Raw genomic sequence first — 67,022 nt, forward strand, 5'->3', positions numbered from 1 at the left:
GATAGCAGGCTGTGTGGCGGATCTCATGCCGAATGTACGGGATCTTCTTTCCAATCAGTAAAGCGACGCCTCTGCCTTGCTCATTTCTGTGGGCTTCGGCCGTATATCCCGTACTGGCCAGTTCGGTTGTGAGTGTTTCTTGTAGCATGGTGACGTGTGGTTTCTCGGTTTCTGATTCGACTATCTGCAGGAGGACCGCCTTTTTTGAGGCGATCTCCCTGCAGTTCCATTGCCAGACGCGGAGACTGCGTGTCTTATTCGGCACTATCATGTTGGCCATTGTAGCCTCCTTCGCTTGCAGTGAGACCGTCGCGAGGTGGGCCTTGCGCATCGATGTGTTATGAACTCATCCTTGCCAATGCCGGTACTATCGTATTGTTTAGATACATGTCCGTTTTCTGTACTCGTGAGCTAAATCTGTCCATTTTCTCGTTCATTCGCACCATGCTCTCGTGCATTAGCCTCATATTCTCGCTCATGGCGTCCATAGCGTCCTTCGTGGTTAGCAGTTGTGTTAAAGCGCGCTTCTTAGAAGGCGGGCATTCGTCTATTTGTTGATGTCTCTTCGTCTCAACGAGTTGGGGAATTTCGATAGCGGCTGATGGCTCAGGTGTGAGCGTTGGATTAGGGCTGTTCGCTTTACTTATTGCAGTTAATACGAGTGTTAGCTTAGTATCAGCGGCTTTAACTCTCTTAGCTCCTGTTCTAACATTCGCTCTTTATCTGGATTGCGGGACTCACGTTTCTTTGGTGGCGTGGTAGCGTCTCTGACCTTGTCCGCCCACGTGCCATCCCCTCCGTTGTCCTTTCCACCGAAGCGCACCTGAGAACGACTTCTGTTTGTCCTCGCATTGAGAGCGGGAGCGGCTGCCTGTCGGCGTCTTGGACCTAGATCGGCTTCGTGCCGCGTGCTGCTTGTCTTCTTCGGCTAGCTGTACTTCCTCTTCTTGCTCCAGTCGCGCTCGTTGTCGTCGTGCACGTACTACGTATGAAATGAGATAGCGTTTCCTGCACACCTTGTCCGCCGTCACGTGCACGCCCCCGCACAGCTTGCATTTTGGATCGCACACATGGGATGAGGTGGGGTTAGGAAGTCCGCAACCCCTGCATTCGGTGGAGCCCGGCTCGGGACAAACGTCCGTACGATGTCCGACTTTGCCGCATACGTAGCAATGTCTACTTGTCTGCGATATAAGTAGCAGGGTACCAGTGTGGGTCCATACCTAACGAAGTTTGGGACGCGAAGACCATCAAACACAATGATCCCTGATCCTGAGTCCTTGATTCTTTTCACCGCTAGTGCCAAGGGGTTGCGGTCATTCACAATGTTTCTTTCAATCGTCCTGTAATCGTCGGCACTATCGATGTGTCTGATTACCCCTTTGCAGGTGTCGCTTGGGGCAGTTTCGTAAGCGCTGACTGCGTACTCTTTCCCGGCTATTCGGACAGCCCTTACTTGCGCATACTTGTCTGCATTTTCTCGAAAGAGAGTGCTCGCCACCATGATGTTCTGCGTAATATTGGGACATATTATGTCCTCCGTGGTCTGCTGTGGATCAAGATTAACTGCTGCCACTATGGCTTTGCTCAGTAAGGTAGGTCCGATCTTATGCAAGTTCAAGCCGCCCTTTAGGCGAAGCACTATCTTGATGTCGTCTTGCGGCAGGGCTGGCATGCGTGAGGCTCTTATCACCCGGTTCATAATGTTAGGAGGCTTGCAAGAAGAGCTAACCTGCCCGTCGCTTGCATGTTGTGCTTGCTGTGAAAGTTGCGCAGTAGGTTGGGCGCGTTACTTCGTCGTTTTCCGGCTGGTCACCACTTTCCGACCCGTGTCGTCGTCTTGTCCATCAGCTTTTGCTGAAGTAGTCGGCGCTGCTGGTAAATCCTCTGCAGAGCTATCCATTTCAACGGTAGAAGTTGCCATTCTCTTCGTGTTGCGCCCAGCGCGAAGTGCGGCTAGCGTCTCGCCGAGCTAGCGCGTTTCTGGCTAGCGCTAGCGTCTGGCGTGCACGCCTAGGCTTAGTTCGGCGGCGTTGACGTGGTAAAAAAGTACTTGCAGATTCTTAAAAATGATGACCCACCTCAAAATCGGGTATCCACGAATTCCCTGAATTCCCTGGTGCAAAACCTTCGGTGAAAATCGACAGAAATCACTACGGAATCATGAAGATGGCGGTGCCGATGGGATCACGTCCACACATCTCGGAGACCGCAGCGCCCGAGCCAAAACCAACAAACCAAAAAAACAATTTTTCACTAGACTCGCACAACGCTCGGTATTTAGGCATAGAAAATGGGGAGGAGGTTTCATTTGACGTAATTATGCTTATGAGCCTCCATTGTATATGCAGCTCCAGAGTGGCAGGCTGTCACTGCGACAGGGGTGAAGGACCTGCTTGAAGTCATTTTCGAGGGAGTATAAAGTGGTTTATTCCCATTAAAAAAGTGGCTGCAGAACCGCCCGAATGGCTCTCAAGGGTGAAGCCTTTGTTGTCGCTGTGGGATATTTAATTGGAAGAGGCCAGACTAACGCTGTCTGATCATGACAATCATTCATATATATTACCTTATCACTCCTTTTTCATGTTTGGATCGGTGTTTCCTTTTGGGTTAGGTCGTGTGCCAAAGACAGGCAATAAAGAAGAAATATCAGTGGCATGGCGCAGTTGGCTAAAGCGCTTGGTTGGGGATCGAAGGGATGGAGCTTCAATTCCCGGTAGAGTCAAGGTTATTTTTTTTTATGGCATGCTCTCGAAAGAGTGACACCCTCTGCCGATAGCCTCTGCGGACAGCTCCTGGTAACAAATATGAAACATTAAAGTATTTCGCCTTAAAACAGTTTTCACAAGGGGGGGTTTAGAAAACATTCTGATTGACAGGTTAACGACACACTAATTTGAATCAGCAGTGAAACGTAAGTGCATTTAAGTGCCGATAAAATACTCGTTAGACATGTAAGACTGCTTAAGTGTGCGAATGGGAAAACATTAGTCTACACACTCTTCTTTTAAAGTGTGTACAAATTTCAACGGACAGTATTGGAGACTACAGCTGTGGAAACTCAAGTCGTTAGCGAAACACAATCGACAGCAACATTACACGCACTACCTTTGTGTCTTGCTGCGTCTCCAAGCGTCTTCCTGGTGCTTTTGCCGCCTCGCCCGTGCCTCTCATAATCGCATAATCCGAGCTTCTTGATGGCATATCATCAGGCATGTTGAATAAACGCACGACGAGTACGGCACTTGGACGGCGAAATCCGTACCTTTGCCTCCGTTAAGAAAGCTCATACCGCATGTCCCTCGACCGACATTCCTTCGTCTGCGCGCTGCTCTTACGTACTGGTGGGGACGCCCGCAATTAGTAAGTACAACACCCTCGACTTCCTCGATGTCGACGGTCCGATTTACATATTGGCACTGGAGCATGAATTCGACTAGATATCCACAATCAAGTCGTTAGAGGCTGCGCTTGATGCGAGTTCCGGACAATCGCCGCACTCTCTTGCCTCTACTGTATTCGCATGTGTGCTTCGATGAACCCCGTCGAAAAATATTTTTCGTACGCGCCCAGAACGTTCTGCTGGTGGCGACGATGGCGGGGCTTTGTTAGAATCCAGAGCATCAACGATTCCGATCCCTTTTTAGCACATAGGGCTAGCATAGCTTTGAATGAAGCATCTTAAATAATCATTACATACACAGCATCGCGAAACCGTTGGTGCGTGCCACAACACACACACACACACACACACACACACACACACACACACACACACACACACACACACACACACACACACACACACACACACACACACACACACACACACACACACACACACACACACACACACACACACACACACACACACACACACACACACACACACACACACACACACACACACACACACACACACACACACACACACACACACACACACACACACACACACACACACACACACACACACACACACACACACACACACACACACACACACACACACACACACACACACACACACACACACACACACACACACACACACACACACACACACACACACACACACACACACACACACACACACACACACACACACACACACACACACACACACACACACACACACACACACACACACACACACACACACACACACACACACACACACACACACACACACACACACACACACACACACACACACACACACACACACACACACACACACACACACACACACACACACACACACACACACACACACACACACACACACACACACACACACACACACACACACACACACACACACACACACACACACACACACACACACACACACACACACACACACACACACACACACACACACACACACACACACACACACAAAACAGATGAGCACGTTTTGAGCGAAAGCCTTTGCTGGCTCGTGGGTGGCGTGATGAAATTCGGTGGGCAGAAACCATCCACTGTAGCAGCACTTCAAGAAAATTCCGTTTTCGCTGAAAATTCAGCCACTATCTCTACGATCTCCAGCCAAGAGCGCGCGAGCCACTACTCCACGCTGCGCGTGTAAAGTAATCATAAATCTGCTTGTTTAGCGAGCCTGCTATTCACCATTACAGCGTAACAGGGGCCAGCGCCTGTGCGTCGGCGATGGAGATAACGAGCGGGGCGTAGTGGCTAGTGGATGAGCAACGACGAGGGAGTATATTATCGCTTTTACTAGAGTTTTCAATCTGATAAAATTTCATAGTATTAGCCTTCCCCTGCAACCACCTCTTTCCGCTCTTGTCACGTTGCGTTTTTCTTAGTCATTATTGCTTTCATCTGTAATGCTTGTCTTGATGTCAATGTTCTTGTACTTAGCTTTGTTTTCTACGGCAACGTGCGTTATCCTATTTCTTTTTTGTTTGTTTCGGTGAAAGTTGGGTGCATTTCTTGTCATGTCGGCTTTCTGTCGCTCTGCCGACTGCACACATGATGCGATGCATTTGTCAAGCCTTTTTAGGCTTTGGAATTTGACTTTGCGGAAACGTTACTGCACAAACCCGCGAGTCGACTACCGCCACGCGCTGTCTCCCGGCAGATCCGCAGACCAAGCGGCGCAACAAGCGCGCCATCACTGCCCAGTAGAGCTGATTACCTCAAAGTCTACTCTGAAGAAGCCGCTCTCCTACCCTGTATTCTATGCGGGGGCAGCCGCCCGTTACCGTGACCGCCTTAATGCGTACCCACAGGAATTCTTAGAAGGCCGTTGCATCAGCGAACGCCACAACGGGTGGGATCAGTGAATGAATCTGCGCGTAAGAATTGATTTAAATTGGCGAGAGGACACCACGTGACAAGACTCAGATCCACGCTCGTACATACATTTTCTGTCACTTACACGTCCATATGGACAAGATGGTCAAAGTAGCCGAGGAGTTCTACTCTGATCTCGACAGTAGCTAATGTAGTCAGGACGTAATGAGATTCGCGATAGGGAACTCAGTCAGACGTTCCACCATCGACGAAGGACGAGGTCAAAAAAGCAATATTGTTTGTTTTGTGGGGTTTAACGTCCCAAAGCGACTCAGGCTATGAGAGATGCCGCAATGGACGACTCCGGAAATTTCGACCACCTGGGTTTCCTTAACGTGCACTGATATCGGTTATGAGATTGGCGATAGGGAAAAACAGTCAGATGTCTCACCAGCGACGAAGGACGAGGTCAAGAAAGTAATATTGTTTGTTTTGCGGGGTTTAACGTCCCAAAGGGACTCAGGCTATGAGAGATGCCGTAGCGGAGGACTCCTGAAATTTCGACCACCTGGGGTTCTTTAACGTGCACTGACATCGCACAGCTCACGCACGCCTTGCTTTTCGCCTCAATGGAAAAGCGGCCGCCGGGGCAGGGATTCGATCACGCGCCCTTGGGAACAGTGGTAGAGCGCTGTAACCACTGCGCCACCCCGGCGGGGCCAAGAAAGCAATAAAAACTATGAAAAGGGCAAAGCAGCCGGAGAACTTCAGATAATTACAGATTTGTTGAAGGACGGAGGGGGGGGGGGATATTGGGCTAGAAAAACTGGCCACCCTGTATACGCAGTGTCTGGTATCATCGACGGTACCAGAACCATGGAAGAATGCAAACATTATCCTCATTCATAAGAAGGGTGACGCTAAGGAACTTAAAAATTACAGGCCAGTCAGCTTACTGTCTGTTACGTATAAGGTATTTGCTAAGGTAATCGTTAATAGAACCAGCACAACATTAGACTGCAATCAAGTAAACGATCAAGCAGGTTTTCGGAAACGGTACTCTACTATCTATCGTATCCATACCATCAATTAGGGGATAACAAATGTTCGGAATATAACCAGCCCTTATACATACCGTTCATTGATTACGAATAAGCATTCGACTCAGTAGGAACCTCGGCGGTGATGCAGGCATTGCGAAATCAGGGGATAGACGAGCCGTACGTGAAAGTGCTGGAAGATATTATAGTGGCTGCACAGCAGCCACAGTTCTGCACATAGAAAATAACACAATTCTCATAACGGAGGGTGTTATGCAAGGAGACACAATGTCCCCAGTATTATTCAAAGCTTGCTTAGAGGAAGTATTCAGAGACTTGGAATGGGAGCAGTTAGGTATAAGGGTAGATGGAGTAATCAGTAATCTGCAATTGGCTGATGACATTGTCTTGCTACGTAACTCTGGGGATGAACTGCAAATAATGATTGATGACCTAGATAGTACTGAATTTAAAGGCGGCGAGGAAAGAAGTAGATAAAGCCACAAGCGCTACTAGCATGACCTGGAGCATTGTAGATACACACGCGAGCGGCTGAAATCTTCGAGATACGTCGTGACGCATCTTTTGCGACGAAGAAAATGATAAAGTGTAGTCTCACGACAATGAGCATAAACAAACACAGAATACAGAATCGATAAGCGCGCTAGAATCACAATGATAACGCCGCGTGCCAGCTGCTCTCGAATAAGAACAAATAAAGGTTTAAATATTTCGCGGCAATTAACAAGCAAATACGAAACAGTAAAAAAGAGAATAAGACAAAGATGTATATGGGTTATGCATAACTCGTGAGAGCCTAGGATTATGATGATATCAACTAATGGTTTTATGACGAGAGGAAAGTGACCTGTTAAAGGTTTCATTCAGCCGCAGGAAACAGTTACGTTTGTGTATAAAACGGTTCGCGAGCTTTGTTTTCATGGCGCATGTTGTAGTCGTATTCTGGTAAAGTTTTGAGTCTCCCGCGGATACTGTTTTTGTTTCAATCCACTGTGCCGCAAGATGGTGCGGGCAAGACAATTTAATTTACACAGCCCACACTAGCAAATATCCTGCCAAGGCTCTTATTATGCTTTCAAAATCAGACCTCAACGTTGTCGCAGTGGGCTAATAGTTCGAACTTTGTAACAGGTTCAGCTTGAAGCGTGTATAATATGTTCCTGGGATTACATGTGGGGTCACCCTGAATTTCGGCATAATAAAGTTTGATGTTTTGTAACGTATTACTGGTATCGTCATCGCTCGGCAATTTTTGCTTACGTAATAATTTACTGGGTTAAAGATAAGTACGGAAAAGAAGCACAAGAGCACTACAATCTGAATTTTGAGATTGTGGGTTCTCATTTCACCAGCGGCGCGTGATTATTTATTTTAATTTGGGTTAGTTTATAATTTTCCAGCAAATTATTACATTTTTAATCCAAGATAGCAGCAGAAACTACAGAAATAACATTGCCCTCTGCTTGTATGGCTTCGGTGACTGTTGGCTTTTTTACATTTCTATAATATTGAGCCTCCAATTTCCCACACAGTTTGCTTCTTAATTTATCTAATATTTATGTAACAGAGAAGTAGGATAACGCACTTTTGAAAACACAACGAACTTTATTGATTTCAGCTGAGGACTAGTTTTCGCCAGTCCCTGCTCGAAACGTGAATAAACATCGTTACGTGTGGATTCAATTCTGCGTCAACTGACCGAAGTGTCACATTTTTTTTATTATGCACCTATTTCGCTCAACTTATTATATATATATATATATATATATATATATATATATATATATATATATATATATATATGAAGAAAAGAAGCCGAGAGTCGGCGAGGCCAAGGAAAGCATTGGGGATTGTCCTTTATGTCTTTTCTTATTTTTGCTTCGATAATCACATAAATTAGTAATGTATCTTTCCCCTGAACAGAATACATTACAAATTTATGTGCTTATCAAATTATCAAAGAAAAAAAAGAAAACAAAGTACAATTCCCAATGCTTTCCTTGGCCTCGCAGACTGTCGGCTTCTTTCCTTCATGTATTATAGCGAGCACCCTCATTTCCCCTTCCTTTATCTGCTTGTAGTTTACGGGGGTCTCGGTTCTGGCAGTCTTGAAGCCATAGGTAGCGTAAGAGGGTTCTAGCACGGCTTTCGACTTCGCTCTTGATCACGTTCTACGTGACGCTGGCGGTAACACAGGATGTTCCACGCCCGCCGCTATTGTTGAGGGTGGCGCTGGTGAACACTCTCAAGATTCGTATACAGACAACATTAATACCCAAAAAAGTAGCAGGGGGGACAGCGGCCGATGTAGCTGAGTTGGAAGAGCACCGGACGCGATATTTGGAGGTCGTGGGTTCGGCTCTCACCATCGGAACGTTGTTTTTTCTTCTACTTTGAGTTTAATTATCTTTCCCCTGAACAGAATACGTTACTAATTTATGTGATTATCGAAGCAAAAATAAAAAAAAAGACAAAGTACAATCCCCAATGCTTTCCTTGGCCCCGCCGACAGTCGGTTTTTTTCCTTCATGTATTATAACGAGCACCCTTTTTCCCCTTCATTTATCTGCTTATATATATATATATATATATATATATATATATATATATATATATATATATATATATATATATATATATATACACTGTTATTCGGAAAGTAATCTTTAACAGGTGAACTACAGTGGTCAGGCAATCGAGGACGCACTTGGAGCCCATCTTCACTTCTTCGCCGGGCTACCCTATCCAATGTGTCAGTCCTCGCCGTCTTCCATGGCAGGTGTTAATGCCCTCCTTCAGTGCAGCATCACCTCGATGCAGCCGACATGAAGCAGACTGAACAGATCAGACAACGTGTGCGAGGTCGAGGCGGGAGGACCACTGCACAAAACGGGCACTATCAGCCTCAAGGTCAGATGGACGGGCGGTCGTGTGCTTGCGTGTGTGGGCTGAGTGGTCTTGCGTGACGAGTTAACCATTATGTGACGTCGCTTATGCGGCGGAGGATAAGATGCTGAAATCCTAGCGCAGTAATTCTTCGGACAGTTCGTATTGACGAGAGGGCGTCCAAACCCACGAACAGTCGCCAGGATAGTAAACGCAGAGAAACGCCATCCCTTATTGTAGCCGTCAGCGTCTAGTTACTGTTCTAGGTGCATCCGCAGCGCTTATTCCGCATGCTGTGCAAAAGTGGCGACGTCCAGGTCAAGCTCACGGTGTGTAGGGACCCAGTAGTATCCAGAAGGGTAGTCAATCAGTGCCAGAAGGCGAGCTAGGAGGGCTCATCGCGTCGTCATTTGCTGGGTCGTATTTTATGCTGAAGGGGAGTAGGCGAGAATTGGGACCCTGTTTTTATGCTCTACATCCATGTACGTGGAGAACATGTCGGCCAGAGTTATGTTCAGCCATTCCACCAAGCCATTAGTCTGCGTATGCTTCGCCGTTCCCCGTCTATGGCTAGTGTGCACAAGGCTCAGCACAACCTTAGTCAGGCGGGCCGCAAAAGTTACCCACAGTCACCAATAATAACAGCCGGAGCACTATGGCGCAGTATAATACTCTGCATAATAAACAACGCTGCTTCGGCGGACGTTCCGTTTGCGCAAAGTACTCCCTTTTTGCGTATCGTTTAAATTTGCGCGTCGCGGCCGAAATCCAATGTTTTCCTCTAGATTACCTGGGAAAGGAACAAAGAATATTCATTTCTACTCGTTTGAAACAGGCTTTCGGTGGAGCCTGATTTGAAGAAATTCGGATGGAGTTTATGAATGAAGACCTACAGCGTTGGTAGTCGCGACAGGGTTTCAGTGGTCCATTGGCCAAAATGGTCCGTTCATCGTGACAAGCGCTTAAAACATGTCGTAACTGGCTCAGTAACTTCAGTATAAATGCCTCGTTTGAGCTTTCAAATTTGTACTTGTGGAAAACACGTAAAACGAAGAGTTGCGAGCCCCGACTAAAACAACCGGTGCGAAACCACTGCGTGCTTTCAAATACTCGATTCGCGGCGCTAGCTCGGGGTCCATCCATTGAATAGTAGCCATTTGGGATTGGGTTGCAGCCCCAATAAAGAAAAAATAGTCGGCAATTTCTTGTGAAACGGAGATCACAGGCGCGTGACCAGCAGTCCGCATATTGGCGTTTACGTCCTGACTTGACCACAACATCGAAGTCATACTCTTCATGGAGCGAACTATCTATACGGATTTTTAAAGATCACCATTCAGCAGAACATGTGATGGTGTCAGAAAATACGTAATGGTCGTCCGTACAGGTATGATCTAAACTTCGTCATGCGTGGATTACCGCAAGACACCCCTTCTCCGTCGTAGAATTGTTGGCCTATCATCTGGACAGCGTTCGTCTCGCGCAAGTGATGACTTGTTATACTTCTTCCTGGTATAGAAAAAGTATCGTCTCGAGGACAATTGTGCTGGAATTAGTGTCGGTTGCGGGGTCTTCATCGAAATGGGCGAGTATGGGGGACTGTGTAGGCAGATTCGGAGCTTCTGAAAGGTTCTTGGTCGCTTTCCAACAGGAAGGGCATGTCTTTTCTAGTTAGTGTTGTCAATGGTCCAACTACCCTGCAAATGTCTTGGGCGAAGCGTCGCTAGTAATTGCATCGGCCCAGAAATCGTCGAAGTGCCTATTTGTCGGTTGTGTGAGCAAAACTGGAGACTGCGACAGCCTTGTTGGATCAAGGAGTGCACCTTGTGCACTGACAACATAGCCGAGAAAGCGAAGTTCTTTGAAACCGAGATTGTATTTGTGAGGCCTGATAGTTACTTGCGACAAGTGGGGTTCTTGAAGCACAATGTCGAACCGGTATAGGTATTTCTCATAAGTAGGCGAAGAATGTAAAAATAATTTAGATACGCGAAGAACGACGGCAAGTTCGGACCTGATGAACAGTACTCATCATACATCGAAACGTGTCCGGCGCAGAGTCAAGAAAAATAGTAGCCTCTTAAGCTCGTATAGGCCGTTGGGCTTTACGCAAGCAGTTTTCACTTAGTCTCTCTGATCCAACTCTATCTGCCAAGGCCCGCTTTTGATGTCTAATGTGGAGAAAAGCCTGGGGTCACGAGTTCGTGAAAAAAATCATTTCTGGGGTAGAGATGAACGTCATTTTTAGTCCCGCTATTTAGTTTGGTTTAATGCACACAGAATCACGAGGTACCATCTCTCTTTCTGACAAGGACCAGAGGCCTCACCCATGGACTCGTCGAAGGCTGGATCAGATCGTCCGTAAGCATTTCTTTCACTTGAGTTTTATATTGCTTCCAGTTCCTCAGAAATAGCACGGCATATATGCGTTGGTATAGAGGCAACGTTGCCTCGTTGACGATGATGCGAGCGAAGCTTGGCGATAGCAGTATCTCATACCTTGGATACCATGGTGAAGCAATCTGTCAGAACAGCCGAGAGCAAATTCTTATGCAAGGGTGGACCGGGCTCATTTCGGCGGTTTGGAATGATTGACACGGTACAGCCTCTTGAGAGCTGAAAGCTGGCCTCGGCGGCGCATAAATGAGGCAGCGAGTAACGTCATGATGGAATGCAACAACCGTGCCGTTGGCGACTTGCCGCATCTCCTTACGAAAATTTGCCAGGAAGACGGTCGCGCAATCGTTCCGCAATTTCACGAGTCGTCGAGAGTTAGCTGCTTCCTTCTCAAGCTGCAGGGGAGGGGCAATCCGCGATACCCACGTAGTCTCGGAATAAGTCTTGCCTCACAAGAATGGTGCACAACACGATTCGAAGCTGTGTGCCGCTCATTTCGCTAGCTTATCTCACATAATAAATTTTAACACTTGGTTCAAGGGAGCTGGGACACCCGGTATGTACTAGATGTAATAAGGAGCATTAAAACAACTAAGTGAAAAGTAGTAAGTTAGGAAACCGTAGATCTACGATCCTCAAAAATGTGCCAATAGCGCGCACAGGCGCCTTCACAATATGGCATCAACACGTTTGCATTTCCTTCAGTTCCGACGTATGTTTTCTGCGGTACATATTAAGACTTTATTTCCCTTGAACGATAAGTACGCGGCTGCGCGAGTGATGCATCTTCGCCTGGAATAAGTGACCTGCCTGATGTTCGACCACTCGTTGACTACAGTTTCGCGGTTTACTGCTGCATTCCTTTCGATAACGTCTCGATCTTGAAGGACTCCGGCTTCTTCATTTCACCAGCTCACCAGTGATGTTAAACTCAATTCCAGATAATTTAGCTGTATTTTATCTGACAAGCTTTAGCTGCATTCATGTTTTACCGGGCCCTTCAGTGAGATGCTGATACACAGCCAGAGCCTGTAAGGATTGCTCACGGCTGGCGCACCCATGATCTCCTGTCACTCTCAGCACTGCGGCAAAAATGAACATAGGGCGCTCTGAGAGCTGCTAAAGTTTGAGACTTCTCTTTGGTGGGAATTAACGCGAATATCACAACCGACCGAGCGCATAAACGATGGGTAGGCTTGCAGCCTCAAGCTTCGCAAGCCGTTATTTCGTGATCTTTTTTTCAGCTTGTTGCGCACCAATTTATTTTCAGAGTATTTCCTTGTGTCCTGTTACATTCACTCTGCAATCTGGGCTTCTGTCAAAATTCCTACAAATGCTGAGCTGGCTAAGCGATTGGACGAGCTTGAGGCCGCTTCTGAAGGCAGCCTGGACAGGCTGGCGGAGAAGCTTGCAGAGAAATTTCAAGCGAAAGTGCAAACATCCGAAGAGGATATTACGACACTGAAAACGGAAATTGCAAATTTGATTAAAAAAGTAAATAAGCTCACCACTGTTGTTGATGAAGTCCGCACCGAAAATACCAACCTGGTCTCAGCTAACATGGCCATGAAGACTCAGAACGATACCCTGTTAAGGAAAGTAGCTGACCTTGAGCAGTACTCACGTCAAAAAAACGTCGAGATTAAAGGTGTTCCCTGTAGTCAGGGTGAAGACTGCGCCGCCATTATAAAGCCAATTGGAGAGAAAATCGAGCGCCCTGTGTCCGATTCGGACATGGACGTCACACACCGAGTACCAACAGTAGCTGACAGTAACACCAAACACATAATAGCCCGCTTCTGCACAAAGACAAAGAAACAAGAATTTGTGAGCAAGGCACGGAAGGCGCGACTCAACACAGCTGATCTTGGTTTTCCCGGAGAAAGCCCGAACCCAGTGTTTGTCAGCGAACAATTGACCCCAGAAAATAAAAGGCTGCTTGGCAGGGCTTTGAAACTAAAGAAAGAAAAGGGCTGGAAGTTCTTGTGGGTGGATAACTGCCAAATTAAAGCTCAACAAACGCCTGAAGGAACCGCTTTCCGTATCCGCTCCGAGGCCGATTTGGCTGTTTTTCTCAAGACTGGTGTAATAGCACACTGCCAGCTTCTTTTTGTTTCCTACTAGCATGTTAAGTTACTTCTCGCCTGATCAGCTTACCCAGTTTCTTGACGGTTCTTACTTATCTAGTATACATTTCAATTCCAGAAGCCTAAGAAAGCATTGTCATGATATTGATGCGCTATTATCTTCTATTGAACATCACTTCTCGTTCATCTGCATGACGGAAACGTGGCTATCACCCGACGATAAAAACTTATATAGCCCATATGATTACTGGCAGAATACTGTTATCGCCCATCGAAGCCGCACGGTGGTGCCGCTATTTTCATATCGCCAAATAGAAACTACTCAAGAAGGTCAGATATTGATATTCGCATTGCCGACTGTTAATCTGTGTGGATAGAGGTATCCGAATTTTCCCTGCCCACAGATCAGCATACGTTTGTTCTTGGATGCTTATATCGTTCCCCATCGTCATCAGTGAGCGACTTTTGCTCCTCACTTCACGAGATTTTATTTACTTTATCATCAGAGGAAAAAAATGTGGTCATAATGGGTGACATCAACGTTAACCTTTTAGAGGAAAACAATCCTGCCAGCGCCAACTACTTGAACTACTTCCTCGGGTTCGGATACGAGCCTGCAATTACGCTGCCAGCTAGATGCGTCTCTGGAGGGCCGAGCACGCTCATCGACCACATTTTTTCTAACTTTATTTCTCCACAAGACTGCGGGGTCCTTGAGGTTGACATAACGAACCACTACTCCATTTTCTTTCGTCTTCATTCCAGCTTGTCCAGCAGCAAAAAAGTATTTTATAGGACTGTGGTTAATAAAGACCAATTTATTTCTAAAGTTTCTAATCTCGACTGGACGAATTTAAAGTCAGCAACAGATGCAGCGATCGCTTTCGAAACATTTTCTACCGCCTTACAACACTGCCTGAACAGTTTTTCGAAGACCGTTAAATGTCGTAAAAAGTATTCCGCCCCACATAACCCATGGTTAACAACCGGCCTGCTTAACTCAATGCGTAAGAAAGACAATCTTTACAAGAAAGTTAAAAAGAGACCTTTCAACCTCAAGCTCAAGTCCCGCTACAGCACATACAGTAACATGCTCAGCAGATTACTTTAAGAAGCAAAAGGAAATATTATGAATCAAAAATTCACCAGCTTGGAAATGACCACAGGGAAAAGTGGAAAGTGTTCAATACTTTTTTAAACAGAAAAATTCAAGACCTACAAATTGAAAAAATAATCATGCCGTGAGGCACCGTTTACGACCATCCATTTGATATTGCAAACTTATTCAACGATTTCTACTGAAATCACACCTCGTTGCCAGTTGATGCTCGTCTTTCACCTTTCCCACGCTGCCCAGAATCATTTTTCTTTTCTCCTGTCACCGCACAGGAAATCCAAACATGTATTCAAAATCTAAAGACAACAAGTGCAGGGCTTGACCGCCTTCACCCCAGTAACATTAAATGGATCGCTCATCTTATTGCCGATCCTCTCTCTTATATTATTAACCTCATCATTGAAACGGGGCTATTTCCTCCTCAGCTAAAGAACGCCAAGATTATTCTAGTTTTTAAGAACGGTGACCGTCATTCTATCTCGAATTACCGCCCCATTGCCATTTTACCATTTTTTAGCAAGGTAATAGAAAGGTGATTAGCACAGCGCCTGACTAGTTACTTCTCAAAGTTCAATATACTTTCACCTCATCAATTTGGGTTCCACTCGGGATATCAACTAACATAGCATTGGTTGCCTTCACTGACAAAATTAAATTTGCCATTCATAAGGGATGCTTTGCCGGGGCAGTATTTATTGACTTAACCAAGGCTTTCGATTCTATCATCCACTCTATATTACTGAGTAAACTAGAAGCTGTAGGGGTAGCAGGGCCGCCTCTCAATCTCATCAAAAGTTACTTATTAGACAGAAAACAAGCCGTGTCGAGTTTTAATGTGCTCTCTAACTTAACTACAATTAATACAGGTGTGCCTCAAGGTTCTATTCTCGGCCCTCTGCTGTTTTTATTATATATTAATGATCTACCTAGTTGTCTTGCTAAATCAGAACCGTTTATTTATACCGATGACACTACTATATTAGCTACTGATAAATCAATCCGCTCATTAACATCTATGCTGACTACTGATCTCAATAATATTTTAAACTGGTGTTATCGTAACTGCTTGCAGATCAACCCTTCTAGACAACATTCATGGTATTCAGCTCCAATCGCAGGGCTCCCGTACTCATCCCCCCACTTACTTTTAATTCCCATTGCATTGAACTTTCAGAACATTGCACATTTCTTGGCGTTACTCTGGATGCTAACCTTAAATACAATAAGCACATTTTTAACCTGGAACAAAAATGTGGTTTTGGTATCAGAGCACTACTAAAAGCGCGTCCCTTTTTCAATCGTGACACTTTATTAGCTCTTTACTACGCATTCATTCATAGTCATTTTAATTACTGCATCACTTCATGGGGAAACACTTACCCATCACATTTATATCAACTGCAACATCTTCAAAATCAGGCCATACGTGTAATAACCTACAGTTCATACCGCAGAGAAGCGCTATCACTTCTTCACGACCACAGCATTTTACCGATCGCTTCACTGATTACCTCTAGTCTCGCAATCCTACTTTATAAAGCTGTGCACAACACCATATCCTCAATTGTAATCAACAGGTAGGCCCTCACCAATAATTATAAAACAAGATTTGCTAAGGACAACAATTTTCTATTACCAACCATTCGAACAAACTACGGCAAGCACACGGCTCTTTTCGCTTCTTTACAAATTTGGAATAACCTCCCTTCTCATGCCAAGCAATCCCCACCTCTGTCCGGTTTTAAACAACAACTGTTATCCGTATTATCACAATAGTGTCACATAACTTTCAAACAAGTTTTTTATTTATATACTTACCGCTTTGTTCACATTCAATTCATGAGTGTTTTCATATGCCCGTTGGGAAGATGTATCACTTTGTATATGTATCTCTTTGTATGAAGATGTATAACTTCGTATACTTTATTTTAACAATACCGGGCGCGCATGAAATTTTCGAGCTTGTATTGAATTCCTATTCTTTTTTGACCATATTGTGTTCGCCGCTTTTGCCTCTTTTGACTCCTTCTGCTGTACCAAAAATATTTTTCATAACTTTTTACAACCATCCATAGGAGGTCCCGATACAGCCTTGAGCTCTGGGACCTCCTTCTCTATTATTTATGTAATACCTGTTTTCATGAATAAACAAACTTTCTTCTTCTTCTTCTTAAAGACGCCATCCCAGAGCAAACGTATCAACATGCGCCGGACGCGAGCGGCTGTTCCTTCCTCGCAGTAGCAGTAGGGTGACAGCGTCACAATATTACAGCGGCAGCAGAAAGACACATGTGATGGTTATCAGAAACTCATGCCAATGAAGCGACGCTTCAGCAAACTTCGGGGCACGTAGCATGCGAACTCGTCTAGCATTCAGTGTAGGCTTCGATAATTCCCTGGACGTGGCTACACATCTTCAAACATTGCTAGATTTTGGATTGTTTCCTTTGTGCACAATCATTCTCTATAAAAAAATGTAGAAGCGCTACTGATGTAAACTTTAAATATTATTGATAATTTATCATCATAAGCAAAATGCTTTTTTGTCAACACCCGATTATGCCTAAAGCGTGCCACTAGAACTGCAACAACGCCTTCTATGAGCGTATATTTATGGAAACAAGTATCAATGAGCGTATATCGAGTAGAATTGCCCTTTTAATTATAGAGTAGTGGGCGTATAGAACGCGGTCGCTACCTAATGCCGTATCGGGGAACTTCGTCTAAGCAAACGGAACCGAATGGCCGTTACCATATTTAGGTAGGCTTCAGCAGAGCAAGACCAGCCAGCGATAAAAGGCAGATCTGTGAAGTATTTTTCGTCGTTTTTCTACACTGCTGTTGTAGTACAGAACTGATGTGGCGCCAGAAGAACGCTAAGAGGATGGCGCAAGTTCTGCGCAAACGGTACATGGCGATGCACTTTTCACAGCTGAAGACAGCCTTACTGCACCAACTGCAGCTCAAATGCTTCCCTCTAAACTCCTTCAATTAGCCGAGTCTTCACGACGATCAAAACGAATAAAGATTGCACGTAGAGTATTCCAAGGATACAAGCGCAGACATCGTCTTAAGATGTACGAGAAATCCTCATCGTGTTCGATCAGAATTACTTAGAAATCGCAGCCACCTGCATTGTCGGTGACCCGAAGGGAGCGGATTTCGCACAGCTGATGCCGGCGGCGGAAGCAAAAAAAAAAGAAACCAATTTAGCACACAAAACGTTTCAACACTTTGCGCTCACAGTTCAACAAGTTTGGTTCGTACTTTCTGAAATAAAATGATGTAGTCTATTGATTATTATGCATTAGGCCGCACCACCGGCGTCAAACCATGTGGACATTGCTGGTTTTGAGTTGCCAGGGTTGCAAGCGAAACGTATTTCTTTCTAATCGAGTTCTGACCTAACAAGGCAAATTTTATTTCTTTATATATAAATAAATTGTGGCACTGTAATTTTGAAAGTTAGAGACGCCATTCACCGTCTGTGTGAGACATTTCAGCGAGAATAAGCTCGAGGCTGAACCAATACTAGCATTTTGCGTTGTATGCTTTTAGTGGTGCAACGACGCTACCTCAGTTCTGCTCTCCAGGAAACTAAGTCCCTAGCCTGAAGCCGGCTCATTCACTCTCTGTTGGTTGGAAGATGTCAATACGGCGGGTTCACGAGCATCTGGGTTCTTTTTATTATTTAGAAAACAATTTGAGGGCGCTTTAATTTAGGAGCGACTGAGTTTCGACTAATGATGAACTAGCATCTATCATTTGTTAGCTAGCACGTGCACTGCACGTTATTTAGGCTTAGGAGCTTCTCCAGATTACAATATCCTATCGCATATGCAAATAAAGCTCTGACGGGCTTAGGGATTGCGTCCACTAGTGGATGGTATATTAGAAAGTAACACAAAGTTGAACAGAGGTGCCTGTCATTCTTAAAAGAAACACCTCGTTCCAGAAATTTTAAATTGATTGCTTTTTCAGGCCTAGCAGTAATCATTGTTCGGAACCCGATGTCGCCATTGCGGTTTTCGACTTTGTACCTCCTTAGAACCTATAAGAAGAAAGTTTTAAACAATTTCAAATAAGGTTCATGAGCAAGACTTCAGCTGAGAGCACATATCATTTAAAGAACCTGGAACACAGTTCAAAATTTTTTTATTTATTGCATCGAGATTGAGAACCTTTGAACATATTTATAATTGAATCATCAAGATAGGTTTCAATATTTTTTGTATTGGGGTTAGCTTCAGATATAAAGACAGCTGATTTTGTTTAACTGACCACAATGATTATTCCTAAAAATTTCACTAATTTCTTTCGTATACCCGACCGAACGAAGGGAGCATTCCAAAGACCATATATCTTTCTTACGGGGTGGTAATGCGATAAAATTGAAAACCTTTTTTTTATCTCACATGACCTCTTCTAGAAGGTCCCATTATCTAATGGCATTTATTTTCAACGTGATTTATAATAAAAGTCAGTTCTTTGAAAATGTCAAATAAGCGCTTTTCCTTCCTTATCATTGCCGCCTGCTAGCCGTGTTTTATTTACTGACAGCTTCAAGTTTTCTTTTTCAAGTTCCAATTTACTTCTCATAACTAACTCACTGCCTCTTGGCACGTTGCTTTAACCAGGTACTTTTATCACGCCACGTTTAAAGATATGCCGAGTACAGGAGTTTTTGGGTTTTCGTGACTATGCCGAGGAGGGCTATCACACAAAACAAAAAACGGAGCGCCCACCCGCGTTCTATTACCTGCTGCGGCGAGTCTGTGTCGCCACATGCTGCAGGGGCGCATTTTATCCGCTACCGGTTATTACAGCTTTCGTGAGAGACGTGGCCATTTCTGAACGCGACCTGATCTATTGATATTTTGGGGGGCTGCTATCAAGTACTTTTATGAAGCCCTTGATTAAGGCACTTTGGGATTTCCTCAAAAGTGGTTTCTGCTATCCTTGTAATTTATTAACTAGGCTCTGTTAATGAATACATGGATGTATTTACTAGCAACGTTTTTGGCGTATTTTCATCATCCAACTGTCCACGCAGCATTGCAAAGACTCTCTAAACTGAGCCGTATACATTCAGAAACCAGCGAAAAGTATTTAAACATGCGGCCGATGTTCCAGCCACCAAAGAAAGTAACTGAGCTGAAAAACAATGCAATTAATTTGGAAGAGGTTCGAATAAAGCACAGCGAATTTAGACAGCGTGATGGGTACTCTACCCTTAAACCACAAAGGTTCTTTGGTTCAAGATAAGCAGAAGTAAAGCTCTGATGGGAGGCAAAGGCTTGTTAGAAAGAATGTACTGGAAGATATCTATAGTGGCTGCAACGCAACATAGTTTTGCATAAACACTGTAGTAAAATTCCTATTCTGGCAGGTGTTAGGCAGGGAGACACGATCTCCTCAGTACTATTTACAGCTTGTTTAGAGAGTTTGTTCCAAGGCACGGAATGGGAGCAGCTAGGCATCAGCGTCGATGGAGAATATCTCAGTAACCTGCGATTCGCTGAGGTTCTTGTCTTGTTTAGTAACACAGGGGACCGACTGCAACTAGTGATAAATGATCTAGACAGAAGCAGAAAGGTAGGCCTAAAGTTTAATATGTAGAAGTTTAAGTTAATGCTGAATAGCCTGTGCAAGTAACCACAGTTTAAAATTTTTAGCGAAGCGTTCGAAATTGTAGGCGAATATATCTACTTAGGACAGGTAATGACTGCAGAACCGGACCACCAAAGAGAAATAATTTGGAGAATGAGGTTGATATGCAGCCCATTTGGAAGCTACTCAAAGATTATGACTAGCAGCTTACCAAACCGGTGTATATATATATATATATATATATATATATATACACCGGTGTATATATATCACGTTCTACGTGACGATGGCGGTAACAAAGGACGTTATACGTCCGCCGCTATGGTTGAGGGTGGCGCTGGTGAACACTCTCAAGGTTCGTATACAGACAACATAAATACCCAAACAAGTAGCAGGGGGGACAGCGGCCGATGTAGCTCAGTTGGAAGAGCACCGGACGCGATATTCGGAGGTCGTGGGTTCGGATCCCACCATCGGCACGTTGTTTTTTCTTCTACTTTGCGTTTAATTATCTTTCCCCTGAACAGATTACATTACTAAATTATGTGATTATTCAAGTAAACATTAAAAAAAAAGACAGAAAGTAAGATCCCCTACGCTTTCCTTGGCCTCGCCGACTGTTGGCTTCTTTCCTTCATATATATATATATATATATATATATATATATATATATATATATATATATATATATATATATATAAGATGTCATGCAACTTTCCTGATTATCTATTTTATTCCGACATTTTCGGACGGTGGACCGTCCTTTCTCAAGGTAGAATTCTCAATTCTACATTGAAGAAGGACGCTCTGCCATCCGATACTATTGGAATAAAATAGATAGTCGGAAGAGCTATGTGACATCCTGGCCCATTAGTAACAAGTCAAGCATGTCTATATATATATATATATATATATATATATATATATATATATATATATATATATATATATATATATATATATATATATATATAATATACATATATGTACTTGATGCATACCCGAGACCTACCTGTGATTTGAACACGTGCCTCAAAAAGACAGTAAACGAAATACAACTCAAGTCCTTTCGTTGAGACTCCAATTTCAGGCGAGTACTATATATCGTCCGCCCTACAGCATTGCTTTTGAAGCATGTTGCTAAAGGCATCAGTTAAAAACAGCTCACAAGTATTTCTTTAGAGACATCATTTTTCGTGCTGTTCTACACGCATGCCTGGAATCAAGGATTTTAAAAACACGCATGCATTCCAGGAATAATTTAAGTCGGTGTTAAAATGATGAACCAAGAAGGGTTTATCTTAAATTCACTTAAGTGTTTTATACGATCAATTATAGCAGGAAGTTGTTGTTAGATTAGGTTTTAGGTCCAACCACGGTGACTCAGGGGCAGAGTGCTCGCCTCATGAACAGAAAAACGAGGGTAAAAGCTCCACCCCGCGGGGCGGTGTAGTGGTAACACGCCCGGAGTTTCCGTGTTCGAACCCGACCATGGCGTCTGCGTTTCGATGGAGGCGAAACGAAGTGGCGTCCGTGTGCTGTGCGATGTCAGCGCACGTTAGAGATCCCCAGGTGGTCGAAGCGACTCTATAAGTTCCCAATATGAGCGCTTCTCGCTGCCACATGCGGGCCGTGCAGTACTGAGCCAGGTAGCAGTCAACCCTCTAAGGTCGACTTCTACGTATATCCACTTCATGCTTCAGCAGAGACTCAGTCTTCGTATACCTCCGCTTTCCAAACGTATGCATCCAGAGTATCGTACAGAGCGCAACTTGAGCAACTTGGCAGCGCGACGAACTCAATCGTATAAAGGCAATTCTGGATAACTACTCGAGCGGTGCACGCTGCTAGAGGCTTGATATGCTGAGCGCTGGCCGTTCGCAACGAAAGTCCCGCAATTGGCGTCTTCACTTTCTTCGAAGAGTTACATAGTTTTGCGTCCATAACCGAAATCGCAGCACCAGTGTCAATTAGCGCCATGACAGCAATACCCTTGACGAAAACTTCAATTAGGTTTGCCGGCGACAGGTGAGGACTTGGGAAGTTCGACGGGGTCGCAGTTCTCGCCTTAGGAACTGCGGCCTCTAGTTTTCCTCACGCGAAGCGTTCTGTCGACGTCGCCTCGGATAGGCAGAGCGGCGTCGCGGCGGCGGTAAACGGTGGTCGTATATGGCGGAGGGATCTGGGGAGAAGTGACGGCTGGCTGGAGGCTCCGTAGGCGCGGAATACTGAGGCGTCGGAGACCAGTGCCCAGAACCATGAGTAGGTGGTGCCAATACTGTGAGACGGTTGCGACAATAAAGAGAAATATTGTTATGTGCGTGGAAGAAGCGAGCACTGGCGCGAGCAGGCGCGCTCGCGCTAGGTCCGCCATCATTCATTAAACGTCATCTACCATCGCCATCAGTCATGTCCTGCTTCCTTTGTTCATCCGCTTGCCGCCCCGTAACATTCTGGTTGGAGGCGCGGGGTACGTCATCTCCACTAATCATCCTGGCCCGGAGTTTGGGCGCCCTGTGTCTTGTTGCGCCCTCGGCAGCGGGTTCCTGGGACGACGCATCGTCTGGCGGTTCCCCAGCCAGCCGGACCCGACGCGAATCACAGTTCTCCACCCCCCCTGCCCCTGCCCAGTCCCCCGCCCTGACCACAAGACACAAAGGAAGACAAATAGCCCAATGTTCCGACCCTCAGCAATCCGAGACACAACGAACAAGCAAGGACACATCACAAGACACAGCGCATGAAAGACTTGACCAAAGGATCCGAACGCCCCGATACGCCGACCATACGAACCCACCGACCCGATAAAACACTACACGTGAAAATATCGCCCCCGCCTGTGTCGCTTGCTGCGTGCCTGGGACCCTGATGTTAAATCCTGGCGACCGCTGCAGCGAAAGCTTTCTGGGCCAGGATTCATCTCTCATCATGGAGGCAAGCGCTTACCTTCTTTCTCTTCTGTCTTCACCAATCCACACAAGATCATCATCATGTCATACATCTGATCAACTTTGACTTCTGCGCCCAACCGATCGGGACGATCGCTCGGTGGCCCCGAGTAGTGTTACGTACGTGGAAGAAGAAGCTTGCACTGGCGCGGGCAGGCGCGCTCGCGCTAGGTCCGCCATCATTCATTATACGTTATCTACCATCGCCATCAGTCATGTCCCGTTTCCTTTCTTCATCGGCTTGCCGCCCCGTAACAATATGTCCACCAAGCCCGCGAGTGTAACAAATTTGCCGGTTATCTACCGTGCGCCAGGGATTGCGTGGTTTTGAAGCCGGTCGAATAAACAGCGCAGGTTCTCGAGCAGACCCAGGAGGCGGCTGAACGTAGGCAGGTGGCGGCGGAGCATATGTAGGTTGTGGTCGGGCAGCAACAGCCGCACATGTCAACGGCGCTGCGACAGGAATGGATTGAGGGGCTGGAGGAAGAGATTCAGCTACCTGCTCTTGAATAATTTGGCGCAAACTGGGAGCTAGGTGTGAGGAAGGCTCTTGATGGCAGGACATAAGGGAGAGCTGTCGAGCAACTTCTTCCCGAATGAAGCTCTTGATTTGAGTCAGAAGCGCAGAATGTTCGCCTGTATCTGTCAGGCCAGCAAGCGACTCAGAGGGCATCGCGTTCGCGCGAGGTATGGCCCTTTGTTTGCGCATTTCATCATAACTCAGACACAGTATGACAACTTCTGCGACGGTGCGGATATTTCGAGCCGTCAGCATCTGAATGGCGTCGTCATCGATGCCTTGCAGAATGTGCTTGATCTTGTCGGCCTCTCACATCTGCGCGTTCACGCGCTTGCACAAGTCGCCGACATCGTAGACATAACTCCTGAAATTCTCGCCAACCTACTGAGACCGCGCACGCAAGCGCTGTTCAGCGCGGCGTTTCCTCTCAGCTGGACGGCCGAAAACTTCAGAGAAGCTGGCTTCAAACGCGGGCAATAATGGAATGTCTTCTTCATAGTTCCGAATCCATAGGTTGGCTATACCAGTGAGATAGAAAATCACGTTGCTTAACTTCGTTTCCGCGTCCCATTTGTTGTAAGCGCTCACTCGCTCATAGGATATGAGCCAGTCCTCTACGTCATGGTCGTCAGTGCCGCTGAAGATGACGGGGTCTCGCTGGCGGAGGAAGCCGGGACAGATGATGGCCGTGCCAACTTGTACGGCTTGGTGCTTAACGTCCTCATGCATCGCAGGAGGTGGTAATGTGCGGATGCGGAGTTCCAGGGCGAGAGGATAGATCTTAACCGGAAGCTCCACCAAATGTATGATGGGGGTTTATTGAGAAGATCAGCAGGACTCGATCAGCAGGACTAGGCAGATCAGCGGCGAACACAGCGACAGCGAACACAGTCAGGTCCAACACGCGCAGCGATCACGATACCACTGACTGAATGTTCCTTGCGCACTTTTTCCTGTTCAAAATTTATATATTTTGATCCTACTGATCAAAATGTAATATGGCAATCGTAGACCTTCACCAATTCCTTTCAGAAGGTGGCCAACTTTATCTTCCTTCCCATGGCACAGTTAACAGTGCTGCAAAGTGCTGCAACCGAAATGAGCGCACGAGGAGCGTCAGAAGTGTGCCGCAAGTGCAACGTGAGCTGATGACGTGGCGTAAAGGATGCAGCGCCCAATTCGAAACGCGTGTGTTCATTTTCCTGGCTAGGAGCCTATAGGTGCTTGAGCTTAGACCGCGTCCGGCGTTGTCGTCTGCTTCGTAGATTGGCGTATACAAAGATAATCATCGTCAGCCGCGACGATGAGTTTTATTTTTATTCGCCACTTCTTTTATGGCTTCGCGACGAGCTCGACTTGAGTCATCATCATGCATACATCTATTCACTTGGTCGAGGGTCCAGTTTAATCTCTGAAGATAGGGTGAACGGTGTCCGAAAAAACGCTTTGTGCGCGTAGAAAGGGGGTTTGCGCAGAAGTGGCTGTATGCTATCAGGCTATAGTTCTTGCGGTTGCTCTAAGCATGTATTAGCTGCTATTTCTCAAAACGCGCAGACGTTTGCATTTGAAGTGCCCTTTTTTTAGGTGCACATTTGAAAACGCCATTGCAGTGCAAGTGCTTCAAGTCGCTTCAATGTGTGGAAACGTCGCCTGAGTAAAGCGTTACGTCGCATCGTGTTAAATGTAGGAATAGCCACGCCAGTGCAATTCCGATAGTCCAAAGCTGAGAAGGTGAACATTGCGATGGCTTATTTCAGGGCGGTAATGAACGCGTAGCTTGCATCCAGAATGTATGCAGTCGAACTACCTGGTCGCTGTGTGCCGACTCTTCCCCCCTTCATATCGATATTTAATCGATTTAAGAATATTGTATCAGTTCATGTTCAGAAAAAGAAAGTCCATTGGGTGGAATTGATCACTGTGATCGTCGCAACGTTGCTCTCAGGCCGGGAGCAAGTGTTAGGTAAATTGCCAACGCGTACAGAGCTAGCTCGGCTCTACTTTGGTCATCTTCAAGACGCAGCTGCAAACCATATGTGCGTCTTCGAATGAATGTGACGCCAAATGATGTTTAGAAACGGAATAATGTTTACAAATGGCGCCTATATAATTGTATAGAAAACTCGGGATTTCTTCACAAAATGCTTGGGATAGACGAGACCGAAGAAGGGACTCAAATGTCAATTTGCACAATGCCGGTTATTGGCGCGACAGGAACCCACATTGGCTATACGTCAGCACAAGCATCAGAAGGGATGTGAGAAAATGTTCGGTGCGGAATTTATGACGGCCGTATTGTCGGTCCTTATTTCCTCGACGGAAGCCTTAATGGGAAACTTACACATACTGCCTTCTAAACGGCGCCGTCTCTGAATTTACAACTGAGCTATCACTGCCCCCGTAGAAAAAAACTAATGGTTTTACGCTTCAGCATGAAAGAGCCCGGCCGCATTGTTTCCTTCACTCTTGTATTTCCTGTGCAGCACCTTTCCCAACCAAAGTATTGGGAATGGGATAAAAACAACCTGACCTGGTCACTCAATTTCTCATCACCTAATACCTTCCTTGGCGGATACGTTAAGAACACAATTTTCAACTGGACAGGAATAACGCAATGCACGCCAATATACCAGCACCGTTTACCGTTCAACAGCAATCTGTACGCTGTCACAGAAGCTTGGTGCGTTCTTTGCACAAAGCTGGCGACGAAATTAAAAAGATACTAAAGCTCCCACCGAAGGTTCTCCAACTGGCAGAGTGCAAGGCCAGTGCTTATCACGGCTCTCAAAATCGCCCTTCCCGTAACTGACGATGACAATCCTTTTATTGCGAAAGCAATACTACGCCAGGTTTCACCTTTTCGCCGTACCGGAGCCTACCCTTCACGGTCAGTGGTCGGTCATGTGACAACTGACATAATACCAGAGAGAAAGACGGGGTAGCAAGTCGGCTCTTTGGCGCGCCGTAGCTACGGTCCACGGTCGAGCGGCGGCGGTGGTCGGTCACAAGACTACTGACGTCATACCAGAGCGAGAGATGGGGGACCAAGTCGGCTCTTCAGAGCACCGCAGCTACGCTCCGCGGCCGGTCGACCGCCTGCTAACAGCGGCAAGCGTTTGACGACATACAAGTTATAACAGCTTGCAGGCCTTGCTGCGGTGATGGATGTGTGTGTTTCAGCGTGTGGTTTTACTCTAGTAGCGCCTGAAAGGCGAGCTGACCAAAACAGAAACCTTGAGGTAGCCATGTATGTTAGACAGCCTCTAGAAGCCAGTTTGGTAACGGCCCCTGCGCTAATGAAATTTGGAGAATCAGTATGTGTACAACTGCATGCTTTGGACTTGGTTGTAACGGGAGTGTATATATCTCTCCTCAGCCCGGATGTCAACAAGCTCTCAACGTTGTGTCAACTGGATTACAAAGCCGTGTAGACGCGAGGTTTGTCCTATGTACTGGTGATTTCATCAAGGACTTCCGTAGAGACAAAGTATTCGTCGAGGCTGCTGAAGCAGACCACTTCCTGGAACTTACTACATTACAACCGAGTACAACAGCGCAATGAGGAAACAGTTTAAATTTGGTGTTATACGTATAGAAAATCCCTGGATGATGGATACACCATACGAGACGTGAAGGCAAAGAGCCACTTGTTTACTGATCATCGGAGTGTCTTCATTGGGCTACAGAAAGAAGAATCTGTGAATGAATAATAAAGTTTGAAGACGTATAAAATATATGCCTTCTATTTCGTGGGGACACAGGAGAATAGCAATGTGCACCACAACAAGCGAAACACTTTGCGTAGCCAAGCGGACATTGCTGTCGCAATTTCCAGGCTTACCTAAAGCTAAGCCCCAGCTAATATTTTCGTTATGTCGAGCAACGAAGCAGATGATAACGCTGGCCGCGGTCAAAGCTAAGCGGCAAAGCTCCCTAGCCAGGGAAATTAGGACACACGTTTCGAATCGGGCGCTGCATTCATTACACGTAACCAGGGACGTTGCGCTTGCGTCATACTTACTGCGCTCCTCGTGCGCTCAGTTTCGGTTGCGCGCAGGAAAAAGCATTAGATTTCGTCGCTCTGCATGCTCTGGAAAATAAGTTTTTCTTCATTTCAAGAACTGAATGACTTCTTATCCTTAATGACATCAAATATCAATCCTAACATTTTGATTAGGCGGGACATTGGGAAAATAATAAAAAAGTTTAATAGTTGGTTTTTGTTAATTACTTGAAGAATTAGAGAAACTTTGCAGAATATTGTCACGTACATGGAGACTAAGGATACCAAATATAGCAGGGGGTAGCCCAGACACAACAACACAGCAGCACAGACGCAAACGTGCAAGCGGCACTTTGTCGTCCTTTTCAACTTCGTACTCCTTTCACACCTCAGTCATGCGCCACCTGGCAGCGCTAGGTGGCACTCCAGCGTGCAAGTCGTCCAGATGGGTCTCGCAGATTTGCCAGCCAGCACAAACAATGATGGTCCGTGACGACTATAAATGGCCGGCCGTAAAGATAGGGGCGAAACTTCATAATAGCCCATACGACCGCCAGGCATTACTTTTCTGAGGTGGAGTAGTTCATTTCGGCGCAAGAGAGAGTGCGGCTAGCATAGGCTATTACTCGCTCAAACCCATCTTGATGCTGAACAAGGACCGCGCCAAGACCGATACTACTGGCGTCAGTGTGCACCTCAGTATCAGCCGCTTCATCGAAGTGCGCCAGAACAGGGGATGTTTGAAGGCGCTCACGAAGCAAAGAAAAGGCCATCTGCTGCTCAGCGTTCCACACAAAGGAGGTGAACTTCCTTGTAAGGCGCGTGAGAGGTTCTGCGATCTGAGAAAAGTCCGCAATGAAACGCCGATAATATGCGCACAGGCCGAGGAAGCGCTGAACAGCCTTCTTGTTAGCTGGAATGGGAAATCGTGCGACGGCAGCAGTCTTATCGGGATCCGGGCGCACGCCATCAGCGCTTACAACATGGCCGAGGAACTTGAGTTCTGTATACCCGAAGTGGCATTTCTGGGGCTTCAGCGTGAGATGAGCAGAACGGAGGGCTTCCAGGACAGCTCGAAGGCGTTCGAGGTGTTGGTCAAATGTTTCGGATAAAACAACTACATCTTCCAAGTACACAAGACAGATCTGCCACTTGAGGCCAGTGAGGACGATGTCCATCATCCTTTGGAACGTAGCTGGGGCAGAGAACAATCAAAATGGGAGTACTTTGAATTCATATACGCCATCTGGAGTGACAAATGCGGTTTTTTTTCGGCCTCGTTCGTCTACTTCGATTTGCCAATAGCCGCTTTTTAAATCAATAGATGAAAAATACTTCGCACGTCGCAATCTGTCCAGTGAGTCATCGATGCGCGGCAACGGGTATACATCTTTCTTTGTCACATTATTCAATTTCCGATAGTCGATGCAAAATCGGAGAGTGCCGTCTTTCTTTTTGACCAGGACAACTGGTGAAGACCACGGACTTTGTGAAGGCTGCACAACACCATCATCCAGCATCTCCTGAACCTGCGTCTGGATCACTTCTCGTTCCTTGGCAGACAAACGATAAGGCTGCTGTCGTCTTGGGCGAGCGTCGTCATAAGTAATGATGCGAAGTTGTGTGATGGGCGTTTGACGAACCTTCGAGGAAGAAGCAAAACAGTGCTTGAAGTCTAGCAGCTGTTGATCTAATGCCTGCCGTTTCTCCTTTGACAAGTGACAGTTAATGTCTATGTTGTCAAGAGATGGCTCGTTAGTTTCTACTGCCGTGGATGCAAAACAGACCGGATCGTGCGCAAAATTGTCAGCAAAAGCGATAGCAGTCCCCGGGAACAAGCTTCGGTGCTCATTAGAAAAATTTGTGACAAGGAGGGCAGCCCGGCCATTGTGAAACGACAATAAACATCGGGGAGCGCAAATGCCTTGAGCAAGCAGGAGTGAATGGTTCGCCTCCGCTGCAGCATCACCGGTGCGGAAATCGTCACAGGTAACTTCCACAAGAGCACTGCTTCGCGGCGGCAGCGAGACGCTCTCAGCGGAAACACGAAGTGCGGCATTGGAAGGACTGCTACTATCTTGTTCGGTAGATTGTCCCATCGAAAACGTGACGAGTCTATTTCGCAGTTCGATAACTGCTCCATACTCCCGCAGAAAGTCAATGCCGAGGATAATAAGGTCACGGGAGCAGTCACTTAAAACAACGCAACTAACGACGAACGTACGTCCGTTAATCTGAATGCGAGCCGTGCACATCCGCTTTGGAGTAACTATATGACCGCCGGCGGTTCGAAGGTACACACCTGGCCAAGCAGTGAGCACCTTCCTCAAAACAGTCGCCATGCGACCACTCAAAATTGAATAATCGGCACCGGTGTCCACTAATGCATTGACCGTAGTGCGACCGTCTAAAATAACCGGAATGTCCAGAGAAACGCTTTTTGCTTCCCTAGGTGGCGGTACCAGCAGCTCACGGTCGGATCGAAGCGGCGACGACGGGAGGTCTTCAACGCAGCGACTACGAGCGGCCTCGCCCCCGAAGGTCGCTGTTTTGTTTTCCCGATGAGGGCTAGACGAGAGGCCTTGGTCCTCTCGCGAGGAACCGTGGGCGAACGAGGAGGAGCGCCTTGGCGAAGGGGAGCGGGGCTGACGCTGCGAACGAGATGAAGAACGCTGCTCCGCCAGGTACTCCTCAATAACTCGGGGTCGTTGACCAAACCGGGGAGGAGGCGAGTCGATGCGGAAGCCGTGAAGACCGAGGCGTCGATACGGACAATCCCGGTGGAGATGTCCTGGTTCACCGCATTGGAAGCAAAGCGGACGGCGGTCAGGCGTGCGCCAATTGTCGGCTTTGCGTCGGGGCAGCGGACGATTGTCGAAGTTCTGCACTGGCTGCACCGAGGGCAGCGGAACTGTAGGTGACGCGAGAATGGGCGGTGGTGAGGGGCGAGCCTGACTCTGCAGAACTTCCGCATATGTGGGACGATTGTCGGTCCCCGACAGCAATGGGGGGCTCGGAACTACAGGCGAAAGAGGGCTCTTGAGTGCCTGCCGCACCTCCTCCCGCACTATAGCAGAAACGGAAGTTGGTGATTGCTGCAGAGGGCTCCAGAACTTGCTTAGTTCTTCGTGGACGACGCTGCGAATCAGTTCGCGCAATGCATCGGGATGCCGCTATGAAGATGCAAATGATTCCGCGATTGTGCTTGTATGAAAAGGTCGGTCATAAGCCACGGCACGTTGTTGTAGCACCTTTTCCATTGTGGTGGCCTCCGCAAGGAATCTGTTTACAGTCGACGGTGGGTTTCGCACAAGGCCTGCGAACAGCTGCTCCATCAAACCCTGCATCAAGTGCCCGACCTTTTTGACCTCAGACATGGCGGGATCGGCTCGCCTGAAGAGGCGCGTCATGTCCTCGACGTACGCTTGGACACTCTCATTCGGCCTTTGGATGCGAGAGTGAATGGCACGTTCTGCATGCTCGCGATGATCCGCGCTAGTGTAAGCCTCGAGCAGTTGACGACGGAATTCCCGCCACGAAGTTAACACTTGCTCTCGGTTCTCGAACCAGATACGGGCGCCATCCTCAAGGCTGAAGTAGACGTTCCTTAGTTTGGCAGCATCGTCCCACTGGTTGAAAGCAGCGACACGTTCAAACTGAAGGAACCAGTCCTCCACATCCTCAAAGAGGTCCCCATCGAAAGACTTCGGTACCCGAGGGGCCTGAAAGGTGTAGTTACAGGCCGGTGCGACGCCCGTTACCTGCTGAGCTGAAGCACTAGATGTCATGACGGCTGGTGATGGTTGAAACTCCGGAGACAGTCCCTGGAGCCGTCGACTGGAGCCATGCACGGGGGTGTCCAATGGTACAGGGCTAGTGCGACGTCTTGTAGATGGAGACTCTTGCATAGGCGATCGTTTTACCCAGCATCTCCACCAGAATGTCACGTACACGGTGACTAAGGATACCAATGATAGCAGGGTGTAGCCCAAACACAACAACACATCAGCACAGACGCAGACGTGCAAGCGACACTTCGTCGTCCTTTTCAACTTCGTCCTCCTTTCACACCTCAGTCATGCGCCACCTGGCAACGCTAGGTGGCAATATTATGTGGGCCAGGGCAGGTATTGTGTTCCCGGAACAAGATCCTTTGTATTGTGTACCGGAAGATTTATATTGTGTGTCTGCTTTAAGATATATGAGGTGGCTGCCGAGCAACCATAGTTCTGCATAAAGAAAGTAAAATAAATTTCCATGAAGAAAGGTGTTAGGCAAGGAGACACAATCTCCCGAGTACTATTCACAGCTTGCTAAGAGGAAGCATTCAGAGATTGGAATGGGAGCAGTTAGAGATAATGGTAGATGGAGAATGCCTCAGTAATCTTTGATTTGCTAATGACATTGCCTTGCTAAGTAAATCAGGAGATGAATTGCAGAGAATGATTAGTGACCTAGACAGGAAGAGTAGAAAGGTAGGCTTGAAAATCGATATGCAGAAGACCAAAGAAATCTTCAACAGCCTCGGGACGGAACAGAAGTTTACGATTGGTAGCGAAGCACTGGAAGTAATAGGCGAATATATCTACTTAGGACAGGCAGTAACCGCAGATCCGGACCATGAAAAGGAAATAACAAGAAGAGTAAGATTGGGATGGAGCGCATTTGGCAAGCACTCGCAGATTATGACGAGCAGCTTACCGGTATCGCTCAAGTGGAAAGTATACAACATTTACAACGTTTGCATCGTACGTGTATTCACCTATGGGGCTGAAACGTGGAGGCTAACCAAGAGGATTGTACTTAAGTTGAGGAAAACCCAGAGGGCTATGGAACGAAAAATGGTAGGGGTAACATTAAGAGATAGGAAGCGTGCGGAGTGGGTCAGAGAAATAACTCAAGTTACTGACACTCTAGTGGAAATCAAGAAGAAGAAATGGGCATGGGCAGGACATGTAAGGCGAAGAGAGGATAACCGATGGTCGCTTATGGTAACAAACTGGATTCCTAGAAAAGGAAAGCGTAGCAGGGGGTGGCAGAAAATTAGGTGGGTAGATGAGGTTAAGGAGTTCGCAGGGGTCACGTGGATGTCGCTAGCACAGAACCGCGTTAATTAGAGAAATGTGGGAGAGGCCTTCGCCCTGCAGTGGGTATAGTCAGACTGATGATGATGGTGAGGACTGTTTACCGACTATTGTTTAAATTATCAATTCTGTCCTGTAACACCCTGTATATATATACACTCATATCTTGGGCACAGCCGTTTTCAATGCTTTCTCCTGATAAAATCGCCGAGGTTCTGCACTGGCTGCGCATGTTTAGGGCTTTGGTTGACAACCAGCAGCCCACTTTCAGTCGGCCTTCAACTGCGGCCATCACAACTACACTGATTCGCAGGCACTATTACGCCATCGTTGCTATCATGTATAGGCCTCGGGGCTCCGCATGTAGAAAGTTTTGCTACTTTTGAATACCAGTTTATTCTGCATGAAAAATTCGTTTGCCTACGCTATAATGTATTGTGCTTACTAAAAATGTCCTTAGGAACCCTCTTTCAAGGATTATGTGAGTGGTGTGAGGATAGTAGAGGCAAACGTCACATCTAAACAAGCTTTGCATATCCTAAGTTCGCGAAAAATTTGAGCTAACGAAACCAAAGGAGCCTATAATATCTGTTCAAAACATCCAGGAGTCGCGAAATGTTTTATACTGCAACCGAAGCTGAATCTGCGAAGAATAAATTAGAGTGCAAAGGAAACAATAAAGTGAATTGTTACTTTTTCCGAAGAGCAAGGATGAAGCAACCAGCAAATTCTACAACATTAACCAACGAATATTTTTATTTGATAATGAGATAAAAAGATACTACTTTCAATAAAAATGCGGAAGGTTAATATTATCAAAAAGAAAGCATTTTCAAGGTAATTTAAAGATGCCTTTTTCACTGCATTTAGCAAAGGGGTACATTATGCAAAATGTTGTTCGGAAGCAAGTGAGTATGAAATTTCTATGTTCGGTCAGAGTCGCCTGCTTAATGCACTGGTGTTTGCTGAAATGAATTAAGCACAATGCATAGTGATTTCAATGCAGTTCTAGGGGGATGCGTTTCTATTATTTTTTTTTGCGCACATAACTCGCGCAGAACACACGGCGGTTCTTGTGAAAAACTAATTCGTCGCGATACTATTTTTGTTTCAAGATGAGCACGCAAGAAGACAGGACGGGACATACACATATGGACAGAGGCATATTATTTTATATTATTTTTGGGTAGCCTCACCATAATATATGTCCCATCCGGAAGGAGATTTCTTGTTCATCTCAAATTGCCTGTTTCAATAAAGAAAATCTCGCAGGTCATTTCCAAGTATTTTTTTCGTCAGTATGTCATGACTACAGTTTTGCTGATAACCTATGAAGATCTCCTTTTTTTTATGCTGGATGCACACATTTGGCAAATCACAGACTAGTTTTCTGCTTTATGCTTGAAAACTTACCATCAAGTGCAATTTGTACGCAAATAAAAAAAAAACAAGCCCAAGCGCTCTACGCAGAGAGCCCATGAACGTAACCCCTGGACGCACGAGCAGTGGCTTTCCCGCCCAGCTGGGAACATGATGGCGGACGTTCACGCAACTCTGTTCCCTGCGGGAGCATATACAGGAACACAAACAATGACACTGGAATAAACTCTTTATTGGGCTGACTTGCGCCCGCAAAAGAGCTAATCGATTCGGCGGCGGCGATAACAGCCAACGGGCTCGCTGGTCGTCGAACAAAGAATACCTGTCGCGCATGTCAACATTCATTTTAAAGCCGGCTAAGAAATATCAGGATAAAGCCGCAAACGCTGACTAGCATAACTTCGAGACACATCTCGACGCATCTTGCGGGACACAGAAAATGATAAAGCAGTATCTTGCCACAACGAACATTGACAAACAAAGCATACAGAATCGGCCCGTGCGCTGGAATCAAAGTGATAAGGTTGCACATGCCGGCGGCGATCGAAAAAGAACACAAACATTTCAATAGTTCGTGGCAATATGATGCCACCCAGAATTTCGAGTAACAGCAACGGCGAAGCTTTTTCAACCTAGCCAGCTGCACACGTTATCGCGTTGTATTTCAGAGCGTTTCTGTCGGGAAGCTTGCCTTTGCATTTTAAAGCAAAGCCAAACCTTGCCCGCGAAAGTGCGAGTTACTGAAGGCAAGTGCCACACTGATGTTGAATGAGCAACAGCTTCTTTTACAGACTCTCTCTTGTTGCCAACCGCTACCAGCTCTAGGCCTCGAATTACAACCAGGATCTCTGCTGACAGGCATCTTTTTCTGTCGTCCGCAGGTTTCCCACGCGTGGAGGATCATCGAGAAAGTATCCCATGGCATCGAATGCCCCAGACTTGAACGCCGCGCAAGGCAGTCGAGTTGAAGGGGAAGTGGCCCCACGTCGTCCCACTAAAGGCGGGAAAACGATAACTTTTGCCAGCATCGCAGCCTCCAGGCAAGCCTTCCATTTCATTTACCATCTTGAGTGCCTTCACAAGCCGCCCTGAGCAATGCAAGGCAAATTTTCATTTTAATCGAAGGGCCAATATTTTCACTCGAGAACGATAATTTTGAAATAATACAAGGGCCTGTAGTACCACGACTACTCTACGAGAGGTATTTGTCCCATGTATCCATAGATCTTGTGATGTAACTTTCAAGTAAGTAAAAATGGCGATGTATTGTAACCTTCAACGCCATCCATAGCTGGTGTGCATTTAAATTGGACAAAGAACGCATAGTTGCTTTGCGCAGTTCAGAGACGCTTCCTTACATGGTCTTTAAAGACCGGTTTCGCGATGGCCTTCTTGCAACTTGTATGCTTCCTATAGCATTGGTGCGTGCTGCACAATCTAGTCTTCCGTATCACATCTGCTCTGGCTGCCATTTGAACCTCTTCTTCCTATTAAGATTCTTTTCGTTACTTGTCTACTAATGACGAAGATCCCTTTTAAAAATAAGCCAGTAGATGCCTGACATGAGAGCCCCATACTCCAGGTTGGTTTCCTCACTTTTTCCTAAAGCGAAGTGCATATATAGTATGCATAGCTGTGCTTAAGGTATGCTGGCGCACTTGTAAGGAGTAGAGGCTGTAGATCTATAGGTAGGTAATTTAGCTCTCAAGACGGACAATGTGCTTATGAGTGCCGTCTACGTTACGGGCAGTAAAACGTGCTCCATTGGTTATCCAGTGGTTTTCTTGTGCTTGACATATTCCGATTACAAAACTCCAGTTTCACCGCGAACCGGCCACGCTTCCACAGCGCTGGCAGGGTTTAGCTTGCGCACACTGCTCTTTGTTCAGGACAACCCTCAGGGGAAAGTGCAGACTTTCCTGCTTTCTCACTGTGATGTGTGGTGGCTCAATTTCAGGCGTTATCATTTCTTCTCCGACAGAGAAAAATTCACTAGAATAAGGATGCGGCCTGTTCAAAGATGCTATTTCTTTATCCCACTTTACGCGTTGTGCAGGCTACATAAGCTGTCTTAAATAGCTGCTGTACCGTAAGCTGTCCTCTGGTTGTCTTGATTGTGAGTGGAATTGCTACATGTACAGTTGTGAGTAGCCTTGTCTAGAACGCGCCGACGGTGCTCCGCGGAGTAAGTGAGGATGATCGCACGTTTCCAAAATGCGCCATGGTTGAGAGTGCGAGAATTGGGCATAGTTGTTTGGTGTCTGTTTTTGTCCTGTTAAAGGTTACGACCACGTGCCACGCATTGTAGGCGTATTGTTTGATAGCGTGTTTTTGGGCCGGGTTATCAGCTATAAGGGACAAACCATATGGCATCTGTACAGATGTAGAAACTTGACTTCTTCCCCGATAAAGCACAGGAGCAATGAGCAGTGCGCATGCAGGAAGGCGTATTAATCTATCACTCGCACTTGCTTACCTTGCCGTCTCGTTACACTGGAGAACATATGGCGGCATCTCGACGCTCTGGCGGCCGTCACAGCCTCACAAATCCAGGCAGTGCGACCTCAGCAGCACGAAAGGTAATGTCGAGCGCGATTTGAAGGTTATCGCGCGAGCGTCGAGCGGGAACATGAACAGCGTCATGGCCCAGAATTCTCTGCCGAGGCCAGGGAGATATGAAGCGAGCTTCCCTCACTCTTTTTGCTGTTCCTTTAGCAGCCACCACTCCCTGCCTAGACATCTTTCTTTTTTTTTTTGGTTATGAGAACAGGCAGTGATCGTTGTGCGCACAACGTATTCTTCGGTATTATCTGAAATTGGATACTTTATCGCAACAAATGGAAAGCTTAGAATAGAGAGAAAGTGCGGGGAGTTTGTCACTGTGGTGATGGTTGTTGTATGAAACAGCGAACAAGGAAGAGAGGAGTGCAAAATCATAATTTGCCCTGTTCCATACCCGGCCGCCAGGTGCCTGGAGCGCAAGGCTGGTCGACGCTCGCGTGATAACCTTCAAATCGCGCTCGACTGTACTCGCAAGGCACTGGCTGAACGAAGAAATAATGAGCAGGCCAGCGCCTCTATAGAGGAGGCGCTGAGCAGGCATACTTTTTATTTGCCGCGCATGAGCGCGGGACGCGTATCTCAAACCCAGAGCCAAACGTTAGATGTCACTGACTTGCTCCGCAGAGCGCCGTCTGCACGATTTCGACAAGGCTGCTCGCCGCTGTACCTTTCTTCTCCTCAGAAATCATTTTGCTAATCAAATCTTGTATCTTTTATTTGGCTGAACCATGTTCTCGTCTCGCTGCCTGGAATTGCATTTCACTTAAATTGCTGTTCTAGCGTGTGGCATCGCTTGATCACACATTGATATGCAGTACGCTGATACATTTTGTATCTCGCGGAAGTCTGCTGTTTGTGATGGGTTTGTTATTTGTTGGTGGTGTTGACCTCTTGGTAGCATGCTGGCTTTGGGCGCCGCCATAGTATCATCTAAACTAATGTTTTCTGTCTTCCGGCAGGCCTTATGTGGATGAAGATTCGTCCACAGAGGACTCTTCGTCTGATGACTCCACTATCCAGAAACTGCGCGAGACACTGAAGTTAGGCCAGCGTTCACGCCGTAAGAGGACGGCTCGAGCGGCTAACGCAACTCGCAGGCAAGACACTCCGATTCCACTAGTCACGAAATACGCTAGTCCGTGCATAATGCCCTAAAATTCATGCCTTTGGTCATATCTAGTACCCAGGAACAATAGCCCTGACGTAGTGCCAGTAAGATCAAGACAAGATCTTTGATTTCGATGCCACACGCGTTAAACGCATGTGCCATTTCAGGCCCTATTGTGGCTATGGCCTCCTTACAGTGAAGGAACCTAAATGATGTCATTTGCGTGGTCGTCGTTATACCTTAGTGATTTCGACACTAAACGCAGGTCATGGGTTTTGTAATCAAAACCTCCGAAGCGCTGAAGGGAAGAAAAATGTTTTAAGGAAGGAATTTGGCAACTTCTGGTGTCCTTTCGCTTCAGCATAGTGGCTAAAGTAGCTGGTTTCTTCTAATAACCAACTTTTTGAAGGGCATTGATGTTAGGAAGGGGCCAAGATTGTCTGTGTTCTGTACCAATCTCCTCGAAAGGTCTCGGTGGTCAAATAACCTGTACAAACCTCGCAAGGCTCGTTGGTGGTATTTTGACGTTGCTACAGTCACTACCACTCTTGACGTAGTGTCCGGTTTAAACAAAAAAATGCGGCCTTAATTAGTTGCCTGCAGTTCGGTAGAGGGCGTGACAAAAAACGAAGTCTCCAGCTATTTGTTCCTCGTGAGAAACCTGCCGAATATTGTCATGTTACGTGATATTTTGGGCGCATATTGTACACGATGGCTCACTTAGCAGAAAAAAAGCTGGAGAATACCCCTGACTAGATGGGATGTGAAGAAATCCTGCCATCCAGATTCTTGATACGGCATTGCCGCGCAAGGTCCGAGCGCGGTTGCACGAAGTTGAAGGTCCAGAATGGACGTGGATGGGTGTACTGTGTTCATTCGGCGACCCATAGATTGGGGCTCAAGACGGTCAATCCTTCTCGGAGCGTTTGCAGCCTGATTTGTGGACCCCGGCGACACAGTAATCTTGCAGTCGCAAGCTTATACAGACGAGTGGGCCTGACAGGGTTTTCGAGTTTGTAAGCCAATACAAAGCACGTTGGTATTTTAAAACAATGAAAGGCTGCCATTCAAATACAGTGAAAATTTATACGAAACCCATACCATCAAAAGGCGCCTCTACTCTGTCATTGCACAGATGAGCCTTTGATAAAAAGCAGGACGTCTGCACAATGACTCCTTCGTGGCCGATAACACTGCTTAAGTCAGTATGTATGTGTGATTCGGGATTTTCGCGGGAGTTCCTGCTGAAGTTCGTTGCATGCTTCACGCTGAGGAGTATCTTATACGAACAGCTCATCAGACTTGATCACCTTCGTCAATTTATTCAGCTGTGCGCGAAAGGTACCTAACAAACCGGTGGTAGCTCGCACAGTGCCCCAGAGTTCGGGGGGCAGCTTTGTTGTTGGCTGGTTGCGCAAACGCAGCTATAGCATATTTTCTTTCGTCTGGGCTTGTTCTATGTGTGATTGCGACTTGATCAAGAAACAGCAGTTCATCTCCGCAAAGTGTCCATGTAGTCACTTAATGTTTATCCCTGACGACTCTGCGGTACTCTCGAAAGCCTCTTAGAAGATCGTCAGCATTAGAAACAAAACAAACATTTAAATAGGAGACAAATGCCCCATCTGAGACCCGCCAGCACTGTATTCATTTAATGATGAAATGCTACTGGGGCTGAACAAATTCTAACTTTTGTACATGGAACTCAATGAGGCTACCCACGATGATGAAGTCACTCTTCATTCGACTGTTTTCTTTCACTTCGGCATGCCAGCACCGAATCTTTAGATTCATGAACAAGAAGCACTTGTTGTTGCAAAGGTTGCATCGATACGAAGTGGAGAGTGTACGTATTTTTTTCTCTGCTAAGTTGCCGATAATCAGCAAAAATTCAGAGACATGTCTTCATGCACTGTCACAAGAGCTTGTATTCAGACATTCAGACATAATGGAATTTCTGAAGTGCTCAGGTTGTTCTAGCAATGCGACGCTCTGTTCTCTGGGTAGGCGCTCTCTTTGACTTTGAGGCCACGCATCATTACCTAATTAGCAGCAGCTGTCGGTTTGGGCCACGGCGATCGTCTGCGGTGAAGGCCTCCCAAGCACTGCTCAGCTTTATGAAAAGCACAGACCTGATCGAATGGCTATGATGTTAGTGTTATGTTACGTGATATGACTGTGACGTGATTTGATGTGACTGTACTTACTTCACCTATCCCTCTCTCACCCACACCCTTTATATCGACTCACCCTTTCGCCCAGTGCAGGGTAGCAAACCGCTTTTACCGGTTAACCTCCCTGCCTTTCCTCCTCGCCTTCCTCCTCCTTGGACAAAATATATATGACAGTAATAATAATAATAATAATAATAATATTAATAATAATAATAACAATATTAGTAATATTAATAATAATAGTAATATTAATATTAATAATAATAATTTTATTTCCATCCATGGTGGAGGAGACCGCGGTTAAAAGTCCCTTTGGGGAAAGGGACTTGACTACAGCCCACAAACGCCTTTAGAAGGAAAGCAGAGATACAAAGGAAAATAGAAAAGAATAACAATTGGCTTTTAATTTGTTATATACAAAATAAATAACACGCAAAATTATATGCAAAATGCTCTTCAGTTATTTAATAAACAATAAGTAACAAAAAATGCACCAACGTCTTGTACATGACAAGCATAAAAATTGCGATCTGATTTATGAAACGGATATAGAAGTGTAGGTAGCGTGTATGATACCTTCCGTATAGAATACTTGGCTCGTGGCATGACCATCTTCCACTGTTACGTGCATCTTGTGACATAACAGTGTGTACTCTTTGTAAGCTTAGATAATTCGTGAAACAATTTCACATTTGTTCCCCCCTCTTTGAAAGCTTTTCACAAACCGTAATTATAGTGTTCAAACACGGTATTATATTTGCTTTCGGAAACAATTCTGATGTGTAGGTATTGTAAGATAAGTTAAATAGTGCAAGAACAAATTTATTTTTTACAGTATATGTATTGTCTGTAGATTGGTACCTGCTACTACACTGTATTTATACTGTAGTAAAAAAGGAGGGTGTTAAAACCAGAAACTCTATTCTATATGGTAAAAAAGCCCTAGCCACCACATCATACCATTTACAAACGACAACTTGTCCAAAAACGATTCAATAGGTACGTCCCAAAGAGTATTATGAGCGAAAATAATTGCCAGTACTTTAAAACTCTGATATTTACAGGGTGTCCAAGCTAAATTTATCCAAGTGTTAAAAAATAAAATATTTGAGTTAGGACCGCTTCCATCCATCTGGCGCATCATAGGCAGTTCTTATTTTGCAATTAACTTATTAGTAATTAAGAAATTTTTCTCAATTACGAACTGTTGCATTTAGACAAAAATGTGATTTGCAAAGTTGGAGAGCACCTTCTGAAACCCTTTTCCATTTATTTCTGATAAAGAAAGCCTCGCTTGTATATTTCTTTCCCAAGCTGTAACAAAAGCGCGCAAAATACAAAAATTATCACTTGACTGGCGCCTTCGTGCGCCACGGTTGTGGTACTCTCCACTGTGTCAAATCAGCTGAATCGTGACTCCAGGGGGGCCGTTGTAGCGGCAGGCCGGTATGTCTGGGAAGGTTTCTTCGTCTGCTTGAGGCAGTCTGTGCATGTGACAGTGCAAGTTGCTGCGAGCTCACCACGTTCGCTGCATCCATAGCCAACGTATCGGCCTAACGCTAGAACTGGCCTGTAGAGTCACGACCACAGCTTGTCGCGTCGTCGCGAGAAAGGTAACTTTTGACCTTCAACAACCATTGAACCCTTCTCATTTATATGTGGGCTGGTAGCTTACGCTCTCGCGTTATACCCTTAAAGGATGAGCTTAAGTTTCCCCAATAATGTAGCCCCTTAAATGATAGAGCGTGATAGGGGAATAATGCAGTAGGCAAAAGAAGCTCCAGTCTTTGCTATTGCTATCGAACTAGGGTTAAACAGAGTTAAGCCACAACCAAGTGTTGTTTTTTTTATTTCGCGGGTTTTCTTTAGAGCTTGAAAAAGAGATACACGTGACACTTTCTTTATCTGAAATAAACGGAAGGGGGGTTTCAGAAGGTGGCCTCCAAATTTGCATATCACATTTATTGTCTAAAGGGAATACATAGTAAATTAAACAATATCTTAATTACTAATTCCTTAATTGCAAAAAAATTGCTTGTGGTGCTCCAGATGGCTAGCAGCTGTATCCAAGTGGTTTCTCTAGCCTACCTCAGTGTTTTAATTTTATCCTTTGGTTAAAGTTCGCTTGGACACGCGGTATATTTTCCATGTCATAAACGAGGTTAGGTGCTGATTATGTGCTTAGATTTGGGCCTAAACATTACAGCTTTCGTATTGATTTGAGAGAGTTTAGTTTTTCCCTTAGGAAAATAAAACAGCCCACTCCTGACACATGGACAAAGGAAGAGACTACAAAACAGCGCTGTGTTGTAGTCTCTTCCTTTGTCCGGGTGTCAGGAGTGCGCTGTTTTATTTTCCTGAGATGAACTGCCACCTAGACCGTTCTTCCACACTTTCTAGTTTTGGCCATTCATGAAGGATTTGCAGGGCGTGTTACCTTTGTTCTGAAGGCTTCTGGAGTCAGTTGATGAACAACATACTGGCATCATCTGTGTATATTAAGTATTTTTATCTGTATACATATCTACTATATCATTAATATAGAATATAAACCAGAACGACAAAACAATATTTTTTGAGGCGTGCCTTTGGTGATATGCTTTTAATCTGAGCTGCGTTTCCCTCTTTTAACATACTGGTAGCGATCATCAAGGTAAGTTTAGGGTCGTCAACAGCGCAGGTTTGCTCGGGCTTTCTTTTTTGTGCGCCTTTGTGTGTTTACTACCGTTTCGGGAGCCGGCCTGCCCGTGAAGCGCCCGGGCGGGGCGGCGCCTGTACCCAGGGGTGGACCTTTTTCTTGTTTTTGCTTACGGTGTTTAAGTGTCCTTGCGTGAGCGCTTTATCTGTTTTAGGTCTTTCTTGAGGGGTATAGGGGTCTCGCGCATTGAAGAGCGCTCGGCCGCTCTGTGTTTGGACTCTTAGTGCGCGAGGCTCCGAACGCCGTCGACAAGTACCTTCAGTTGCCCGCAGGGTGGCTGTACGTTATTCTTTTTTTTACGTGCGTTCGTGTGTGTAACAGGTAGTCGGAACTCTCAAGCTCACCCGCGAGAGTGGCAGTGGCGGAAAGGCCGGGGTGAGACGTTCTGGCGAACTTGATCCCGGCTGCGTTGGATTCCGAGAAACTGCACTGGGTCGCCAGGTGTGGGTTCGCGGCAAAGGGAGACTGTGCGTAGACCGCGAGTGGCGGGGGGTAGCCAGGGGGTTGCTGCCCGAGAGGAGGAGACGACGGACCTTCTCCTGCACGCTCGCTTAGGACAACAAGCCGTCCTAAACCGAAGGGCGACCTAACTTGTTGTGGGTCTCTTCTGTTTTTCTATCGATTTTGTGTGCATGTTCATCTGGCCAAGCTAGCTTTTATTTTGATTAAAGAAGTTTATGAATTTGATTCGGCCCATTAGAAAAATTCTGTTGGCGAAGCAAGGAGACGGGATCAGGAGCAACAAGAAAAAAAAAAGGAACCTCAAGAACCAACAATTAGAAGCTTATTGTAAGGTTTTGTAAGGGTTAAATGGTATCCTTCAACAATTTACGTTTCAAGCTTATCAAGTAAAACAGAATGAAGGATGCAACAAGACGTTTCAGTAAAGTCGATGCAAATGCTGAGTACAATGTTCTTAATTTAAGCTTACTGTAAAAATAAACAGTTTTGTATGAAGACGGGCTAACGCCGTAGATCGCCATTTCATATGTCCAAATGGAGCTAAAAGCTTTACGTATAAAAAAAGTCTTAAACATGTATAAGTTTTATTTTTTGTAGCCCTTCAGAAAAAAGGGGGTAATATTGGAATAGGTCTATATTTTTTATATAATTTTTACTTTTATTTAAATGATAAAATTCGGGCTTTATGCATTCATTTAGGAAAGTCAGCACTTCACAAAGGCATGTTAAAATACAGGTAATGTACGCACGAAATACCATTAGGCACTTACTGGAGAGGGACAATCTGTATGCCGTCGACGTAGCAACTTAAGCTATTTTTTAGTAATTGGGTAACTGATATCTCCTCGTTCACCGTAATGGGTGAACGAAACGCTGAAAATAGGTATGTCTGGCAAAACTATGCTTATATTATACGGCACAATACTACCAGGAGAAATTACTAGACAATTATTAAATGTATTTGCAATAACTTTCGCCGACACTTTATTGCCACCAAGTAAAAGCGTTTGTGCTCATGGACCTGATTTACAACTATTTAGGACAACATTCGCCAAGGGAATGGAACATAGCAGGACGCTTGAATACTCTTTCAGACGCGCTACTTTTGGGTTATGAAGGCACGTTTCTAAGCAACACATCTATATGTGTCACATAATACGATAGATTACATTTGTATAGCAATGAATTACTGAGGTCCGAAACTAAAGTGGAAAACAGAATGCCTACCACTTAATTGGCATTTGGCCTAACCATGCTAAACCACCCGTCATTTTTACGAGAACGACCGGTGTGTGTCGTGTACTTTGTAATGACTGGATGACATAGGCACGCAGCGTTTCCTCGATTGGGCACCGGATCTCTTGGCATTCCGGCACTGGCATTTACTCTGAGAGGGTTGATGTTTGTATCTTTTATAATTCGATGTTCGTCAAGAGCCTTTTGCCATACTTTTAGGAAGCAAAAACAATCAGCATAATTTCCAAGGAGGGTCTTCAGAAATTAGGATCTGTTTTCAGGCCGGGCGAGGTTAATGTGGAATGTATCGCCCCGAGGTTTGGGTGAGTGGGATTGTTGCCGTCGGGTTAGAGAAGGCTAGAATGCTGCTGATCCAAGAAATGTCAGCAAAAAAGGCGTTCTTATGTGGATCGGGAGCTTCCGTACGTGCAAGCTGGGTTTCGCAAGGGCAGAGGAACTAGAGACCAAGTTGCCAACCTTCGCTGGATCATGGAAAAAGCAAGAGAGTTCCAGAAACCCATCTACTTCTGCTTTATTGATTATGCGAAAGCGTTTGACTGCGTAGATCACAGCAGATTGTGGCAAGCTCTCCAAGAGATGGGAGTTCCAATTCACCTCATCTGTCTCCTCAGGAACCTGTATGAAGGGCAAGAGGCCACAGTCAGAACTGGGCATGGTCTTACTGATTGGTTTCCAATTGAGAAAGGAGTGAGGCAAGGCTGCATACTGTCGCCCTGCCTATTTAACCTATATGCAGAGTGCATCATGAGGAAGGCTGGTCTGGACGAGTCTTCAGCTGGAGTGAAGATTGCTGGAAAACGTATCAACAACCTTAGATATGCGGATGATACAACTTTAATGGCAGAAAGTGAAGCGGAACTCAAGAGACTTCTGATGCACGTACAAGAAGAGAGTGAGAAGTTTGGGCTTAAACTGAACATTAAAAAGACAAAGATCATGGCATCTTGCCCTATCAAGTCCTGGAGCATCAAGGGACAAGAAGTGGAAGCTGTGACAGATTTTCTCTTCTTGGGCTCCAAGATTACCTCGGAAGGAGACTGCAGCCATGAAATTAGGAGACGCCTGCTTCTGGGAAAGAGAGCAATGGTTAGCCTTGACCGCCTAGTAAAGAGCAGAGACATTAGTCTGCCAACCAAGATCCGTATAACTCGTGCTATGGTCTTTCAAGTTGTGATGTATGGATGCGAAAGTTGGACTGTGAAAAACGCTGACCGCCGAAGAATTGACGCGTTTGAATTGTGGTGCTGGCGAAGACTCTTGAGAGTTCCTTGGACTGCCAGAAGATCAAATCAGTCAATATTGTCGACCATAAACCCTGACTGCTCATTGGAAGGTCAAATTCTAAAGTTAAAACTCAGCTACTTTGGTCATCTGATGAGAAGAGAGGAGTCGCTGGAGAAAGATTTGATGTTGGGAAAGGTTGAGGGTCGCCGGAGAAGGGGTAGGCAGCGAACGCGATGGCTAGATGGCCTCCTCGAGGCACTGCAGATGAAGTTATGTGATGTTAGGAAGATAGTGAGAGACCGGAAAGCGTGGCGTGACATGGTCAATAGGGTCACGAAGAGTCGGACACGACTGAACGACTGAACTGAACTGATTGCTTTTGTTCAGGTGCAAGTACTCTCGACCGACGTTACCCATTGTACCTTCAGTATCAGAACTCGGTGATGCCTGCTGCGATCTCGATGCCTCGGTTCAGCAGTAGTTACATGCACCTTTCGTCGATGATATCCATTTTTCGACCGTAGCAAAGGTTACAGTGACAGATTGCTTGCAAGTAAGAGGGCCGACTGCCCTGAAAGAGCACAAATCCCAATATATTTATTCCCACAACCAAAAGCGGCGAGCTTCCAATTTCACGCGTTTACAGAAAGCAACTCTTCTCTCGTATTATGGTTTCTGGAGACCAGAGAGACTCAATTTTACGGGCTGTCACCTACACCACATCCAAAGCGCATTACAGGATATGACGGAGGTGACTGTCTAATAAGCATTTGAATGATGGATTCTCGTGGATTAGGTATAGAACTCCATTGGCGGTTACTGCTGAGAGATAAAGCCATCTTCATAGCAGTAAGAGCACCCCCTCCTCAGTCACGCATTTCTCTCGACGTTCATTGGTTTAATTTTACGTCCCTTTCCACGGGCATGCCTCTAGCAAGTGATAGTTTGGAAGCCACAATGCTGGCTACTATTGATTAGTTTCTGTGACAACACAAGACTACGTAACATGACAAGGACTGGAGCTGCCAATTCTGATAGTTTCTGTCCGATGGGAAGCTGAAGCGGTGCCAATGGAACGCAATAGTTCTCGACAAATTACCGGCAGCAGTCCTCATGGTTTATCCTTTCGAGACGCCTCGTGTACTGTCTGCGTCTCAGAGGCTATAAAGATGACAGGCCGACTCCGATCATGCAGTGGTTGTAGCTCGCCGAGAGGCTGCCGCAAAGAGACTGAGAGGTGGGCGAGCAAAACGTGCAGCTACTTTTGCTTTGGGTACATAGGTTTGGCAGGGTTAAACATTTCTTTTTTTTTCTTTTCCCAGGCCCTCAAGCTTCAGTACTTTTGTTTTATTGTTAGATGAGTTTCAAGCGTATTTTTGTTTTCCCTCTGGAAATCAACCTGCGCCTGCCATGTCATGGTGTGTCAGATATCCTGACGCTATTTGATAAATGTGAAAACTTTTTTTGCTATATCAATGCAAATTCAAACATGTTTAAAAAAAGAAAATTTTATACCTACATTATATGTCGCAGAGGAGACAAAGAAACACTGAAGCGAATGAGAACCTCTTCGACGTCGGCCGTCACGTTTGCCGATATTACCGGTCGTAAGGCTGCAAGAAAGAACGAACTTGTTTGCTGATGCGGTTGTCTCTCCGCCTTGCGCAGGTCTTCCGCGGATACAGACTCGCCCATAGAGGATCCCACAGCACCCGAGATCGAAGGCCCCAAAGCTCGGAGACGCCGAACGGAAAGGCGAAAAGTCGACCGCACGCCCCGCATAGACACGAAAGGGAGAACTAGAGCTTCCCATGCAGCTACCACGTGAGAAGAATGTTCGGTTTTTCTGTTTTACTACCGTTCTACGGCTCACAGACAGCTCCATGCCCGAGGACGTCATGTCCCTACTAATACTGGGCTGTTAGAATCATAGATGACCGCGCAATATTGAAGTTACTATTAAGCCACCGTCTGCATAATCTGAATGACGGACTGATCAAGAGTTTTCAGAAACTGGACAGACTTTGAATCCCGTCCACGGGGGCCGCTTTTCGATGGAGGCGAAAAGCAAGGCGCCCGTGTGCTGTGCGTATATAGTGCACATTAAAGAACCCCAGGTGGTCGAAATTCCCACAGTCCTCTGTTACGGCGTCTTTCATAGTCTAAGTCGGTTTGGAACTCTAAACCCCATAACCCAACTAACTAGTTTTCAGAAAGCACCTCCCGCTTTTCTTCCTTACCTCGTTTCATTCGGCAGCCGTCATTCATCTTCTCCACCAGTTGTCAGAGGGTAGGAGTGCCTCAATCACTATCGAGATACCTGGAAAAATAGACGCAGAAATCTTTGCTTTCTTTCGCAACGGGATACTAAATATAATAGCTAATTGGTATTGCCAAACGGTCGAGTTGGTAATATATTTTAATGCGAAAGAGTGCGAAAAACGTAGCCGAAACACAATTTCATCCCGAAATCCATTAGAATCGTGTGGGTCCAACGGGACCTTTTGAGTTCACAAAGCTGAAAATTCTCATACACGCCTAGAAACCCTGCTCCGAACAGTGTCTCAGTTCCTCAGTATGGGTGATGCTACCCTCTTCATCACGATAAAGGAACACCCCAGGCGCCACATACGCGGCGCTGTCGTTCCTCAAGATACTGTAAACCTTCCACGCGGTCTTGTCCGACAGAGGACGCAGTGTTTTGGAGGGTCTGGATCGGGGCTGCCCTAACTGCTGCTATTAGACGGAGGTGCCCTACATTTTCGCACTTACCGGGTGTCTAATTTGTCCTTCCGAAAACACTGAGGCAGATATTCACGCAAGCTAAGGCTTTACCAGGCGCTGAAGCCCAAGACGAATTCAACATCTGGCTACGTCGGCTCTCCCGAACAGCATATCATCGATATGGTGCTTGAATACTGGGGCCACGTAATCGCTCCCTCGCGTCGACTTCCTCGAATCAAGGACTTCCTTATTCAGCGACCCTTTTTGTCTTTTGTTCTCAACATTTACGCTTTGAGGCAATATTCAACGTTATCAAAAATAAAAGAGCAGGGGAAACAGATGACGTAGAGAGGCACCCATTACTGCAACCCGCCCCATGACATAAGACTCGGCTCCGCATATTGACCAGCCCTGCGACGAAAAAATAACGAATCAAAATGTTGGCACAGGTGACTCTGAAGGAAATACTGTATGTTTACTTTTCTGCGAACCCGTACGTAAACATTTCATAAGCCAACGAAGCGGCCGCCATCGAAACACCGGAAATCATTGCGCCTAATTGTCACTTTATAGTTCAATATTCAGCTGAATACTGCTCTTGGATTCATGCGCAACTCCTGAAGCGATAGCGAGGGTCAACATTACAGCGCTCGCTCTACACGTTTCTTCCGCCGATCTGGCTACAAGAGAGGTTTCATTAATACCAGCGGCATTTTTTGAAGCGGTCTGCTGGGCCAGATGTTTACGAAGGCGTTCGCATGCATATCTTCAGCTAATGTTTGATTCAAATTTTTATTGCGAAAGCAATACTACTTTCCCTTTTCAGCCCTTCGCATAGCGAGGCGGTAGATACCATTGACCATTAGCATGACCTTCGGTGCGCCGCCAAGTACAGCTGCGCAAAAACAGGGGCCCCAACTCACGCCGTCGGCTCATGAGGCGGTAGCTGCCAGCCGCGGGCAAACACCCGTTCCCTACGTGAGGGAGCGCTTCAGCCGGAATGACATCATCCCATCTGCGGCAAAATCAGAGCCCCCAACTCGTGCCATCGGCTCGCGAGGCGGTAGCTACCAACCACGGAACTTCAGTTGTGCCACATGCTCGTAAAGCTAAGAAGAATTATGGGGCTGCAGCCGCAGCTACCCCCGGGGGTGCAACGTTGGATACTATAGGAAGTGGCCTAGCGGCAGGTGGAACCAACGCAGTCTCCAGGGATGCTTTCATTTCTGCTGTCGTAAAGAATGACGTCAGCCGGTGCCGGAGCGGCAGTTGTACATTCTGCCTTCACCTCACTCACAACCAAGTATACGTTGCAGCCACGGCACTCCTTGCCTCGCTACTAGTTATACATAGAATAATTAGGTAGCACCCCGCAATAAACAATAGTTGAACCATATGCCGTGGCCAGAGTGAATCGATGCATAACCATAAGCATAACCACAAGCGCCACAACCAGCTACACCGCCAGCTAAACCTAGACGTAGCCATAGCTATTGTTTTCGCAATTACCAGGCTTAACCAAACTAAGCCACTACCGATTTGTTTCTTCATAAAATGTCCTTTGGATGCACATTTTTTCGAAGCAGCTACGCTGGCGTGTGGCCCCACTCTCGTCGTGACAGCCGGGAGGGAACATACAGACTCCTTCTGAGGCGCCTTGTAGCAACCGCGCGGGCTGTTTCCTGGAGGTTTATTTTCTCCGGTGTGGCCTCATAGCTGCATCACAGTCCAAAGTATTGTGCTACGCCCAACATTGTGCTCAGAGCAGCCCTCTCTCTTTCTGGTTGCAAAAACACCTTTGAGGTAGCTATAAGCCAGTGCAGACTTAGCTTTGCGATTGTTTGGGCGGACATTTCCCCGCATTAGCATGACCTGAGTATTTTTAGTTGGAGTCCTGACGCGCAATTTCGACACTTAGCTGTGCTAGCCACTACGCGCAGACAGAGCGGTTACATGGTGGTGAGAAATGAAAAAGAAAGTATCACAAAACACTAGCGCTCAGTTCGAGTCTGTGTACATGCATTATTTATTTAAGCCTTTTGTATTCGCGCATTAATATCCATGACGACGAGTGCACTGTTCACCGCGACCTTCCCTGCCTTCCCTACGAAGCTTTTTGCTTACTTACAATACGGTAAATACAGAGCATTGTGTGATAGGACTAGTTTACTAATTGACCACAGATAGCCTACGTGCGTGACCTTAACTGTAGAGTAATTTTATTTGCTTGCTCTGCCGACTCCCGCTATGAGGCGCCCATGTTTTTCATTGGGACAACCAGCGTATCCTGTCCCACCTGTCCGCGTATCTGCGTATTGCGACGACCAGCGTATCCCACCTGTCGAAATGCAGTTCATGCAGCCATGGCTGTATACGGAAGCTTTCTGATGTCCTACTTCTGCAGATCACCGACTAAAGGAACGCTGAGTACAACGACATGCAAATATTTTTATGAGTAAATGTTTATTCTCTGCCTCCTTCTGGCTATGTTTGCCTTTGTCCAGCAGCCAACTACATGTGATGATGACCAAAACATGTTTTGAAAACTTCCCAAAAGTCTATAGAAAGTCCTAATACCAGCTATTGCCACCGTTTCGAAGCTATAATTGCGCTATGGCGTAACCTCCGGAACCTGCCCCAAAACTTTTGATCGATGCAAGCTACAAGGTGATGCGTTTACTTCTTTTTTATTGAAAAAGCAATACTATGACAGCCAAAGCGAGACATCGGATGACGGCAGCTGCGCTATGAAAAGGTGCAGCTACGATTTCCTCATAAAACATCAGCCTAGCATGACATATAAATGCACGTTACTCCTATGCCACAGGCAGGAGCTGCCAACTCGGGTTGCTCTTTTAATTAGGGTGATATAAGAATCAGCCTGCCAGAGCCGTTTGCCTTCTCGTTATTCCTACGACACACCGGCACATCCACACGGCTTGGTTGAAGGGTGACATTATATGTGGGCTGGTAGCTTACGCTCTCGCGTCATACCAATAAAGGATGAGCTTAAGTGTCCCCAATAATGCAGCATCTTACACTGATAGGGCCTGACATGAGAACAATATAGTAGGTAAATAAAACTTCCGCCATTGCTTTCGCAATTCACCTAGTGTTAACCAGAGCTAAACCACAATTAATTTTTATCTCCCGAAAGTTTCGTTTTCATTGCGCAAGGCTCCCTGCGAGTGCAGGTAAACTTGATTGAGATCTTTGTCTCATTTTGATGACGCAAGCCAATACTCGAACATGGCAGTCATCTCTGTGGTTTGTGTTCAATTTCATTCACAGTTCGCTTGTTTGGCGTGCTCGCTGGATCAAACGAGTGGGAAGCTTGGATCGTACCAGACAGTCGCATGCTTTCAGGATATTTTAGTGAGGTTATCCCTACTGCCAGCTGCTGCCTGCCGTGAAGGGATTGGGCTTTATTGGGAAGGAACAAGAAAGTGACTAGATGGTAAACATGTCTAGTTTCTTTAAGTCAGTTCTGTTAGACAGGCAATGACGAAATTAAATTTCAACTCGATGAGGAGCAAAACCTTGGGGGAGCATCATTAACACGTATATCATCTCTACTCGCAGGTTTTTGCAGCAACCAAGGCTTCCTGCCCCTACCTTTCAAGACTCATCAGCATCCCACGTGTTCTCGAGGAGAGCACCTAGGGCCAAATATTGAAAGCAGAAAAAAGGGCTGCACTTAAGTCTCCTAGGTACATTATTGCGAAGGCAGTGCGACTTCTGTCAAGCCGCTTGGTCCTTTCCCCCAACAGTACACTTGAGGACCTCGGCAGTACTCGGTCAGATCGCTTACGTGTACGGCGTACTTACCGAGTTTAAATGAAAGAGTAGCACAGACGGAACTTCAGGAAGGCGACGATGTTCAATACACAGCCCGAGAGCGTTTTGCAGTTTTACATTAGGCGTGATATGCTGCGGCGATAGCAAAAATCTTTTTCGTTGCTCTCGATCCTGATCCAAAGAAACTGATCTGTTTGTTCTTGCATGGGTTCGAAGCCCTGTGGCGACGATATAGTTTGTTCGTCACGCTTTGTCCCCAAATCCTATTCACGCAACGCATTAGCCAAGTCATGCTTTCGCATTAAACGTTCACTGCCGTCCATACGCTTCCTTTACCTGATCCGGATACTTTTTGAGTTTCACCTAGGTCGTTATGCATGAAGTGTATTAACGCCGAGTTTTTGAAACATTAAGCAATGGCATGCTGGCATAAACAGCCTCTCCGCTTCAGGTCATGTTTTGGTTTTGCGCAGGTGTTCTATAGATGGCGATTCGTCCGAAGAGGATTCCACTTCATCCAGACCGGTGGACAGCGATTCGAAGAACGACTAAGAGGAACAAAAAGCACCCATGTGTTTTATTCGGGACAGCAAGAAAAAGATGTCCTGGCGACGATAAGGGAGCCCACAGGAAAGAGTCTTGTATTTTGCATGTCACGTAGTATCTCGGTACATGAGGCCATTGCGTACGCCCAGAGAATTTCGTTTTGCTCTTGTGATGTAGCACTGAGTCTTATACTGCAGATCCTGAGTCACAGCGTCAATAAAGTTACACATTTTTCGATACTTCGTTAGTTACGTTCATTTATTGACCGCTGAATGGCATAGTATGCAACTCTCAATGACAAGGAATAAATGACAGTTAAAAGAAGACAACAGGGCTTTGCGCATGAATTTCAACAAAGCACAGGCAGCAAGCACACGCCTCTGTAGCAGAAAACACTCAGCCACACAGTCTGATTAGAATCGCTTTTTACTCGTAATTGTTTGGCCCTTCGTGCTCCGTTGCTCGGGGCCGTACCGAAAGGAGAATCAATTCACACATTACCAAGGTCTAGACACGTGAGCAGCTTTTTCGTCAATCAATATTCACTTCCCGTGTGGTGCCCTGGTCATGACTTATACCCTCCCTTCCCTCCTTCCCTTTCTCCCTCCGTTCCCATGTGCGATGGAATCGTGGAAGTCAGGGACAACTCATCCCCTTGTGTACATAGAGAAGAAGAAGGTAATGCGCTTTTTCCCCCTAAAATTTCACTAATCCGGTGATTGAGTAGATGCTAGAAATAGTAGTTTGGTCAGCTAAAAAAAAGTAGAAGAAATAAAAAGCCCGCACCGAGTTGTAAGCGAGACAGAGAGAGCCAGCCTTCGATGAAGCATACGCGCAGCAGCGTCTGCATCAGTGTAGTTATCTCGAGTACTGCGTATAGTCTGGCACTTCCAAGCGCGATGGAAAATGATGGCGAAGGCCCCGCATAAGCACTTGAACGTATTTGCGGATGCATATGAGATGTTTCGAGAACTCTGCATCTCATGGCCCTTGCTTCACTGGAGTTGCCCGGTGTTAAGTACATTTGCCATAAAGTAATCTTACCCATTAGCATCCGCCGAGCGCAGCAGCCCGACTAAAATTGAAAGCTCACAAGGTTCTCCGTAGCGAAAGACGAATCGCTGAAAAATTAGTGAGGCTACGTATGACACTGTGGCAGATGGAAGGGCAGCACTTTCTGCATATCTCGTGAGGTGGTTAACCGCGACGATGGCCCAACGGTTTGCAGCAGCAGTGTACGGGAGCGGGCCGTATACAAATAAATACTGACGCCACAAAGAGTCGTGGTGGGCAAAGTAACTGCTGCAACTCGCCAGCAGAACGATGAGGAAGGGCTTGCGACGTCGAGGACACTCTTTTTCAGTGACCGACTAATTTAACTCCGCCTTCGTGAGTGTTTGACATACACAGGTGACGACGTATTCAACAAAGCCAGATTTCTGATGAGCGAGTACAGCTTCCAGACCAACACCCCTGATTCAATGTTTAGTTCATAAGGGCCGTGGGGTCAAAGTAACGCAAGACGTGTAGTGTTGTGAGGCTGCGGTGCAACGCATTGAAGGTGTCGTCACATGACCGGGACCAGAACGAAAAACCGGAACGTACCGACAGAAGCTGTGTCAAAGGGTCAGCAGTGAAAGAAACGTTTGGAATGAACCGGCGAAAGTACGAGCACAAGCCTAGGAAGCTGCGTAGTGCTTTGATGGATCTCCGGGGCAAAAGTAGCGAAAGCACGAAGTTTGGCCCGGCCTGGAGAAACCTTTTCTTTGGAGAAAACGTGCTCTAAAATGGTCCGTTAAAGTATGGCAAATTGACACTTCTATATGTTGAGCTGCAAGCCGGCATCACAAAGGTAGTTCAATATGTGCTTCAGGTGGTAGAGGTGAGTGTCGAAGTCAGGAGAAAAGATGCCAATGTCGTCGAGATAGAAAAAGAGGTGTTCCATTTCACTCTACACTAAATGTTGTCCGTCATTGAAATGTCGAGGAGCACTGCAAAGGTCGAAATGCATAACGGTAAATTCCTACAAGTTGTCGGAAGCAACAAAACTCTGTTTTAGAGCGGTCGGCTGCTTTCATCAGGACCTGTCAGTACCCGGAACATAGATCTAGGGAGGCAAAAAAAAACTCAGCATTTTGCAAACAGTCCAGCGTGTCGTCGATGCGCGGAAGAAGATAGACGTCTTTCTTCGTAACCTCATTACGTCGGCGGTAATCTAAACAGAAGCGCATGGAGCCATTCTTCTTAACGAGCGCAGCAGACGGAGCCCAAGGCTATTTGAGGACTGAATGACACCGTTCTTGAGCATCTGGTCTACTTGCGCTTCAATAACCTGGCGATCAGTTGCAGACACATGGTAAGGCCACTGCCGCAGTGGTGCGTGGGCTCCAGTCTCGAACCGATTAGTGGCAATTGAACTTTGGCCCAGGGAACTTTGGTGCAAGTGGAAGGAGGAGCTGAAGTGTTGAAGTAAAGCCAGAAGTGGCGTCAATGAAGTGGCGGATCAGGTCTATGGAAGAAGTAACGGGTACAGAAAGTGGAGGGTAGAGCGCAGTCATGGCGAGGTGCGGCGCGTCGTCTGTCTCTTCACGGAGAACAGATGCGATGGGTTTTACGCTTTATACACCGTGGCACCAAGCAGTGGGGTAAGTAAACAAATGAGAGCCCCATGGCGCCGAGGAGCCAGCGGAAAAAGTGATACAAAACAGGGCAACGGAAGTCACTTTCGGCGCAGAAATGTATGGGCTGGCGTGATCATGACAGTTTGGTCGCCTACACTGTCACAGGCGATATATACAAGCAGGGAAACAGAGGGAGGAATGTCGATTTCGTCGCCGACGACCGCTTTAGCGCATAGACTAAAAGGAGCGTTGTCTGTCACGGGCTCGGGCAGCGCAGACAACCCGTCTTTAGCTCGAGCAAAATCAATTATAGCGGCGTGACGCGCCGGGAAATCTCAGCCTTAGATAAGAGTGTGTTTGAAACTTGGATGCACGAGGAACTCAATAATATAAAGGCAATTCTGGATCACTACTCGAGCGGTACATGCTGCTAAAGGCTTTATTTGCTGAACGCTGGCTGTTTGTAACGAACGTCCTGCAATGCAAGTCTTGAGCAACAAAATTTTGCATCCATTACCGAAATCGCAGCACCAGTATCAGTGAGGGCCAATACAGAAACGCCCTCGACCAAACGCGCCCAGGCGAGGATGAAGTGCACGGTAGCGCACAGGAAACCGCTCATCGACTGTGACACGGCTGTGGCATATTCCATCCCGCTTTCATGTGGAAAATCTTGCATTGGTCAGACAGGCCGTTGTATTAATGAGCGCTTGTTTGAACACCGCAGATCAGTAAAAGGAGCTGTGTCGTCCAACCTTGCCGCTCATTGCCGGGAGTGTGAAGATTGTTACCCCCATTTGAACAGGACCAATGTCTTGTTCAGTCACCCTGATCGGATATGCAGAGAGCTGGTCGAGGCGTTTCTGATAAACAAAGAGTTTGACGCGTGCGTAGCTACACCTTCCGTTAATCTTGAAGAAAAAGAGATTCACGCTCTCGGTGAATATTTAGCGATGAGGTGTTAGCGGGTGTTTGTCATGTGGGAGGTTGATAGGTTTGTTAGTTGTGTTGAAGTGTTCAATCCTGACTTTGCGCACGCGCACTGTTTCTAAAAGGGCACCGCGGTGGTTTTCACGTGTCTCGTCTTGATTTTATCTGGGTTGGTTCCTATATAACTGCACCTTTCTATAAATAAAATTTCAGTTGTTAGAAAGCGCTTGTGTCGTCTCCTGTTCCTTTTAGTCCTGTGTTTTCGCGCTGCTTTAAGATGACTTCAATAAAGTTGGCTGTTGGTAGATGTAGACGTAGATGAGGACTCGCCTCGGAAACTGCGGCCTGTAGTTTTCCCCACGAGAAGCGTTCAGTCTGCGTCGCATCGGAAAGATGGAGTGGCGTTGTGACGAGAAGGAACGGCGGTTGGAGAAGGCTGAATGTCTGGTGAGAAATGACGGCTTGCTGCAGGATCATTAGATGGGGAATACTGAGGTGTCAATGACGAGTACCGAGAACCTTGGGTAGGAGTTACTGACACTCGAGGACTGTTGCGGCAATACCGGGCAAAATGACCAGCCAGTCGGCAAGTATAGCAAATTGGCCGATTATCTGCTTTGTGCCAGGAATTTTGTCGTCTTGGAGCCGGTCGAAAATAGGCTGATGGCGCTTGCATAGGTACTGACGGTAGAATATACCTTAGCGGCCGAGGTCGTGCAACGATGTCGGCGTAAGTCAAGATACCTGCGACAGGCCTTGGGATGACATCGTCACAGTTCGTCTGAACGGCGACAGGTCTTAGAAAGACGTGGGCGTAAACCAGAGGAACAGCAGTGACAACTGATTGCGTGTGGACAGATGGAAGCGGTCAGCAACTTGCTCCTGAAGAGCCTGCTGCAGGGTCGGAGCCAAATTGGGTGGCTGAATAGAGAAAGAGATTGATAAAGAGCGACCACTCGGCGAAAACTGGCTCCAGAAAATGACGCGCGACTTGTTGCGCTGCCGCCGATTGATGGATGGCGGCACCAGCGCGGCCATGCGCGGACGCGCGCGCGACGGCACTCGCTGCAGCGGTAGCCCGCCGGTGCAGGGGACAGAAAGTTGTCGAAGGGAGCGAGCGGTTGTCTGCTCCTGTCTCGCCGCGCATGTGCGGCACAGACTGCATATTTGTATCTCTCGTGGGCTGCTATGCGGAACGACCGCAGTTTGGAACGACATTAAGGTGAGCAACGTTTTTTGCTGAACGACGCTGCATTTGAAGCAATTTACCATGAACACGCCGGCCGCTGCCAATTAAGTTTCGCAGCTTGTGAACAGGCGCGCCGGCTGTTCAGGCACAGAGAAGTTCAGGCGCAGTTCGTGACGCTCCGGCAGTTTTCAACCGCAGCGAGGTTTATTATGTTGTCTTCCTGCAAAACTGAGCTGCATTTCGAACAGTTTATTTCAGCACGCTGGAGAAAGTGGCATGTGAAGCCACCAAGGCACGCCGTTGCGCCAACATGGTCTATTAGGCGGCCGGTGCGGCAAGGCCTGACGCGGTTTGCTGAACGGCTAGTTTTCCGAAGTGTCGCGCTTAACAGGGCGACGGTAATGTGAAAAATGTTGCATTCTTGTCTTTCTTGTCAAACTGCGCAGTATTTCAGGCAGTTTAGCTCAGTACGGCGGCGACTGCGCTTTACAAAGTCGCGCGTGAAGGGCAATCTAACAAACATGACAAGGCGTGCTGGCCGCGGTGACGTGACATGGCGTGAGGTGGTTTTGCGAACGGCTAGTTTTGCGTGGTGTCGCGTTTAACAGGGCAATCGTAAGGTGAGAAATGTTTCATTCTTGTCAAACTGCGAGGCATTTCGGGCAGTTTAGCTCAGCACGGCGGTTTGCGCTTCAGAAAGTCGCATATGAAGGGCAAGCCAACATGGTGTGCTCGCCGGCCGCGGTGAGGCCAGGCCGCGGTTTTGCGAAAGGCTAGTTTGGTGTGGTGTCGCGTTGCATTTAGCGGGACAACGTTAAAATTCAGTTCAGTTCAGTTCAGGCGTTCAGTCGTGTCCGACTCTTCGTGACCCTACGGACCATGTCACGCCACGCTTTCCGGTCTCTCACTATCTTCTTAACATCACATAGCTTCATCTGCAATGCCTCGAGGATGCCATCTAACCATCGCGTTCGCTGCCTACCCCTTCTCCGGCGACCCTCAACCTTTCCCAACATCAAATCTTTCTCCAGCGACTCCTCTCTTCCCATCAGATGACCAAAGTAGCTGAGCTTTAACTTTAGAATTTGACCCTCCAATGAGCAGTCAGGGTTTATGGTCGACAATATCGACTGATTTGATCTTCTGGCAGTCCAAGGAACTCTTAAGAGTCTTCGCCAGCACCACAATTCAAACGCGTCAATTCTTCGGCGGTCAGCCTTTTTCGCAGTCCAACTCTCGCATCCATACATCAAAACTGGAAAGACCATAGCACGGGTTATACGGATCTTGGTTGGCAGACTAATGTCTCTGCTCTTTACTAGGCGGTCAAGGCTAACCATTGCTCTCTTTCCCAGAAGCAGGCGTCTCCTAATTTCATGGCTGCAGTCTCGCTGCAAGCTTCATTGCTTCAGCTGTTCAGTGCTTTTGAGGAATATTGTAAGTTTAGTAGCTGTTATTTCACTCACTGTAAAAATGCATTGCAGATAGGTTCAGTTAGCCTGCATTTCCTGACCTCTACGTTGCAAGAGTAGCTTTTGTATTAATTTTACAAATGACAGATTTTCTGTTCTAGACCATAACTGCTGCTCACCAAGTCTTCAGTACGCACCCACATGCACAGATGTGCGCGCGGTGCAGTGGCCTTACATTTCATTGCAACCTTCTGCATCACGTTCATTCCTTTTCCAACAGCACTGCATGGACCCACGGACTGCAGCGAAGCACGGCAGATGCGACGAGTGAACGGTGTGGCCTTCCCCCAAGCGTCAGTACTCCTCTCTGCCCTGAACAATAAATACAAGTTACCCTTGCTAAGATAGCCGCGACTGGGACTGTGTAGTTTATGTATAATGCCTGTTTTGTTACATATAATTTTTCATAATTCGGAAATCAACGTTATGCTATTTTTTTCTCTACCTAAGTGTTGTTTCTCGCCTTGGTTTTTTCTTTTTATGTAATGTGCACATCGCTTAATGTTTTCCAAGGTTTGCCAATGCATCCGTCTACATCTGTTGCATCTCTTATGTGGTTTATATGCAGCAAAATAAATGTTCATTTAACAAAGCACTTGGCGTCTTTTCTGCAATACTTTTTTGTAAAGGCTGCAGCTGCGTTGATGGCCAGTTTAGAGAACTGGGAATCTATTTTTCATATTGCCACGTGCCTAGCGCCGCGCGACAGCCGTGTTTGGTGCCGACGACAACGAAGCGGTGGTTGGCACGAGCGGCGCGCTGGTGCTGGACGCTGTGACTCTGTGTTCGAAACGACAAGCCGACCTCATTCTCGGGTCCTTGGCTACGTGGTACTTTCACGGCTCCCTCGGACTTCAGTCGTGACACTGGTGGAGGTGCGATCGATGATCCCTTCTCCTGCGGACGACCCTACGCGGCCGCCTCTCGTGACCACTCCGGTTCATCGTACCAGCCGACGGCTCCGAGGCTTGTCCCCCGAGGCCTTCCCTCTTGACGAAGAGACTCTGGCTGTGGCAACGACACCGCCCGCCCGTACCATGACTGTCCCTTCCACCCCTTCGTCCTGTCTCATCCTTCAGACCCCACGTACCCCTAAACCATTTCACGGTGAGCCGTTTGAAGACGCCGAGGACTGGCTAGCTCACTATGAAAGGGTCGCGACGTTTAACGGCTGGGACGACGCTGCGAAAATGCGGAACGTCTACTTCAGCCTTGAAGACGCTGCTCGGACATGGTTCGAGAACCGCGAGGCCACATTCTCTACGTGGCCGGCCTTCCGAAGTCAGCTCCTCGGTACGTACGCCAACAGTGACCGCCGAGAGAATGCCGAGCGTGCCCTGACCTCTCGAGTTCAGCGTCAGAACGAGGGGGTCGCAATGTACGTTGAAGACTTCATGCGCCTTTGCCATCGCGCCGACCCGTCCATGAGTGAGGAGAAGAAGGTTCGGCACCTGATGCACGGCGTCAAAGAACAGCTTTTTTCCGGCCTCGTGCGGAACCCGCCCACCACCGTCGCGGCGTTTCTGGCTGAAGCTGTGACCATGGAGAAACTGTTACAGCAGCGATGCAGCCAGTACGGTCGGCCGCTGAATTCCATATCCACACTACCGCCGTCTGACCGAACCGACTACAATCCTGGGGCAGATATGAGCTCCCTTCGCGACCTCATTCGCACCGTGGTTCGCGAGGAGCTCCAGAAAGTTCATGGAGCTCCTGGCGCAGCTTCTCTGGCCAGCATCATCCGTGAAGAGGTCCAGAATGCACTCACGCCACCAACAAGTACAGTCGTTCCACCACCACCCCCGGGCCCCACCGAGCGGATGACTTATGCTGATGTCACACGCCGCCCAGCCCTGCTACCCACCCCTTCGCCTTACACGCAACCTCAGGTCGCTGTGCACGCTGCGGCACCGCTGCCCCTTTGGGAAGATCGGCGCCAGGCGCCCCGGACAACTGATCTCTGGCGCGCTCCAGATAACCGCCCTCTCTGCTACCACTGTGGCGAGGCAGGTCACCTGTACCGGCAGTGCCCTTATCGTCAGATGGGCCTTAGGGGATTTTCCCCCGACAGCCCTCGTCCACGGCCTGGTCAGCGGCCTCAGGACATCGCCGAGTACGTAACCCGCCAGCGTACGTCACCCGCCAGTCTGCCACATTCTCCTCGTCGCGAGTCGCGCTCGCCTTCGCCTCGTCGCTCTTCACCCTCTGGGTCACGGTATACCGCTGGACGCCATGGTTCCTCGAGTCCTCATCGGGAAAACTAGCTCCGGCGACCTTTGGGGGCGAGGCCGCCGCACACCGATTCGCCGTAAAGCTTCCACCGCCGCACCGCTCGATTCGCTCTGACGTTGAACGCCGAATTCCTGTCCAGTTTTCGCCGCACAGACCAGATCGCCCCGACGTCGTCCGCATCGCCGACCAGTTATCACCGCCGTGTCGCTTAAATTGCCCCGACGCAGACCACACAACTGCCGCCCAGCTTCCGTCGCCGCACCGCTTGCTTCACTCCGACCTGCCGTCGACATTGAATTGTCCCGACGCCGACCACCCAACCGCCGTCCAGCTTCCGCCACCACACCGCTCACTTCACTCCGAACCGTCGTCAACAGGCCCTGGTCTTGGCCGGGTCTCCCTGGACATCCCTATTATCGTCGACACGAAGGAGGTCAGCGCTTTAGTTGATACGGGAGCCGATTATTCCATCCTTAGCGGGCGGCTTACAAGGACACTGAAAAAGGTGATGACGCCATGGAACGGACCAGACATACGTACGGCAGGCGGACATGTGGTTGCACCACTGGGTATGTGCACAGCCCGGGTTACGGTGCGAGGCTGCACATTTGTTGCGACTTTTCTCGTGCTACGCGAATGCTCTCGTGATGTTATTCTTGGCATCGACTTCCTTCGTGAGCACGGTGCCACTATAGATCTACCGAACCGCTTGGTGACGTTTTCCGCCAAACTGGCCACTGAAAAGCATGAGTACCGCGGGTCCCACTCCACGCTGCGAGTCGCCGATGATAGCCTCACAGTGCCACCACGCGCCAGCATCCTCGCCAGAGTTACTTGTGACGAGCCACATCATGGCCTCCGGGTTGTTCAACCTAATGTCTCCCTCTCACTCGCCTTGGGAGTTTCTGTGGCAAGAGGTCTTTGTTTCCTTCGTGGAAGAGAGACGGAGGTACTTGTCACCAATTTCTCCAATGAACATCGACATCTGTTCCGTGGCACTGTCATTGCTTACGTCGACCATCTGCACGAAGTCGCCGAATGTTTTGCTTCAGAGGAAGCTACGCCTAGCACTGAACCGGATGATGCCGTACACGCTGTCGACATCAATTCTAGCCTTTCCTCCGTTGAAAAGAGGCAACTTCAAGATCTATTGCTGGAGTTTCGTGTGTGCTTCACGTCTTCATCTAAGGTGCAGCAAACGTCGGTCATTAAACACCGGATTATCACGCATGAAGGCACTCGACCCATCCATCAGCAGCCCTATCGTGTGTCTCCTCGGGAGAGAGACGCTATCCAACAGCAAGTCAAGGAGATGCTCGCCGATGGCGTCATTCAACCTTCAAGCAGCCCATGGTCCTCGCCTGTAGTCCTCGTTAAAAAGAAAGACGGAACACTTCGTTTCTGCGTTGACTATCGGAAACTGAACAGTATGACAAAGAAGGACGTCTATCCGCTGCCACGGATTGATGACTCTCTCGACCGACTTCGCCGAGCCAAGTACTTCTCCTCCGTTGACCTCAGGAGTGGTTATTGGCAAATTGAAGTTGATGAGAGGGACCGTGAAAAAACTGCCTTCGTAACACCAGATGGGCTCTATGAATTCCGCGTCCTCCCATTCGGGCTCTGCTGTGCTCCTGCCACCTTCCAGCGGATGATGGACACTGTGCTCACAGGTCTTAAGTGGCAGACATGCCTTGTTTATCTCGACGACGTAATAATTTTTTCACCGACGTTCACAGAACACCTATGCCGCCTGAGAACTGTTCTCGAAGCTGTCCGGTCTGCCAACCTTTCTCTCAAGCCTCAAAAGTGCCACTTCGGGTTCACCGAATTGAAGTTTCTTGGGCACATCGTGAGTGCTGATGGCATCCGAGCTGACCCTGAGAAACTTGCTGCCGTTGCTGCCTTTCCCGTCCCCGCCCACAAAAAAGCAGTCCGACGGTTTTTGGGGCTGTGCTCCTATTATCGTCGCTTTATCAAAAACTTTGCACAGATGGCCAGCCCTCTGACTCTCCTGACTCGAGATGACGCATCATTTTCCTGGGGCGCCGAGCAGCAGATGGCTTTCGACGAGTTACGACGCCGGCTCCAGTCACCCCCGACCCTGGCACATTTCGACGATGATGCCGACACAGAATTACACACGGATGCGAGCAACGTCGGCCTTGGTGCCGTTCTAGTTCAGCACCAAGACGGGGTCGAGAAAGTAATTGCCTACGCCAGCCGTGCACTTTCCCGTGCTGAGTGTAACTATTCCACCACTGAAAAAGAATGTTTGGCGGTAGTATGGGCCGCTGCCAAGTTCCGCCCGTACCTTTATGGCCGACCGTTTCGCGTCATCACTGACCATCACTCGTTGTGTTGGCTGAAAAACTTAAAGGATCCTTGTGGCCGCTTAGCACGTTGGGCATTGCGCCTACAGGAGTTCGATTTCGATGTTATTTATAAGTCTGGCCGGAAGCACACCGATGCCGATAGCCTGTCCCGCGCGCCCGTCGGCCCTCCTTCGTCAGATGACACCGACGACGATAGCTTCCTCGGAGCAGTCACTACGTCCGATCTCGCCTCCAGACAGCGTGCCGACGACGAGCTGCGACTGATTATTGACCATCTTGAAGGTGGGCATCCTACAATACCCCGGTACCTTGCTCGGGGGTTGTCGTCGTATTGCCTCCGCAATGGGGTGCTTTATAAGAAGAATTCTACGTCGAGTGCGAAAACATACCTGCTAGTTATACCGGCTGATCTAAGGCACGAAATCCTCCTGGCCTGCCACGACGAACCAACTTCAGGGCATCTTGGCTTTACACGCACCCTAAACCGAGTCCGGCAGAACTACTACTGGCCACATCTTTCTCCGAGCGTTAGACGTTACGTACAGACTTGTCGACAATGCCAGCGGCGAAAAAAACCCACGCTCAAGCCATCCGGTATGTTACAATCTATTGAACCACCCCTCACACCCTTCGAGCAAGTGGGCATGGACCTTTTAGGCCCATTTCCTTTATCCTCGAACGGACACAAGTGGATCGTAGTCGCCACAGACTATTTAACACGCTACGCTGAAACGAAGGCCCTTGCCCGAGGTACTGCCGGCGAAGTTGCTCGATTCTTTATGAACGACATTGTGCTCAGACACGGTGCACCGTCTACCATCATTACTGACCGAGGAAAGGCGTTTACAGCTCGGCTACTGCGGGACACCTTAACTCTCAGCCATACCGAGCATCGCACAACAACAGCGTATCACCCCCAGACAAATGGAATAACGGAACGACTAAACAAAACTTTGGCCGACATGATCTCAATGTACATCGACGTTGAGCATAAAATGTGGGACGAGATCCTGCCGTATGTCACCTTCGCCTACAATACGGCGCCGCAGGAAACCACGAAGTTTACGCCGTTCCGTCTCGTATATGGCAGAGAGGCCCGCACGATGTTGGATGCGATGCTCCCGTGCGGGGAAGAAGCGGTCGAACCCGACGCCGCCCATTTCGCAGAACAGGCCGAGCAAGCCCGTCAGCTGGCCCGCTTGCACATCAAGGAGCAGCATGCCACCGACGCTCGACACTATAACCTTCGGCACAGGGAGGCCCACTACGAACCAGGGGACCAAGTGTGGGTGTGGACCCCCGTGCGTCACAAAGGCTTGAGCGAGAAACTACTCCACCGCTATTTCGGACCCTATAAAGTCCTGCGCCGCTTAAACAACGTTAATTACGAAGTCATTCCAGATGGAACTGTGACCGTCAGTGTTCGACGCCAGCGGCCTGAAATTGTGCATGTGGTGCGCTTAAAGCCGTACTTTTCGCGTGACTGAGCGTTCCCTGCAAGTGAAACCTTGCGTCATTGTACAGTTCACCTCACGCCTAATCTTTTTTTTTCTTTCTTTTCTCCTCTCACCTTGTCATCGGGACGATGTTTTCTTTCACGGGGGGGGAATAATGCCACGTGCCTAGCGCCGCGCGACAGCCGTGTTTGGTGCCGACGACAACGAAGCGGTGGTTGGCACGAGCGGCGCGCTGGTGCTGGACGCTGTGACTCTGTGTTCGAAACGACAAGCCGACCTCATTCTTGGCTACGTTGTACTTTCACGGCTCCCTCGGACTTCAGTCGTGACAATATTATGCATGCTGAAAATAGAAACACTAGCAGACCATGTCAAACCAAAATATTGTGCCAAAAGGACAGGGAAGGGCGCAGCGCATGCTAGCATTCAAATCGCGCGCCTTTCAGCAAGACCGGAAGTAGTTGCCGCCGGCAGCGTGGTGTGCGACAGTCGAATGGGCCGCTGGGCCCTATGGGAGTGTCCGCTCTTTACCAATCTCTTTCTCTATGGTGGCTGCTCCAAGGCCCGCTGCTCTTGAGGGCTAGGATGCAGGGAAAGCTGATGCGCTATCCCTTCATGAAGGAATGATTTAATTTTCTATAGGAACGATAGGTTGTCGGCTGCAGACGTCAGTCCAACAAGTCATTCAACCTGTGTTTGTGGCTGACGCGTCTATGCGCTATGCTTGCGTAAGATTTCAGTGACGCTACGCAAGCAGCGCGCTGATTGGACGGCGTCACCATCTATGCCCTTCAATATACGTTTGATCGTATCAGCTTCTGATATGTTGGCATTTCCGCGCTTGCACAGATTGATGACTTCTTGCATATAGCTGGCAAAGCTTTCGCCTACTTGCTGCGATCGTTCACACAAGCGCTGTTTGGCGCGCAATTTTTCGACAGCTGGACTACCAAAGACATCGGCAATCGTTGTTCTTAATGCAGCCCACATGCGGATATCGCTTCTATTTGCGGTACCGCAAGTTAGCCACGCCAGTGGGATAAAAAAATACGTTGTTGAGTTTTTATTTTTATTTTTTTGAAATTTCAGCGGAGCCAATACAGCATCTGCTGTAGGGGCAGAGGCTAAAGGCTGTGGCGCCTAACGAAGGCCTCTATCCCTCTGCAATCGACTGCAGTACAGTCATATTACCGCATAACAGAACGTAACGTACACAAAAAAATGTGCATAAGCAAAACTAACAGAATCACATGATACTATACAACACCATAGCAATATATACAACAGTGAAATGATATCCGACGGAGATCTCCTCCAGTACAACTATACAATTTATAGTTAGTCACTTATAGCAAAATAAAGATAATAGAGATACTATATACTGGAACACAACAATGCAAAATAGATCATATGCCAGGTGAGTATACATTACTAGGATATGTTCTGCAGAAACATGGCCAAGATAATCAGTCCCCGTACAGAACTCCAGATGTCACTAAGACATCTTTAATAATGCGCTTTTTAAACTTACCTATACTGGTTTCGGAATTTATAGCATCTTCTAATTTATTAGGAATAACAATCTTTTGGTATGTGGATGTTTGTTTTGCATAGTTTTCTCTTGTTTTTGGTGTGCGTCCTTTGTTATATCGCAAAGGATAAACAGGATTTTCTTTCCTGTCGCAGACGTACAGTTTTTGGTGTTTTATGAACATTAGTAGTTCGTAGTACCAAAGCTGGTAGGCCGTCAACGTTTTTAATTTAAGAACAAAGGAGAAGCTTGTAAAAGCTGCAAAGACCCATAATAATTTTCATAGCAACGCAACATTTTCTTCTGCAGTATTATAATCTTATTGTAATTAGTATATGTTGTGGTTCC

General features: G+C 47.2%; 1 protein-coding gene across 3 annotated transcripts; it reads left to right on the forward strand.

The window, feature by feature from the left end:
* The first annotated feature begins 34,916 nt into the window (after positions 1-34,916).
* On the forward strand, positions 34,917-53,503 carry LOC146193562 (uncharacterized). Of its 3 annotated transcripts, XM_084600110.1 has the most exons (6): positions 34,917-35,099; positions 35,235-35,393; positions 37,875-38,012; positions 47,507-47,662; positions 52,145-52,272; positions 52,834-53,503. In XM_084600110.1, exons 2-5 carry the CDS (start codon positions 35,272-35,274, stop codon positions 52,236-52,238), a joined length of 510 nt encoding a protein of 169 aa, XP_084456236.1. In that variant the 5' UTR covers positions 34,917-35,099; positions 35,235-35,271; the 3' UTR covers positions 52,239-52,272; positions 52,834-53,503. The 3 variants fall into 3 exon arrangements, with proteins under 3 accessions (XP_084456236.1, XP_084456238.1, XP_084456237.1); XM_084600112.1 differs by lacking the exon at positions 52,145-52,272 and having other exon boundaries at positions 34,921-35,099; XM_084600111.1 differs by lacking the exon at positions 34,917-35,099 and having other exon boundaries at positions 35,178-35,393.
* Positions 53,504-67,022: the final 13,519 nt, after the last annotated feature.

This window comes from Amblyomma maculatum, chromosome 4 (genome assembly GCF_055883805.1).
Source record: "Amblyomma maculatum isolate TAMU_Amacu chromosome 4, ASM5588380v1, whole genome shotgun sequence".
Lineage (NCBI taxonomy): Eukaryota > Metazoa > Arthropoda > Arachnida > Ixodida > Ixodidae > Amblyomma > Amblyomma maculatum.

Coding starts and splice junctions, on each gene's coding strand:
- LOC146193562 (XM_084600110.1), top strand. CDS start 35,272: ATGGCATCGAATGCCCCAGACTTGAACGCCGCGCAAGGCAGTCGAGTT. Junction 35,394..37,874: donor GCCAGCATCGCAGCCTCCAG/GCAAGCCTTCCA, acceptor GTCTTCCGGCAG/GCCTTATGTGGATGAAGATT. Junction 38,013..47,506: donor GCGGCTAACGCAACTCGCAG/GCAAGACACTCC, acceptor CGCCTTGCGCAG/GTCTTCCGCGGATACAGACT.